Genomic DNA, 69505 nt, shown 5'->3' on the forward strand with positions numbered 1-69505 from the left:
GAGTTGGTACGCACTTGCATCGGTATCGATCATGTACGGCCGACCGTACCGCGGAAGCGCAAGTATCAGCGGAGCGATCATCCTTGCCTTGAGGTCCTCGAACGCTTGAAGCTGGGCCTCCGTCGGATTATCGAAGTCGGGGTCGGCGTCCTTGCGGGTCATGTCGGTTAGCAGTCGAGCTATCTTGGCAAACCCCCTGACGAAACGGCGGTAGACGTTGCACGCCCCGAGGAACGAGCGCACCTGCGTAAGCGTCCTCGGGAACGTGAACGTCTTGAAGGCGTCGGCCGCCGTTTCGGCCACGCTGAGCTTACCTGGGGATATCACGTGCCCCAGGTAATGCACCTTCGGACGGAAGAAGCTGCACTTCTTGAGCTTGAGGGATATACCGGCGGTCCTCAACAAGCTCAAGACAATGTCGAGGTGTTCGGCGTGCTCCTCGTGCGTTCGGGAAAAAACTATGACGTCGTCGAGGTATACGAGACATATCTGCCATCTTACGCCGGACAAGATGATGTCCAATGCACGTTGGAAGGTGGCCAGTGCCCCTTTCAGTCCGAACGGCATACGCAAATGGCGAAACGTACCCATATGCGTGGTGAATGTGGTCTTATCCCGGTCCTCCGGCGCGACCGGGATTTGCCAGTAGCCTGAATTGCAGTCGAGCGTAGTGAAGACGGCTGCATCCCCTAACGAATCGATGCAGTCGTCCATCTGGGGCAGCGGATACGAATCCGCTGCCGTCTTTGCGTTGAGACGTCGGTAGTCAGCGCAAAACCGAAGGGAGCCGTCTTTTTTCGGGACGAGCACCACCGGCGAAGCCCACTCGGTGCTCGCGGGTTCGATAACTCCGGCGTTCAACATCTTGTTGACTTCTTTAGCGACCATCTCACGCATGGCGGGCCCCTTTCGGTAGGGCATAGAACGAATCGGTTTCGTCCCCGCCTCGAGTGGTATGCGGTGCTCCGTTGCTCGTATCGTACCGAGCGCACCGCTCCACAGACTCGAATGCTTACGGAGCATGTCGAGTACCCTTGCGCGGAGCTTGTCATCGTCGATGTATGACAAGTCCATTTCTTTTTCCCAATTCATCGGCGAATTTTCGGGATCCTTATTTGTGACTCGCGCGGTGCCTTCCGTCGATGATGGGCACCCCGCCGGCTGATCGCCGGGGCCGGCGTGACATCCCTCGGCGGCCTTATTTTCCGGGGAGCTTGGTCGGCCAGCTCCCTCTCTCCCGGCTTGCACGTCCCAGTCGGTGAGATGCAGCGCGTGTGCGATCTCCGCCCCAACTCGGCGCTCGGGCGTCAGGATCGCCAGCGGATTGCGCTTCGCGTAACCGACGACGGCGCGCTTCGGGAGCCTCCTCGCTTGGCTCGAGAAATTCGCCACGATCACGTCGAAGGTCTGGTTCGGTAAGACCTCAGCTACACCGTTCGTGAGCCTCACTCCGTGCCGACGTTGGAGTGACGGCTTGGGTTCCAAGAAAACGAGGCCGCTCCCGGCGGTAGTGACGCGTATCCGTGCTTGCGACATCGCGGGGATCGTGACCCATCGGGCGACACGGATCGGCTGTGGCGCTTCTTCGCGTACGTCGGCCCGACTTGACTGGCGACCGTGGCGCCGGGTTGGGGGAGACGGCTCCCCCTTCCCATCGACAATGGCGACGGAGCCACCTTGTCGGAGCTCGAGCCTCTGCGCATCGATGTCGATACTTCGAACGTGCGCATCGATGAACGCCGTGCCCAGGAGGACGGGCACCGCGAGCTGGTCGGCGACCACGAACGGAATGCGGAACGTCGTGTTCCGCAGTCGGACGACCAGCTGCACAACCGCAGTCAGCTTGAGCGGGTTACTGATCGCGCCTGCCAACCGTGGCAGGCGTGCGTCGCGTACGACGTAGCGCGTCCAATCGGGAGGAAGGTCGGCCTTCCTCACCAAGTTATACCCCGAGCTGGTATCGACTGCAATGGTATGAGGCTTGAACGCGTTCCCCTCGGTTGCGATCGAGCCAAGGACGTTGTATATCTTCGATGTCATCAAGCAGATGACACCGTCGACTACCTTCGGTGACGACGGCTCGGCCAGGTCGTTCCGCTTGGGCCGCCGGCGTCGGTTCCGGCTTCTCTTCCGAGGTCTTCTGCCTCGGTCGCGGGGCGTCCGTCGGTCGGTGACGTCCTCGCGACAAGTCGCGTCCGTACGCGACTTGATTTCTTCTGGCGGCTCCGGACACACGTGGGTCGGGCCGCCTGCGCGTTCGATGCGCTCCTTATTTGGCATGTGGCTCACGGTGGCCACGGTGCCTTCTTCCTCTAGGCGTGCCGGGCTCTCGGTGGCCTCGGCGCCTTTGTCCTCCCGCACCTGACTTACGGAAGTCTCGGTGCGCTCGTGCGGAGTCGAGGGGAATATTATCGGCAAACATTCCCTTCCTCCGCCGGGGTTGAATCGTAACGGGTCTAGGTTGGTGTGACAAGACGGCTCACGCGACCGCGCGAACGTAACCGTCTTTACGGGTTTTTCGAACTACCCGAGCTGTCGGAGCTACCCGCCCTGCTATCGTTAGCTAGCGCGTCAACGGGTCCCTGACCGTGGTGGTGCGCGTCGTTCCTCCACCCTGGCTGGGCATCCTCTACGAAGTAATTGGATGCTTCGCCACCTTGAATTGCAACGTCCGGCCGTTGCAATATTTGAGGGGCGGCGAGAACCGGCTCTCCTCCGCCTCCTTCCGTGGGCTGGGGGTTCGGATCCCCAACCCAATCTTGGAGGTACATGATGGCGTTCTGTACCCCTTGGGGCAACTGGGTACGGCCCCGGTCGCCTCTTCCATCTCGAGGGGGATACCGCGTATCCATCCGACGAGGGTCACGGCGATCCCTTTGATCGGTTCCCGGGTGTCGATACCGGCCTTCGCGAGGGGCGAAACGGACGCCCCCACCCGATCGGTTCGGGTCTCCTCGCCGCGGGCCTCGGTCTTCCCGCGTAGACTGCTGAAGGAGATTGCGCATCCCGGGGCGCGTCTCCATCTGATAGCGGTAGTTCCTGTACGCCGTGAACTGACGTTGTTCAGGCGACCGGAACGGGCACGCGTACATGGCGTGGCCATACGTCCGGCACAGCCAACAAACGTACGCGCTGCCATCGGTCGACGCGAACGTCGCCGCGTGGCGTGCCTCTTCGTCGGTGAGTCGAGGCACGTAAGGCGGCACGCGATCCCCTTCTCGACGGGAGATATCCAGCTCTGCCCTGTTGTGGTTCGGACCACCCGTGGCTTCTGGCGTGCGCGCGAACGCATTCGCGTAGCTTCCGGTCGATCCCGTGGAAGCTGTTGTTGGAGGTCGGCCTCCTGCGCGGTCGAAGCCTTGCGTAATGAGGACAGGGTCGGCCTGCCACTCATCTTCTCCAATGTGGAGGGCGGTCGCCGGCAAACTTGTTCCGTGCGACCTCGGAGTTCGGACTCCCTTCGCTGCCGGCTTCGGATCCGGCAGCGGCAATCCGCGGCGGGCGCGGTAGGTTGTTCCCTCAGCCGTTGCGATACGGCGAATCGTTGAGAGTTCGGTCTTGTGTTGTCCGGGCAACCTTGGCATCGTCTCTGCAACTGCGGCCCGGGTCGCAGTGGACAACCCGCGCACGAAGTAGTGCGCGAGGGCTTGTTCTGAGAACACGGCCGTGCATCGGAACGCGGCGGATTCCAGCCGGTCCGGGAACGTGTTCTCGGTTTCGTGAGGAAGCTGTCGCGCCAACGCGACAGCATCAAACGCTTCCCCTAACACGTCGTCGGTTAGGTAGCGTTTGATAAATTGGTTGACGAGACCAGGCCAGCTCGTGTCGTCGTGGAGCTGGCCGGCGCGGAGGCCGCGCATGGTGTAACTCGTATACAACCGCTCCGCGTCTCGCTCGAGGAATTGAGCGAAGACACGGACTGCCACACCTTCGGTCAGGTGCTGGGCATTGAAGGTTATCGGGATATCCTTCAGGAACGGGAGCAGCTGAATCGCATCAGTACCGTCGAAGCTCTTCATCGTGGGGCGGAGCCCACGGCAGCGTTGGACGTACTTCGCGATCCGTCCCGCGTCACCCGAGGTAACGAGCCTCGAGGTGTTGTCCAACCGATACATCCGGTAGTTCGCGACGGCGCTGAACTCCTGTATCATGGTGTGGACGGGCTCGACCCCAGGTTCGGCGGGACCCAACGTTCCTAACGGCGTGACGGGCAGCGTTTGGATGTCGACGGGGCCGGGATGCGCGGTAAGATCCGCCGGCTGGTAGCCGCCCCAGCGAGGATCGAAGGGGAGAATCGGTTCCCCTGATCCGCGGGCGACTCCTCCACGGCGCTGGTCGAGTTCGGTCGGTACCCGTCGTGACTGCGGCATGCTTCCGGGGACATGCGGCAGGGCTTGAGTCTCGGACGCGAAGTTCGCGTCCGCCGTCGGCTTGATGTCCTCCGCCCTCCGGCTGGTGACGGCACCAGCCGGGGGCCACTCTTGCGATCCGGACGCGACCGGAGGAACAGTGGCACCGGGCCTACTCGAGGAGGCTCCGGGCGGCCTCTCGGCCGAGGTCTGTTCCATCTCACGGGCACGGCGGCGCGTTGAGTTAAGTTCCGCCGCCATGTGCGCGAACGCTCCCATCTGTTCGGCAGATGGGAAGGGTTGCGGGTCTCGTCGAACCCCGGAGTTTGCACTCGCGGGTCGACCCGCAACCTCTACGGCGGGGGAATCAATGCGCGCGTCCTCCACCAGCGCCACACGGGCGTGTAGCTGGTCGACGAGTGCACGCAGATTCTCCAAGGACTGAGTTACGCGCTCGAACCTTCCTTCGCGGAGGGAGCGCAACTCTTCCATACAGCGGGCGTAGACGCTGTCGGAGACGTCGATACGGAGAGATGTCCGGACATCCTCGATGTACTCGGCGATGCGATCGTACATCGCGCGAGCGCGTTCTTCGGAGAGGTCGGGCGACGGTTCGCGGTCCCGAGGACCTGCGTCGCCGTCGCCCACTTGGACGCGTAGCGCGGCCTCTCGCACATCCGCCGGCTCGGATCGGATCGAGGTCGGGTACTCGGCGCTCATCTCAACGCGTACGGACGCGGAGGTAAAGGACAACCTTCTCGGCGTGATCTTGAAGGTCTTCTAGGTCGGGAGACCAGTGTCGCATAAACACCCCACCTACGGCGGAAGGGTGTTCGCGATGTTCGGCGGAAGACCCCGGATCGGCGTACCGAGGGTCTTGAACCAACCAACGCCACCGGAAGCGGGCCGGTAGCGGGTGGTAGAGCGTGGTCGGCGGGGACGCGCGCGTAGGCAAGCGGATCGACGCCTCGACGCCCCGGAGCAGTACCGGTTGACGATCCGGTACTGACGGGCGGAGGCGGATCGCAGCTCGCCGCGGTGTCGCGCGCGTCCACTACCCGCTCGGTGGTCACTACTCGCGGAACGGCGGTGTGAGTAGAGTAAGCTGGGTGGTCGACCGTCGGTGGAGGGTTGCCTGTCCTCCCCCCCTCCGCCGGCAGTCGCTCCCTATATTTATTGTACAAGTTAATTAACCGTCTACAGTACAGTACGGACTGTACTGTAGTCGGCTTACTGTATACAGTGCGGGCCGGCCCGCACTGTAACGCTGTCAGCCGTCGGGGCTGACAGCCTACGTGTGCTACACGTGAGATACACGTGTTGGTGCGCGTGCGCTGTAAGGTATGCGCGCGCGCACGCTGTAAGGTCCGTACCTTACAGCGTTAGATCTAATTCTAAATCTAATGTATAGTACAGTAGCCGGCGGTTATGCTACAGGGCACCAAGAGCAAGGCCATCTCGTATCATGCTCGAGCCCCGATATGTCTGCGCACATACAGTGACGCAGACTATGCAAATGCCAAAAGCCGCAAGTCGCTCACAGGCATAATACACACTGTCGGCCACTCCCCGATAGCCTGGACATCGACGCCTCAAGATGTCGTAGCCCTGTCAACCTGCGAGGCTGAATACATAGCAGCCTCGCTCGCCGCCCAGCAGACACTATGGCTTCGTCGGTTGCTTCGGGACATGAAGTACCCTCAACTGCACCCCACGACAGTATTCATCGACAACCAATCGACCATACAAGTCGCGGAAAATTCCGCCCCCGCGCGCAGAAGAAAGCTCATCGATGTCAGGCACCACTACGTTCAACATCACATCCAAGGTGCCGCTATCACCGCGCAACACATCCCATCCGCGGACAACCCAGCAGACCTATTCACAAAAGCGCTCGGACCCATCCGCTTTCAAGAAATCTGCAAAATCATCCAACCACATGAACCCCGCAGCCCCGACCCGAAAGCGCACCCCGGCACATCCTTCACGCGCACCCCTCAGCGTCCCCGGGGACTGACGGACCGCAACTCTCTTCATCAGACGCTGACAGGTGCGCGAGTGACCGACCGCAAGGACAGACTGTCAGCATTACAGTCTGTCACCAGCGGTACTTAGACCCTCGAGACGGCGACGACGAGTAAAGACACCCCCATGAGGATTACGATTCATCAGCTACAGTAACACACACAAGTCCTGATTCACTTTCGACACAAGCGATGTTGAACAAAGGACTGACGATCGACACCTCCAGATGATCATCTGTGCGGAAGGCGATGGGTGCCAGGGGTGGGATGACAAGGGTCGGCGGAACCGCGCTGTTCCCTCAACCTCTGGCCACCGATGCCTTGGGTGCAAGGTTCCAATGCATGCCATCTGCGGTCATGAGTCCGGCCACGAAGAAGGTTCATCTTGCCCACGCATTTGCTCTGCGTGTTACGATTGTGGCGTGCGTCCGATATCTGTGGTTGTGAATGCTATCCCCTCGGACGAAGAAGTCATGAATCTTGTCGATGACGAGTGCGTCGACATCGACTATCTAGAAGAGAGAGCATCAGACGAGCCGGTTGCCGGATCATCCCTCTTGGCCCAGCTGTGCGTGCCGTCTAGTCAGACGAAGTTGAACTGGAACGGCACTGTCCCAAAGAAAATATCAAAACAAACTGCTGCTCGCAAACGGCAGAGTGGCAAAAAAACTCGGCTCAACATGAAGCAGCAGCTTACCATCGTGCGTGCGAAAGAGAGTGGTGCTCGCTCGCAAGATCTTGCATCACGGTTTAACACTACCATTAGTAGCGTGAACAGGATCTACGCCCGTCGAGAGAAGCTGCGCAAGGGGGTGCTGAACCTCAACCATAAAGGCGTTCGTCGGGCGATGTACCCAGAGGTCGATGAGGCTTTACTGGAGCTCACAAAACGATACCGGAAGGCCGGTATGCCGTTAACGTTGCATGTGTTGCAAGCGAACGCAGAGAAGATCTGCCGGACGCTTATTGACGATAAAGCAATGACTTCCGAGAGAAAGGAGCACCTAAAAAAGTTCAAGGTCTCTTTAAAGTACGTACGAAATTTCATTGGGAGATGTGGCCTTCAGAGTAAACGGCTGCATGGGGAAGCTGGATCCGTCAATAATGAACAAATCAAGAAACGTATGCACGAGATCAGATCCATCAGCTCCTTGTACAACCCAGACGACATCTACAACACAGACGAGAGCGGATGCCAGTTCCGCATGTTTCCGAAAGTGACATACGTACTCCCAGGGGAGAAAAAGTCGGCGAGAGGTATCAAGGGAATGCGAGCAAAGGACCGTTTGACATTTATGGTGGCCACGAATGCTTCAGGTTCGCGAAAAGTTGGTCTCTCTGCCATCAGCAAATCGAAAACCCCGAAGTGTTTTCGCCTTCGAGCTCCTCCGATGCACTACCAGGCGCAAAAAACTGCACGGATGGACGGACAATGCTTCCAAGTGTGGTTTCACAAAGTCTTTCTAGTGCATGTTCGCTGTGTAACCTCTAATAAAGTCCTCTTGCTCATGGATAATGCTGGCTCCCATATGGATATCACAGATCCCCGCGGGCAAGTGAGAGTGGAGTTCTATCCCCCAAATTGCACCAGCGTGCACCAGCCCATGAATATGGGCATCATCGCAGCTGTGAAAGTGCGATATCGTCATGTTCTTCTGCGCCAATCAACGGAGGTGTTTGCTGAGCGCGACGAGCTACGCGAGATGTATAAGAGACGAACGCCTGGTACTCGAGGCATTGCTGAGCGTTAATCTGCGCACGTTCTGGACGCAATGGAAATTCTAGTTGAGTGCTGGAAAGAGCTGGAGCCTATCTCTATTGCAAAATGTTGGTTGAAGGCGCGAACGCTATCTCCTGGCGTCAACAAGTAGATTCGGGACATGTACGGGATTGCAGAGGTAGATGACGATGCTGAATCATGCGCGCTCGCGCAAGACTACGAGAAAATGATCGAGTGCATCATGAAACTCGATATTTCGGCCTTTGAAGGGACAGGAGTTGATGTAGTGCAGAGGGGTGCAGACATCAGACAGTGGATACGCCTGGAAGAGCTCGAAGAAGTGGTCGAAGCGCTGGGTAACGACGCGGCTGAGGATATTGCGGACATAGAGGGTGTCGTTCAGGGCGTTATTTCTCGTGGGCAACCTGAGGGTCCCAAAGACGTGGATGAAGGGGATCCTGAAGAAGAGGATGAAAATGCTGCTGAGGGTGTGCCAAAGGAAGTTCCCAAGTTACTAGAACTCAGTCGCATGTTCGCAGATCTTGAGCAATTGGCGCTGGATTGTGACGCTCAGGGAGCATTGCGTGGCTTACGAATTGCGAAGCAATCGTTTATACGCATCCGGCGCGAGAGAGAACCATGTTTCAATCGACAGGCCGTTATTGCAGATTACTTCCCCAGAAAGAGCAATTAAATGAGGGTTCCATAAACTACTGAATACAAATATAGAAGCCGATGGTGCACTTGGCCGTCTGCTTTAGAAAATCGTCCCTGAGAGGCTCTCAGAGCAGACTCCCGCAATATGCGCATGCCCGCAATATGCGCAGCAATGACCTCTGTCCATACTAGCGCATATTAAGGGACATCGACAGTACAGTGCGACTAAGGTTGGTCATGTACCATGGTCACATTACAGTACCCTGTTAACGGCCAACCAGTCCGCTAAACCTTTACAAGGGGGACTCTCATTAGTGCCACATTTGCTAATGCCACCCTCCCATTAATGCCGGCCAGACGTACGAACACGAAAAGTGCCACGTGTCATACGGGTCCAGGTGTTATGCAGCCGTCCGTCTGTCGCGCGCGAAAGCATAGTGAAAGCGGCATTCCATTTGCCGAACAGCGTTCACAGACCTTAGCTTGTCCTCCTTATGGATCCGGTTCCGGAAATAAAAATCGCAACGCGCAAGCGCCTGACAATAGCGCAGACGCTAGACATTGCAGATCTGCTCGAAAAGGGACACTGTACCTAAGCAATTGAGCGGCAGTTCGGCATCGCAGGGCGCACCGTGCGAAACATCAGAGCAACTGCTCCTCCACGTAGCCAACAAGAAGCCCAAATCACTGCAATTGAAGACCCGTCAGGCCGTATGGGTCCCAAATCTGGAGGTTAAGCAGCTCGAATTTCTCATGTGGAACGGTGGGTAAATATTGAGTCCGACAAAAGTGTGGTAGAGGCGTTTGTTAATGATGCCATGAACGTTTTTGAGTCAGTTCAGGGTGTGACGAACACAACTACAACGCAATAAAGTGATGAAGATGGGAGCGCAGAGGACGCGAGAGAGCGAAGGACTGTCCCCTCTGTCGTTGAGATTGCGGAATTGTTTGGAGAGCTGGAAGATTTGGCTACTGAATGTCAAGTTTCAGACGCTCTATCGTATCTGAGGTCCGCAAAGCGCGCGTTTTTCACTGCAAAAAAGGACAGAGACCCAACGTGGAGCAGGCAGACGTTAATTACCGAATGCATGAAAATAGATGTGACGACGTCACCTAATAATGCCGTCTCCCAATAGCGCCAATTTTTGGGGTCTTGCACGGGGCGGCACTAATGAGTAGGGCCCTCTGTACCATAACTCACATGTTTGGCAATAGAGAGTTTACGCAAAGAGAAATGACATGGCTATCCGATCAAAAATGGGTCACAAAAAATTACAGAAATTCGTTCATCTTATCGCCGAACTCGGTTTACGAAATTCACAAATGAGTGAAGCATGAGCATAATCGTAACCCCTTTGCCGCTCCCCTCCTATCAACCACATCTTCTTCGGGGATGCGTCTGAAAGACTATGCCATCGGCCATTCCAGACGTCGCCTCCGAGCCCGGTGTACGCGTCTTCTCCTTGGGCTACAAAGCCGTGCTCCAACTGCTCTCGTCCTTAAGCTGCAACATTCTGTTCGACGGGCACAACACGATATCAATGTTATCGGCCTACGATCGAAACAGATCTCAACGACAAGCTTCAATTTAAACATCTACAGCGACGAGCATGCGCTTTCTGAGTTTCGTTTCCGTACGAGCGAGATAGGCAAGGTACGAGATATCATATCTTGGAGCGAGATTCCAACCCGCAATCGCTACCGATGCGATAGCATAACCGCCACTTGTATTTTGCTCAAGCGAATGTCATTTCCGACCGGATGGAGAGATCTAGAGACAACTTTTGGAATGCAGTCTTCTGCGCTGTGTGAAGTATTTTGGGAAGTAGTTGTGGAATTTATTGAAGAACGCGGCCATCTCGTAGAGACTTTCAGAACTGATCTTATGTCGCAAAGAGCACATATTTTCGCTGAAGCTGTTGAGAGAAGAGGAGCACCACTGGATAACTGCGTGGTGTTTATTGACTGCACGAAAATTCAAATGAGCAGACCGGGTGGAGAAAGTGCTTTCCAGCGCTCCTGCTATTCAGGACATAAAAGATTTCACTGCTTGGTGTATCAGACAGTGACGACGCCCGATGGACTCATGTTTCATATGTTTGGGCCTGAGGTTGGGCGTCGTCATGACATGACCCTTTTTCGTCAAAGCGGCTTAATTGAGCAGGTCGAAGAAAATCTCTTGCTGCAAGATAGGCAGTACTGTCTTTATGGAGATGCAGCATACGTGCTGAGGCCGTGGCTTCAGGTTGCTTTTCGCGCACAAGGCGCAACGGCGGACCAACTGCTCTATAACCAAGGGATGAGTTCTGTTCGTGAAGCTGTCGAATGGACATACAAGGATCTAAAGCAAATGTGGGCGTCACAGGATTTTAAACGTATGCTTAAAGTGCGACAGTCACCAGTGGCATTGCTTTACAAAACTGCAGCTTTACTTTGGAATGTGCGGGTTTGTATGCACAGTCTAGTGCGCAGGTGAGCTCGTACTTTTTGTGTAAACCTCCAACATTAGGCATCTATCTGTCAAGGCAAGAATAAACTACTTCTACTCCAGTTTTTTTGCCAATGCACTAAGCACGGCCATCATTTAAGTTCTTTCCTGTATTGCGCCCCTTCGTTCCTCTCGCTCTATTTCCAGGCGGCGCTGCTCCAGTGCCATCCGCCTCTCTTCCACGGCGATTCGGCGAGCCTCGTGGTCTTGCGCAACCTTCAAGCGCTCTCCCGCACGCTCGTGTTTTGATATTTCGTATTCCAGTTTGCGTTCTTCCACTTTTAAACGCTTATGATCAACATTGTAGTATAATGACCGGCGCGAGCGCGCGGAGGTCATCGGACGGCCGTATACGGTATACACGTGGGCGGCTGTGCCCACGTGTAGCGAGCGCGCGCGCATGCCGAGCGGTCGTAATCTGGCGTACGTGTACGTTAGCACACGTGTCGTCCGTGCGGTAGTCTGTAAGCAACACGCGTGTACAGTGGTGCACACGTGTAGTAGCAGCGGCCGTGCGGTAGTAGCAATTATGGCGCTAGTTTTTTAATTGTGTACAGTACCCGGCACGCACTAGGCGGCAGGTACTGTACTACTGTACTGGGACAGGTGTCCGAGGCGTCCCCCTGCGGGGTTAAGACCTGGCACCCGTCCCCACCAGTAAACGGGGGCAAGCTCGCCCCCGTCCCTTTTGCGCCTACGTACGTCCGTTTCGGTTGTCCGCCGCGCGCGCTGGCTTCTAACCCGTTACCGGTCGCTCCCGTTTACGCACCACGGGGCGACTGCGCGTAACCGGCCAGTGAGCCACTCCCTTTTCGCGAGCTCGTCCGCTCGGTTCTATTAGCGCGTCGCGTCCACGCCGCGTGCTCCCTCGCTCAAGCCTCCGCCTCTCACCCAACCCAGGGCGGAGAGGTTTTATCCCACATTTGGTACTCTTGTGGAGGGAATAACTCTCGAGGTTGAGCCGCACGCGTGGTCGCTCGATCGCGCGCAGAACCGTACGGACGGAAAAGCGCGCTGGCTTCTAACCCGTTACCGGTCGCTCCCGTTCACGTACCACGGGGCGATTGCGCGTAACCGGCCAGTGAGCCACTCCCTTTTCGCGAGCTCGTCCGATCGGTTCAATTGGCGCGTCGCGTCCGCGCCGCGTGCTCCCTCACTGAAGCCTCCGCCTCTCACCCAACCCAGGGCGGAGAGGAGTTATCCCACATTGGTACTCTTGTGGAGGGGATAACTCTCGAGGTTGAGCCGCACGCGTGGTCGCTCGATCGCGCGCAGAACCGTACGGACGGAAAAGGTTGAGAAATCACCGCGTCGATCGCGAAGCGTATTCGACGATGAACCGACCGGAAGAAGGGGGAGACTCCGCCTCCGGGCGTCTGAGCACCCGCAGTGGCAGTGGCGCACCGCGCCCCCGGGTAGAGAACCCGGAAGCCCTGCTGCGACCGCCACCGCGACCGGGCCGCACGCGAGCGTCCGCATCGGATGTTACGCCGGCCGTGTCGGCAGGCACCGAGAATCGCGTCCAATGGATGGTCGACGCGATTCAGCCGCGCATCCAGGCCTGGGTCGAGGAGTTCCTCGCTACGGAACTCCCCCAGGTAGCGCGCGTATGCCTCGACCGAACGGTGCCCGCGCTCGTGGACGCGCACGTACGCAGCGCGATACCACCGCTTTTGGACGAACTTCTACCCGCTCAAGTCCAATGCGAGGTGGTGACCGCGCTCACCACTGTGGATGAAGAATCCCCGTCCGGTACGGCTCTAAAGGGAGCGATCAGCTCCGCCGTGGCCAATCGTCTGGCCACGACCTTCGCCGGAGCAGGAGTCGACGCACGCGAGCAGCGCGACTCGACCGCTCCGGATCCTACGCTAACGCACGCTGAACCGATCGGCGCCGCACCCGGGATCGGTACAATGGCCCCTCACCCGGAGGGTAAGACCATTTACCTCCCACCAATTTATGGTGCTACAGGAGGGCCCACAGAAAATGGCCCTCCCGTAGTCGCCGATACGGCTGGCCCCCGCGGGACAGAAAACCGCCTGGGGCGCTTCGCGACAGAAAAGCGACAGCCGTATCGGTCGAGCAGAAGAAGCGCACCCGGCGCTCAAGGCTACACCTCGGAGGGTACAGAAAACCCCTCCGAGGAAGAAGACACAAGACGTCGCCACAGGGCGACGCGTAAGAACCGCGACGGACGCTATGCGCGATACCGCGATGCCGGAGGGGTCGGTTACCCCTCCGATGATAACCGCGACGGACGCTACACGCGATACCGCGATGCCGGAGGGGTCGGTTACCCCTCCGATGATAACCGCGACGGACGCTACACGCGATACCGCGATGCCGGAGGGGTCGGTTACCCCTCCGATGATAACCGCGAAGGACGCTATACGCGATACCGCGATGCCGGAGGAGGTGGATACCCCTCCGATGACGAGGACACCGAGTCGGACGGATCGCGCAGAGGCGACCGCAGAGGTCGCAATGCGCGTGACCGACGTCGGTTCCGGCGAGAAGACTCCGATCCGGAGGGCTACAGTAGCCCCGGCGGAGAAGGAGACCGCCACCGCAGGGGCAGAGACCGCCGGTCTGCCCCGAGGCGGGATCCGAAACGGCTGCCGGTGATCAGGCCGCTGAACGACCTGTTCACCAAGGCCGTCAACTACCGCACGTATAGGCTGGAAAATCGCAGCGCGCGCTACGACGCGAGTACCGCGCGGCGAGTTAACCGATATCGGAAGAAGTTGGACGTCCAGCTGAAAACCCACACATTCGGTGGTCAAGATCCAATCGCGGTGCTAGGATTTCTCGCGCGCTTCAAGATGGCCTGCGACCACAATGGGGTCAGCGAAGGCGCGGCCGTATGGTGTTTCCAGTTCTATTTGACTGGGCAGGCTCACGCCTTGCTCCAGTCCAGGCTACACGGGAACACCATGGCGGTCGATGCGGAGGAGCGCGATATGCTCGAAACCTACGCGGAAGTTGTTAACTTTTTATTGCGCACGTACGCGACTGACGAAGTTATTTCCGAAGCGGTCGGTGATGTCACCTCCTTCCGTCAGAGCTCTAATATGACGGAGGAGGTGTACAGTAACCAGTTGTGGGACAAGGCGTTGCGCTGCGGAACCGTATTTTCGGACAGGCGCCTGAAGTCCCTTTTTGTTGAGGGACTTCTGCCAGCGACGTGCGCGCAGGTGCGGAATTATCTCGCGACGCATCCGGGCGTGGACTACCAAGCGGTGGCACGCTACGCGCAAGCGATAGGCGAGACGCACCGCTCGGCTCGAAGACAGGCGACCTCGCTCGCGTCGCCTCAAGCACCGTCCGATTCGGTGAGAAGATTCACGCGCAACGCGCGGACAAGGCCCGTGCCGTCGGTCGAGTCCCTGTCTGAACTCCCGACAGCGCGCGGGACCGAAACGGAGGAGATACTGGCGGTGACGGACCAGTCGGCGACGCCGAGCTCGCTTAGCTCGCCGCCGACTAGCTACCATCCGTCACCTGCCTCGTCCCCGGCGGGCGCGCCGATGGCGCCCGCCCAACACGGTGACGCGCGCGCACATCCGTACGGAAGGCCAGTACAGAACCAGCGGGTCCGGTTCTTCAACCAAGGATTACCTGGACCCCCGCCGTGCCGGTTCTGTCTGGACCTGACCCACCGACAGGAGCAATGTCCTGTGGTGGCGGATAGCGCGCTGCGTTCGAAGCTTTTGCAGGCCCGCGAGGCCAATTATCAAAAGCTTCGGATCCGCCAAGGTCTCCGCCCGGGTTCGCCGTTCGAGCGCCAACCGCCGACGGCGTGGCGAAATTCGCGTGCGCAGGCTCCCACGGGCATCAACGTGGTCGAGCCGCGCGAGGCCGTCCAATCGGAAGAACCCGCGCTACCGCTGACGGACGAGGGGCCCGAGGACCTTGGGGTGACGGGGGAAGCCGGGGAGGACGCGTAGAGGCGTCGACGATCCTCCCCATGCCAAGCCTCAATAAACAAGGCACCCCGTCGACCGCTTCGGTACGCGCGCCATCGCAGAGCCGAACGGACGAAGCGGCAATTTGCTTCTTCAAGAAGCAAAATTATAAGGTCACCGCAACGATCGGACAACGACGCGCGATGATGCGCGCCATCACGCCGGTTCTAGATTCGGGCGCCGGCCCGAATCTAATCCACCTACGCTGTGTGGCAGAACCGTGGCGCGCTGCCATCCAGTCCGCGCGGAGCCCGCCGCTCATCGACGCTTCCAATAGGTCGATGAAGGCCCTCGGCGAGCTCAAACTGTACGTCCGGATTGGTGAGTTCGTCGCGCGCGTGCCATTCTTGGTCGTCACCAACCTCGCCGTGGACTGTATCCTCGGAACCACGTTCCTGGATCGCCACGTGAAGGCGATCCTGCCACCGCAGAGGAAGGTGCTGTTCCATCATGCGCCGTCCGTAGCGCTGACGGGAGTCACACCCTCGAGGCACGACCGCAAGATGGCCTCGAGGGGACCGTCGCAGCAGCTCCCGCAGGAGGAAAATTCGGCCGACCGGAAGCGCGCGCAGTTCCCGACGAACGTACCGTCACGGAAAATTCGCGTGGTCAAGGGGGTCACGATACCCCCGATGACCCAAGCGATGGTACGCGTCGCAACACCGGTTGGGGGGCTTTGCTTCCTTCAAAACCACCCCAAAACGGCGCATAAGAATTTATGCCTGATGGCGCAGGGGGTCATGGACCTCTTCCCGGGCGAGCCGTTTACGGTGCTTGTTAGCAACTTCGGAAGCCGCGCGGCCCACGTCCCCAAGCATACCGTTGTCGGTCTCGCGTTGCCATCCCCCACACACATCCTGACACTTGGCGTGCCGGTCCCCGGAGAGGCCGACGCTAAGGAAGGGAGAGGGAACAAAAATAATTCCTCGACCGCTACGGAGGAACAGGCGCGACGCGAACAACCAGTTACGGACGACAGCAGAAGACAATCCTCCACCGCTACGGAAGGATACGCGCGTCGCAAAGAATCCGCTACGGACGAAGGCAGGATTAATTCCTCACCCGCGGGGGAATGTGCGCGACGAGAAGGACCCGTTACGGACGATGGCAGAATTAAATCCACCACCGCTACGGGAGGAGGCGCGCGACGCGAAGAACCGGAAACGGACGAAGCCCGCAGTGGCAATCCCGCTAACGCGGATGAGCGGACCAATACGGACGCGGAGAAGACCCGCTCGTGGGAAGAAGACGTCCATATTGGTGCAGAAGACAGTACCGTCCGGTCGGAAATTATGGACATGCTGTCCGAGTTCAAGGACATGTGGTCCGGCCACTTGGGTAAGATCGATGCTACGAAGCATCGCATCGAGCTGAAGCCCGGTGCGAAGCCGATCTACCAAGCACCCTACCGAGCCGGACCCATCGCGCGCGAGAAGGAGAAGGAAATCGACCGCATGCTGCGCGCGGGAGTCATCGAACCGACAGCGGCCGATTGGGCGAGCCCCGTGGTCTTCGTCCCTAAAAAGGACGGGACCATGCGGGTCTGCGTGGACTATCGCAAGCTAAACGCCGTTACGGTTCGCGACTCCTACCCACTACCGCGCATGGACGAATGTATCGACTCGCTCGGCGATGCCACTGTCTTTACCACGCTAGACTGTAATAGCGGGTATTGGCAGGTGGAGATCGCTGAGGAGGACCGCGATAAAACGACGTTCGCGTCGCATTCGGGCCTCTACCGTTTTCTACGCATGCCGTTCGGTCTCAAAAACGCGCCCGCGACATTTCAACGAGCGGTCGACATCATCCTGTCCCGCGTGAAATGGGAGACCGCGTTGGTCTACCTCGATGACGTCATTGTCTACTCGCGAACCGTTACGGAACATATGGCACACGTGCGCGAGGTACTACGGCTTCTACATACCGCGGGCGTGTCGCTAAAATTGGCGAAGTGCGCGTTTTTCGACACCTCCGTAACCTATCTCGGGCACGTCATTCGTCCGGGACGGTTGGAGGTGGAGCGACGCAACGTCATCGCGATCGAGCGCGCGCGCGCCTACGAACCAAACGGAACTGCGATCCTTTCTCGGGATGTGCAACGTGTACCGGCGGTTTGTGCAAGGATTCGCGAAGATCGCCACGCCGCTGAATAAGAAGACCGGCAAGAATCAGCCCTACGAGTTCGAGATCTTAACCGATGCGGAATACGCGGCGTTTGAGGAATTGAAGCGGCGCCTCGTGTCGCCGCCAATCCTCGCGCTACCCCGCTACGGACGGAAATATACGCTGGACACCGACGCGTGCGGACACCAAGTGGGTTGCGCCCTTCTACAGGAGCAACCCGATGGAGGTACTCGACCGATCGGATATTGGAGTCGTGCGTTGACCGACGCGGAGCGCAATTATACGACTACCGAAAAGGAATGCTTGGCCGTAGTGTGGAGCATCCTCACCCTACGGCCGTACCTATACGGAAGCGCGTTCAACCTTCGCACGGATCACGAGGCCCTACGCTGGGTCCTCAATTTAGCGGACAGTTCCGGTCGGCTCGCTCGCTGGCGCCTGCGCTTGGCGGAGTACGACTACGAGGTACAGTCCCGCCCGGGCGTCAAGCACCAACTCGCGGACGGCGTATCGCGCTTACGTACCGATGGAGGAGACACCGAACCGGTCGATGATGAGGTCCCGTGCTTCGCGGTCCAGTACGAAGAGGGCAGCGAGGCCCTCCTGGACAATGTGCACTGGGACCCGCCGCAAGACCGTCCGGACGGTTGTCACACGCTCGCGATAACTCCCGAGGAACGCGACGCTGCGTCCATCTCGGTTGAGGAATTTTTACGCGAACAAGCTGAGGACGTCTTCTGTCGCTTCGCCGCGGAAACCGTCGGGACGCCGAACTCGAAGTTCGACATCGACCGTTACGGATTTCTCGTGAGGACGTCCCCGCTGGACGGGACCCTGCAGCGCGTGGTACCGACTCGGTTGCGCCCCCGGGTACTGTACCTGGCACACCATCCGAGGTTGGCAGGTCACCCGGGAGCGACGCGTATGTACGACACCCTTCGCAGGGAGTACTACTGGCCACACATGGCCAGCGACGCGTTTTCGACCGTACGGAATTGCACCTCGTGTGCTGCGACCCGCGGGACGCTTGTCAAGAACCAAAAGGTTCTCAAGCTGTTCCCCGCGGCGCGCCCCTCGGAGTTTGTCGCGATGGACCTCCTGGGGCCCCTACCCAAGACCGCGCACGGAAACCAACACGTGTTGGTAATTACCGACCGGTTCTCCAAGCTAACGCGCAGTATCCCGCTCCGGACCACAACCGCTTCGGTCGTCGCAAACGCGTTTTTAGACAACTGGGTATACGTTTACGGAGCTCCGCGCTACGTACTAACCGACAATGGCCCCCAGTTCGCTGCAAAATTCTTCGACGCGGTATGCGCCCTCCTGGGGGTGCGGCATTATCTCACGACAGCCTACCACCCCCAGTCGAATGGGCAGACCGAACGGTTCAATCGCACGCTGGTGCAACGCCTCCGGCACTACGTGGAGGAGCACCAGCGCGATTGGGACGACTACGTGCAGCCGCTGATCTTCGCGTACAATACGCAGGTCCACCGGTCGACGGAGACGACTCCGTTCGACCTGGTGTTAACGCGGCCACCGTCCGGTTTGATTCTCCCCGGTACTGTGCTGCAGGACGCGGGGACCCATCGAGAGGACCCGCGGACCCCGGTGCAGTACAAGCGCGCCACGCTGCGCAAGCTTCGCGACGCTCTCGACCGCGCTCGGACGAAATTATCCGCATCGCAAAAGCGGTACAAGGACGATTTTGACAAGAAGGTCCGCTTCCGTCCGGTCGTTGTGGCGGGCGATTTTGTCTACGTTGATCGCCCGCCCCGCCCGTTGACAAGCGTCGAGCGACGCACGCGTGCGCAAGGTACGACCGGAACGGACGAGCTCTCTGTCAAACTCCTACCAAAGACAGAGGGGCCGTTTCGCGTGCGCTCCGCTACGGACACCACGGTCCTCATCGAGCAGGACGGTGTGGAGAACCGCGTGAGCATCGACCGCGTCACAAAAATGCCACGCGGGCCGGGGGACACTGTCGCCTCGGCCATTCCATCCGCATCGGACGCGCAAACTACAACGCCCCGCGCGGAATACGTCGTTGACCGCATCTTCGGACACCGTATGACCTGCGGCGGCATCGAGTACAAGGTTCGCTGGTACGGGTACGCCGCTTCTGACGATACCTACGAGCCCTCTGAGGGGCTCCCGCAACCTTTCATCGACCGATATTGGCGTACGCGCCAAGGACGGACAAGCGCGCTCGCGTAGCGCTTCTTCCGGCCTCGCATGGCCGAACCGCCAGGACGACCTCGCTCGCGCGCGTCGTGCACTACCGCCCGCACGCGCCAAAAGGAGAAGGCAAGGAACACCGCTAGTCGGCTCTGTTTACTGTGGGCGAAGCCCCTAATGGGCTACGCGAAAGGGGGCGACCAACGGGTCGGGGCTCAAGAACGACGCGTGCGCTTAGCCGGCGGAGCCGCCGCGGCATCTTCGGGCGCGGGGCGCGAGGCCCCGACCGTAGCGGCAGGCATCGGCGGCGCCGCGAGACGTTGGCTGACGACCGCGAGGATGTCCTGCACGCCGCGGAGCTTCTCGTGATGCTCGATGCGCTCACGCTCCGCCGCGGTGGAGGCCTCTCGGAGCGCCGCGACGGTCGTCTCCAGCTGCTTGGCTTGGTGAATCCACTCGCGCGCCTGCAGCAGCGCCTGCTCAACCGACGAAGGAACTGTTGCCCCCTCGAAGGAGCAAGCGTACTGCAGGGCAGTGAACGCGGCCTCCTCACGGAGGCGCTCCGGGGAAGACCGGCCGGGCGGTTGTGGAACGGGAGGAGGCGGCATCGGAACGGGACGATGATCGCCTTCGGTACCGGTCACCACGCTGATGTGTGGGGGGCTTGAGGTGGGGGCCGAAATTCCCACGACACCGGGGGGTTCTCTTAACCCCTTCGGCGAGTCGCTCTGGATCGAGGCCACGCGAGCGGACCCGCCGCGGGCCGGTACTGCGGTCTCGACGACGCTCCTCACCGCACCGGTTCCCGCATCGCGCGGCGGCGCGATATCGGCATCGGCAAGCAAGCCGCCCGTGTCACCCGCGTCGACCGTGTCGACTGCGCCGTCCACGTCGACCGCGACGGTCGCGTCCGCTGGACCGGGGGCCGCGCTGCCACCATCGGCACCGGTCTCTGCCTCGGCTCCGGCGGGCATCGGTAGGGTACACCGCTGGTTCCAGCTGAACCACGCGAAGTCCGGCCGGCCGCTCCAATCCATACCCTAGGTGAAGGCCAACAGCTGCGTCGCGTACGCCGCGTCAAACGCCGTACCCTCGAGGATCTCCGCGATACCGACCGAGCGGATTAAATCGATGAGCCCCGCCGAGAGGCGGAAGAGCAGGCCGCGCTCACCGAACGGTTCCTCGCGCCGCGCGATCAGCCGCGGGTCGGGACACTTCGTGAAGAACGGCAGTCCCTCGCGAGCGGCGTGCAAGAAGCACAGGAAGGCCAAGACCGCCCATTCGGAAAGCATGATCGCGTGCACCAAGACGCGCGTTCGCTCCGTTTCCGCGGATTCCGATCGGCCGAGCGGCAACCAATGCGCCGCCACGTACGCCATGACGCTCGGCGTCGGTACGCACAGGTACTCCGGCGCCTCGAACGTCGACCAGTTCGGCGGGAGCGCGGGGTACAGGCCACGCCGCGCGGCGCTGGGCACCGAGAAAAACTCGGTGCTGTGCCACATGTGGAAGAAATGGTCCACCCGGCGCCAGCGCAGCCGACTCTCGCGCGCTGCGTCCTCACCCCACGGCGCTCGGTTCGCAACGCTGTACCAGCTGTCGAAAGGCCGCGGAAAGGCCACCAAGCGGACGTCGGGCGCGAGGCCCTCGTAGCGGCGATACCGACCGAAGAGGTTCAGCAGCGAGATGTGGTACTTTTCCTCGCCCTCGCAGCGGACGTAGAGCAAGTCACTGCCCGCCGCGGCCGGCGTCCGACACGGAGCGTGACGCCACCGCGCCTTCCACGCGCCGGCGCGGTTCTTTTGCGCCACGGCACCGCGTCCGGACGGAGTCTTGATCGCGCGCACCATCGGAATGGCCGCGAACCTCGCCACGTCCAGCAAGTTCCGCTGAACGTACTCCTCGACCGTAAGCGGAGGCTTGCGGCCCACAGCGCGTCGGCGTGCGCGCCGGCGGCGGTGGTCCATCGAGGACCCGGGCCACAGCGACCGTATGGAACCAACGCCGCTGCGCAGCCAGCCTGGGGTACTCGGGGCGGTGAATACCCGCCCCAGCGACGTTGTCGCTCCCCGTCCGGCCGGCGCAAGCGCTACGCTACTCGACGGCGCCGGCGCCGCGTACGGCGCCTCGGAAGCGGCCCTCGTGAGCGCCGTACCCGCAGCGGGCAGCGGCGACATGGGAGGCGGCGGCAGCTCCACGGGGAGCTCCGGGTCCGCCTCGACCATTCTTGGAGCCACGCCCACGAGGAGCAGCGGCGGGGACTGTGTTGCTTGGGCGCCCGGCGGTGGCGGAGCGACCGGTACGGGCGAATCAGTTGGCGCTTGCGCGGGCACCGCCACTCCAGGGGGCGGTTGCAGGCCGTCGCGAAGGCGTCGCCGCGGTTGGAAGGTGGGACCGACCGGCGTCGCTGCCGGAGCCCGAGGCGGGCTCAACGGCTGCCTGTACGCGCGCACAGCCGGCGTGTCGCGATGACCGTCCATCGGTTGGTTGAAGAGCTGCTGTAGGGGAATGTCGTCGTCGCTGTCGGAGGAGGTTTCGGAGTTCGCAGGGGAGTGCTGGGGAAGAGTTGGGGGGTCAGTGTGGATCGCGTGGGGAGAATCGGAAGACGCGCTCTCCGAATCGGTCGAACTCGCGGCGTTATATACCGCCAGCTCGCTGACGAGCCAGGGGGCATGATCGTCCACGCGGAGGGGCTTCTGTTCCCGCATCGTGCGCGATAGAAGGAAACGTCCGGAACGGACCCGCGCGCTCGAGTAGAGGGTCGCTACGGGGACGTAGCGAAAGCTAAGGGGGGAGGTCTGTAGTATAATGACCGGCGCGAGCGCGCGGAGGTCATCGGACGGCCGTATACGGTATACACGTGGGCGGCTGTGCCCACGTGTAGCGAGCGCGCGCGCATGCCGAGCGGTCGTAATCTGGCGTACGTGTACAGTAGTGCACGTGTCGTCCGAGCGGTACTCTACGCGTGTTACGCGTGCGCGTTAGCACACGTGTCGTCCGTGCGGTAGTCTGTAAGCAACACGCGTGTACAGTAGTGCACACGTGTAGTAGCAGCGTCCGTGCCATAGTAGCAATTATGGCGCTAGTTTTTTAATTGTGTACAGTACCCGGCACGCACTAGGCGGCAGGTACTGTACTACTGTACTGGGACAGGTGTCCGAGGCGTCCCCCTGCGGGGTTAAGACCTGGCACCCGTCCCCACCAGTAAACGGGGGCAAGCTCGCCCCCGTCCCTTTTGCGCCTACGTACGTCCGTTTTCGGTTGTCTGTCGCGCGCGCTGGCTTCTAACCCGTTACCGGTCGCTCCCGTTCACGCACCACGGGGCGACTGCGCGTAACCGGCCAGTGAGCCACTCCCTTTTCGCGAGCTCGTCCGATCGGTTCAATTGGCGCGTCGCGTCCGCGCCGCGTGCTCCCTCACTGAAGCCTCCGCCTCTCACCCAACCCAGGGCGGAGAGGAGTTATCCCACACCACACACACCACTGCCACCCGATCCGCGGCATAAGACCATCCATCCCCACTGCGATAAACCCGAGCACACTAACAAACGACTATTTTCCCAAACCCCGCGCACGCGAAACAAACAAAATGAACGATCAACCCAACTCGTCACAAGGACCCCTGCCCGCCTCAACAGCGGCAACTACACCTATTGGTATGACGCCCTCGAAATTTTTGCTTGCACAATCAACGCGGCACAACAACTGACAGCCGCAGCCAGCACAAGCAACAAACAGGCAGCCGACGAGGACAACCAAAGGAAAACAGATAAAATCAGGAAAGCGATCATGCAAAGCATATCCAAAGAAGTCGTTAAAATGCTCCCACTCCACATCCTCCGATATGACACAAGTACAATATGTCACATCATACGGAACACGGTCAACACGTCCACAACAGAGAGTCACAAACTCCTCGATGCTGAGGCCAGAAACCTCACGTACGAACCAGGACAAGACCCCAGAGACTACGTCGACAAGCATCGCGAACTAAGATATCGCATGCAAGTAGCACAGTACCCGAACATGAACGCAGAACCTGCAACTGTTCGGTACATGATCCAAGGGCTTGTTAAGCACCCAGACATGGGCCAGCTATCCATGATCATGGCCGGGAACCCCGCACTAACGATCAACGCATTCACAAACCATGTCCAACAAGTGCAGATCATGCAATCTCAGATCCAGGCACAGGCCATAAGCCCAACGCAAAGCGACACAGACGAAGCACCTGACCCTCTGAACGAGTTGCAAGCCAGGCTAACAGCCCTCCAGACCCACATGCCTCACACCGGCGACACGTCTGAAGGTAAGAACAGTTACATACTAGACTCCGGTGCAAACCCTACCCATACGGCCACACCCCACGCGCGTATGAGACCCAGCACTGGGACACTAACCACTACTGCCACCGGCCACCGCGCCCCTATCACGCACAAGGGAAACATCACCATCCAACAGAAGAATAATCGAATCACGATACCGGCGGTACTCACCCCGGAGATTCAATAAAACCTTCTCTCAGTCCATGATCTGACCGCACATGGACAAGTCACGTTCTCAAGAAACAAAGCCACGCTCCACGACTCGATCAAGCTGCCAACTCCAAAAATCACAGCACGCTTCCACAACGGGCAATACCGCCTCACACCGGATGCGACAGCCAAAGGAGCGCGCACTTACCACCGTAAAAACCAATCCACAAAACCACGTCTTGCAGGACAGCAGCCCAAACCCACACCAACACCGCAGACCGCAACACGCGCCAACGACGAACTCACGCTCAACACAACGCGACACAACACGTCCAACCTGCGGAACGCCAAAGCGCCACCAACCGGAACAAGCAGACAAACTCCAGCGCAGCAACAAATGCATGAATGGCATCTCAAATTAAATCATGCCAACCCCCATACCATAGCGCTGATGTCAAAACATCAACTGCTCCCAGGCATTCCCCACGGGCTCCCCAACAAAAGCACCACAATGACATGTAGTGGATGCATCGATGGAAAAACGGCCACCAGACCCCACCGCAGGACAGAGCACAAGGCCGGCAAAGGCCAAAGCCTATCCTCAGACGTATGCGGTCCAATAAAACCCACGTCGAACCGCAACGCAAACTACTTCATCACTGTAATAGACATGCGCCACGGTGCATATGGGTATACTGCATCAACAATAGATCGCAGGTGCCCACGACAATAATCAACGCCATCGACCACGTAGCAGCATCCAACGGCCAACAACTCCACCTACTAGTCACCGACAACGCCAAGAAATACCGGGCCAAACAAGTCCAAGAGCAACTGCGTGGCAGGGGCATCACCTACTGCGCCACAACCCCTTACACCGCGCAAGAAAACGCTCTGGCAGAGCGCATAAATCGCACACTCATAGAAAACGTCAGAGCCACACTGTCACACAGCCAACTCCACGCTGTGCACTGGCAGGATGCGTTGCATTATGCAGTATTCAAATATAACATCACGTACCACCACACAATCCAAAGCATACCACATACAGAGTGGTACAACGCCAAACCCAAACTCGCAAAAGTGCTAACATTCGGACAGCTCGGATTTACACCCATCCTAAAGCCTCACCTCCCCAAACTCCACAAAAAGCGAAACAAATCAGGTATATGTATGGACTCAGTGAGACACACAAATGTGTGAAAAACATCCAGACAAGGCAATACACAAAAATCCGAGCGAGCAACTTCAAGCCATACCAACGCCATCGGGACCCATGCATGACCAGAAATGTCGTATACAGTGCACACAAGAAACTCAATCGCAAAAAGTTTGCACGACCGATCCCCACCACGATCGACCACACCACGACCGCCCTCAACACGACCCGGCAAGAAAGAAAATTCCCGGACGCTCACAAATGGAAAAGGGCACACAATGACGAGCTCGATCAACTCGACAAAATGTCCGCCATCGACTGGACCTCCACACCACCCCCCGGCGACCGAAAAAAAATTCTCCCAACAACGATGACGTACCGATACAAACACAACGTCACTCCGGACCACGTTACACGCAAAGCGAGATGTTCCATCCGCGGAGACCACATGCGTCCGCACATATACTACGACCCAGATCGGACAGCCACGTATATGGCAGATCGTACCACGATCCGATCCCTTTTTGCGATTGCAGCATCCATGAACATGGTCGTTGAGCATTTTGACATAGCAGGCGCCTACCTCCACGAAAACTATAGACACAACAAAAAGGTCTTCTTGTGGAAACCCGCACGCTTCGACGGTACATACAAACACAAACCCCGTCACGGCGAACTCAAGGGCAATGTATATGGTACACCAGCAGCATCCAAAATATACAGCACAGAACTGCATACCCACTTCAAAAACATGGGTACACGCAGCTGCGGTCGGACACATCGCTGTTCATGAAAAAGGACAGAGGATACACCATCCTCGTAGGCATCAGAATGGAAGATTTCCTACCCGTCGCAACCCACAGCACCCTGATCGACGACCTATACAACGTGCTCACAGCCAAATACAAGGTCAAACGGCTTGGACGACCCGACAAATATTTGAACTGGACCATACAGTACTCAAAAGCCGGCATACACCTCGCCGAACCGCAACATGTCGACAGTGTCGTGAAGATGCTCACAAAGACCCAATGCAACCCCAAAAGCACACCGTACCGGGATGGTGTCAAAGGCGACACACCAAACCCCACAGAAACCACACGCGAAGATATAGCGGTAATATACGGCAAAGCAGTCAGAGAAATTCGGTACATCGCCGACAGTACAAAACCAGATATCGCGTACGCAGCCACCACCCTCGCACGAGCCCTAAAGGAGCCGATGCAACGACACTGGAAACTCCTCTTGAGACTCGCACAATACCTCCACACCATGAGGACTCAAGACATACTCATGACCAGAGGCAACCGCCGCAACGTCACCATTCAAGCCTATTCAGACGCAGATTTTGCGAACGACGAAACCTCGCGCAAGTCAGTATCAGGAATGGTCACACTCCTCGATGGCTCCCCCGTTCAATGAATTGCACGTCAACAACCCATTGTTGCAAAGAGCACGTGTGAAGCCGAGTATATAGCACCGGCAGAAACAACGACGCTGACACTGTGGCTCACTAACATGCTAAAAGAAACCAACCTCAACACAAGCCAACCCACACTGTACATAGACAACACAGCGGCAGCACAGATGGCCAAAAAAGACAGGAGCCACAAGACGCCGCAAATGTATCGACATACGATATCATTTCCTCCATGAAACAGCGCAAACAGGCAAAATCAAGGTAACGCGCATACCCACAGAAGAACAAAAAGCGGACATATTCACTAAACCGCTCAAGACGATGCTCTATACAAAACAAAAACAAAGCATCCAAATACAACCCCCCCACACAGAGCAGACCTCGCGTCGGGGGGAGTGTGGATCCACCCAGAACCCAGAAGGACGCTCGGCCTGCCTGAGCCTCTGCGGTTTCACCCAGATAAGACAGCACCCCAATAGGGCACTGCCAATAGGGCGGCTCGTAGTCAGAACCAAATAAAGCTGCCGTCACCTCCGCCCCAACAGTGGTCGGAGGCATCGGACTCTTTCTGGCACCACACACAGACCACCTGATCAGACACTGACTGAAGTTCTTTGTACCTTCGAAGGTACTGTACTTCCACACTGCTCGGTGAATTCAGAGTAGGTACAGTACACTGAAGCGTACATCCAGCAAGGTCCAGCAATCCCAGACATCACAGGTTTGCATCACATTACAGGCCTTGGTTCATTTTCTGCACAAAAAAACATATTTCTTGATTATTGAGGGTTCGAATCAGCTGAACAAAATTCTGAAATGACGAAATCCTCAAACTTTGCCGAAGGTTCTGTTTTTCACAAAACCCACAGTGAAAAGTTTCTCCCCTTTATTAAGCCAGAGGCGACATAGTTTCATTCTCGGTCTCCCGTCGTGACTCACTCAGGCTAAGGATCGGATAAGAACCCTCTTTATTGTGTCTAGGTTTTTTCGTTCACAGACGAACACATCATGGCTTCCGTCGTATGGATGGCAGTGTTCATTCTGCTCATGATCGAGCTTTTCATCACCGGGCTTTTGGTTTTGCCCCTTCCCCGCCTCATCCGCAGATTCATTGCGAAAAAGATTTTCACATACGATCTTGCGAAGCGTGTGCGCTTCTTATCGAATTTTATCATCTTAGGTCTGGTGTTGGCCGTGTCTGATGCAATCACCACTTTGCGTCGCCTCGAACAAAAGTTGGACATGAGTAGTGAAGGTGTGAAGCAGCACACGGGCGAAGCCAGAACTGGATACATTGAAGTTAGCATGGACAAGCAACGCAAGTTCAGGGCAGAGAGAAATGTACGTTTGCGAGCTCCGTTTGAACTGATGAGGTCTACCTGTGGAAACAAATCTTCATTATCTAACAATGTTCTTTCTTCATTTACTCGGAATTCTGCTGTCCGGGAATCGGCGGGGATCATGTCACTGACATGACACACAGAGCAAGTAGTGAGACACCGTTCATGAAAGACACGCCTGTTCCACAGCGACAGTATAACTGACTAACGATCTTCTCTTGTTTGTGAATTTATTATCACAGTGTACCTTGCTGGTTTCGCACTCACGTTGATGTTTGTCATCGCCCGGATTGTCGAACTGATGCAGCAGAATACGGAGCATGAAGACGAAAAAGAGACATTGTCACAGAGACTCAAGGACATCGGCGATTCCGCCGAGAAGAAACTGGGTGGGCCGATCACCGACATCTCAACCGCGACGGAAAGTGAATCGACGCTCCGAAAGCGCAGCGGCACAGCTACGGAAAATGCGGACAAAAGGGATTAGAGGTGTTGTCCGTCACTAGACTAATAGGGCGATGGTTGCTGTAACTGTATTGAATGGAAACAGGAATAATTCCGTACACTACTTGCGTCGTTGATGTAAACCAGCACCACTAACGTGCCACGACGGCGGATCCTGCCTGCGTTCTTCTGGCCGTACGACTGGCTGTGTAGTGTAAATGTGGGAAGGATCCTGGGGATCAACAAATGCGTCATTCTGATCAGGGAAGAATTGGGCTGGTGGCGGCGCAGACTCGTTCACGGCGACGGGCGGTGCTTGCTGCTGCGTCTGTTGCGTTTGGGCAAGTTGTTGGCGTGTGGCTCCTAGGACGTTGTTGAATATGGGGAGGAAGGTGTTGACGCCACCTTCTGCAAAGTTGATGCGGATGGACAAGTCGCCGGAAAAGGGCTGCTCGTCGTAGTACATGATGCCCGCAGTGAGGTTGATGCAGCCGAAGATGGGCTGGTTGAGCCTCTCGTCGTAGATGCCGCGGAAGGGCATCTCGAAAGTGGCGGCGCCGGCCTTCTGCTGGTCTTGTTGGCGGATCATAAAAACCATGCTGTGGTGCGGGCAGGGAATTTGTAAGCCGAAGTTCACACGCGGGAAACTGTGCAAGGCAGGGAGCGGTTTAGTGGTGATAAGTGCGAAACGAACCGCAAGTTGGTCATGAAGAGGCGACCTTTGAGACGCTTTGCTGTGCGCGCGGAGTCGCGGAAAGAGACCTCGGTCTTGTCGCGGGTGAGGAGGAAGACCTCGCCCATGAACGGCAGCGGGAAGGGGCCTTCGGGACCGGTGGTAAGGGGAATATTGACGGCCATTTCGTGTAGTTTGGTACGTTGCCTCAGCAGAACGGGTCAAGGAAGGAGATGCTGGAAGTGACACACCGGGGGGTTTCCGATGGCACTAATGTTTTGAACAACAAGACAAGGGGGGACAAACCGGAGCATTGAGAGAGCATATTGGTAGGGGCCAGCAATGTATTTTGCACTGTCGGGGTCGTGTACTGTAATTGGTCTCCAAGTTTGGTTCAGGTTGAAGTTCTCTCCGAATCTGATTCGCTGGAAATTAAATTTCGTTCATCCCGGATGGCGTGTGTGAGAGGCGTCATCAAACTGTAAACATACAGATGTAAGGACACTTCCTTAATAGGCACAGCACACGTGTGTTCTATTGTACTGAGCTGTACTCACTGGTCACTCTCAAGGCAGCTGAGATCAAGCGAGGTGCTCCTGGACATGACACGGATCTGTAAGATCGGGTTTCCCATCGTCACTCGAGACCCGTCTAGAGTGTTGTAACCAACTTGCTGCGCTCTTCACGAGGGAGCAGTCCATCAGGCGTCCCGCGATTTCGTTCAACACCCTCGTCCCGCCCGCCATGTCTGCCCGCTATGCCTTTGCCAGCTCCTTCATCCTCCCCATCTTAAATCGCTCCCGCTCTGCCACCGCCCCAATTTTCTCACCGCGCCACCTGTCCTGTCGCCCGACTCCCTGCACATGGACTGCGACTGCCACAGGGCAGCCATCCGCCGCCCCGCCCTTCGCGAAGGACGCTCAGCCCGCCGCGCCGCGCCTCTTGCGGAAAGGCGACACGTTGGACTTGGTCATCGATAAGCTGGCATACGGCGGCGCCTCGGTCGCATACATCCCGCAATCCCCCGAGCGCGTCGAGGAGGACGTTGGTATGCCCGTATACGCCCCAAGAGGAGCGCATCCTGGCGAAATTGTGCGGTGCGCTGTCACCAAAGTCCGACGCCGCGGAAAGCTAAAGCTCGACCCTTCCATCACACATGCCACGCCTGTTTCCACTAGGTCTTACGCAGAGGCCATTTTTGTAAAGCGTCTGGCAACATCACCACACGCTGTGGAATCGCCTTGCAAGCACTTTGGTAATTTCAAGCTCGGCGGAGGAGGGTGTGGAGGGTGCTCGTCTCTGCACGTTGCGTATCAGGAGCAGATCAGGCAGAAGCAAGCACAGATGAATAACGTTTATGCAAAAATTTGCCGGAAGTATGGCGTCAAAGTGTTACCCGTGCTTGAGTCTGAGCATGCGCTTCATTATCGGAACAAGATGGAGTTTTCCTTTGGGCGCCGCTGGTATGAGATAGGTGGGCAGCCGAATGAAATTTACATGAAAGGTCCTACCAACTATGAGTACACGGTGGGTTTGCATGCCCCACAGCGCTACGACAAGGTCGTGCAGATAGAAAGTTGCCCCATTCAACAGCCCATTGGCGATGAAATTTTGAACTATGTTCGGGAAAGAAGCCCCGCCTTACTTTTAGAGCCCTACGACACCAAGAAAAAACTGGGCTACTTGCGGAATGTCGGGATCCGAACCTCGACAAACGCCAGAGGTGAAGTGGAGGTCATGGTCAATCTCGTCACCAGCCCTTGTGATGTGCCAGGAAGACTGGTGCCATTTGCCACTGAAATAACAGAAAAGTTTCCGTCTGTCGTGTGTGTGGTACAAAACATGAGCGGCGAGAAAGGGGGTCACGATATGGATGAGGGCCGCGAACGTTTACTGGCCGGCTCGAAAAAGTACATCGAGCAGGTGCTCGGTCGACTTGTTTTCCGTATATCTGCAAATTCCTTTTTCCAAACCAATCCAATGCAAGCCCAACTTCTATACAACGAAGTCCAGAAGGCGGCTAAACTGACTTCGGATGATACGGTGTTGGATCTATTTTGCGGGACAGGCACCATCGGTCTTTCTCTTGCAGCAAGTTCGAAACACGTTGTGGGGATTGATATTGTTGCTTCAGCTATTGAAGATGCTAATGAGAATGCCATGGCGAACAACATTGCAAACGTTACTTTCGAGCAGGGCAACTTGGACAAGGTGGATGCCGTACTGAAGGGTGCAGGTATACCGGACGCAAATGTTGTCGTTGTGGATCCCCCGCGGGCTGGGCTTCATCCGGGTCTCTTGAAATTCCTGGCACAATGCCAGGCGAAACGAATTGTTTATGTGAGTTGTAACCCTGTCAGCCAAGTGCGCGACCTTGAACTGCTAGAAGAAAAGGCAGAAGGCAGATTCCGAGTTTCAAGCATACAACCTGTGGATATGTTTCCAAACACACCACATGTCGAAAGCGTGGCAACACTTGAACGTGTCTGACAGAGAATTACTGGAATGAGAATTTTGGCCTCAAGAATGTGGTTCGACTCAACTGGCAGGTTTCAGACCCTTTCACTTCATCGTTATTGCAACGGCATTAAGGACAAGCTAGATACAAGGAACCGACGATACGGCGAGAGAGCACACTCTCTCTATGTACAGAGGTTGTCCTGTTGTAATGGCCGCATATTGTGTTGCCTCCGCACAGGCGAAGGATCTCAAACGCGAAAAAGAACTGAACATCACTATCCGCAGGACGTCGTCTACCAGAGCCACTTCGACAAGCTTGTGGTAGATCTCGATGGATGTTGTTCTCGTTGTCTTCTTTTCCGCTTTTCTGGTCGAAGGCAGAAAAGGTTCATGGATCGAAACGGAATCCCCGAATGATTGCCACCCAGATTGGGGCGTAGTAGGCCTGTGTCTGAGTCTTGAGTAAGGGTTCTATAGAGGTAGAAGCCAAATTTGCGCAAGGCCACATTCTGGAGGGCACCATCGACGGGCGCTATGAAACATTTTCGAGAAGTGCTCAAAAAGTGGCTTGCTGTCCTGACGTCCGAGTCGTCGACGATATTGGAGCCCTTCGGGCGTGTTGTGGATTTGACGAGAACCCAGACGCAGGTGAGATTCAAGTAGTCGAGCATCTCCATATCGGTCCTGACGATAGATTCGAATGATGAAATGTTGAAGTAATCTGCACACAAGACGACAAGCTTTGGAGACTGTCTTTGGACTCTCATAATAAGCTCCGGTCCGATAGAAAACATGGGACACTCGATTAGTACGATTCGAAAGAGTTTCCCATTTATATACAGGGTAGATTTGGATCTGGAAGCGATATCAGCCCCATCGACAGGAGGGAATGTAGCGAGGAGGCGTTGTGCTAAAGGCATCAAGATTTTTCTGGAATGTCCGATGAGCGCGATATTATGTGGCACTCGACCTGTGAGAATTGGAGATGAAGTTTGTGCAGCTGGTCGTCGAGAGTTGGAAGCGTCTTGCGTAGAAGTGTTGGTCGCCGAATGGGGGCGGGTGTGAGGGGGCGGGGAGAAGAGGCTGGGATGTGCTGATCCTGTTTGTCGAATGTGTCGAAACGCGATGTGGTGCTCTCTGGGGAGCGACCTGACGGATGATTGGGCCTGGGTAGCGACGCTAATCGATGACATGGAGGTGGTCCGCGAGTGAATAGACGCTGTGTCGTCATCTCGCGGCCCGACAAGGGAAGGCATGCTTCGGCGCGTGCGGAGGCTTCTCGGAAGTTCGGCAAGGACAGGTTCATGGACACCTGTGTGGTGCGTCGATGTGGATGAGCGTGAGGGATTGGGTCTGTCTGGGAGGAGACTTGGGGTGACGAGGGCAAGCGGGAGGGGGAGTCCGGTTGATAAGAATGTGATGGACGTGACTGTCGTTCGACAGACGGGGCAGACTTTCAGCTGGGAACGACGGAAGCATGTGAGGCAACAATGAGTGTGTTGACATGGTGCGAGAGTGATGTCCTTGTCGGTGTCCATGCAGACGACGCATACTGAGGACGAGGGGGGAGAAGAAGGGGCTGGTCTGAGAGGGTGGAGCGAAGGATCGAGTGGGTTAAGAGGGCTTGGTTTCACGCAAGGAGATGAAGGGGTGCTGTTTTCGTTACTCGTGTTCATCGGGTGAGAAGTTTGGGCTTCGGACATGTTGAGGATTTTTAAGGGAATCGTAATGAACGCATGTCAAACACGGCATTCAAGAACCGAAAGGCACGGTGAGGACGTAGACGATAGGAAGGAGGAAAGATTTTGAGTAGAAGAAGGATGACTTGGAAGAAAATGCGGGGTGGTCGTTGTTAGGTTGGCGCACGAGATGGGGGCGCCTAGCTTGTAGATGGCGCCATGTGCACTGCGAAAGGTGCCCTTCAAAGAGTACCGTCAGGGGAATCGGGCGATTGGTGGTTAGTCAGAAGGGGAGATGGGGAGAGGAAGCTGAATTGGAACTTTCTCTCCCTCTGTGCGATGCCCTTATTTTTTTCGAAGAAAAAGATACAAGGGCACTGTCCATGCAGTCATGCCCCATTTTCCCATTTTCTTTGCAGGTGCGCTCGACCTGGAGGCAGCCCCTCGACCGCGGGAGAGCGGAAGGCCGGATTTTGCTTAAATTTCGTACCGCCACGTTGCCTCGCCTTCCTCGCAGCAAGCGAACGTACAGTAGCACGCGCCTCCGCATTTAAATTTGAATTTTCTGTTTTTTTTTGTTTTTTTGCATTGCTGTTTTTAGAAGGCCAGCCACTCACATTCTCATTCTGTCCCATGCGCCGTGCAGAGGAGTCCTGCACAAGTGCCTTGGAGGTCTGCACCAACGGGATCTCGGGAAAAGGAATGGCACAGGTGTAAGTGTGCTATGATGTATTTTTGAGAATTCGCCCTGCGAATTCGCCCTGCGGTGGTGTACTGTAAATTACTGTGGTTTTAGGTCCGAGCCCTCGCCACCCACTACTGTACACGGTTCCACGACGCACACGTTTTACAACGTATCCACGACTTCCACGACGGACCCGTGGCCCATGGCGTCATTTTTGGGATCAACATCTGGTGAAGTGGGCCTTGGAAACTCTTTCTCGTGGAGGCGCCATGCAGCGATTGTGATGTGAATTTACTGTACTGTACCATGCCGGCGGGGGGCATTGGATGGCAGAGGAGCCGTCCCGCCAGCAAGGCGACCAGGCTAGTGCGGGAAGCAAGTTTGTGCGTTTGCATCGCCGCCGTGACGTAAGATCAAACCTGAATTTGCGCAAGGGTTCACCGTAACATTACTTCTTTGACTTGATCGCCGGCTGCTCCGCGCCCGCGGACCAATCACAGAACAACTGCTGCTCTAGAGACATCAGCGTCGCGGAACAGATTGTCGCCGCGAGAAACCCCGGCAGCCAACTCATGTCACGCTTCCGTTTCCGACCTTAGACCACCATCGTCATGTCCAATGTGAAAGCGGGGATGAAATCGAACATCAATGTTCGAACATCAATGTTCAATTTCATCCCCGCTTTATGTCTACGTGCTCTTCCGCTGCGCTGTAGCGCAATGCCCATATAAACGCGCCTTCCTCATCGCACCCCGCTATCGCTTCATCTCTCTTGCGCGCATTCCACCTATCCCACCTACCACACAACTCGCCTTCACAATGGCTTCGTCCACCCTCCTCACCGAGTACGCCGTGACGCTATACGAAATGACTATCACGCGTTCGCTCCGCGTCAAATGGCTCGCCGCCGAGCTCGGCATCCTCGACGACATAACGTTGCGCCCAGTTGCCCTCCTGAACCGCGAGCAGTACCAGGCCCCCTTCAAGGCGCTCAACCCCATGTCCGCCGTCCCCTTGCTCTGTCTGACGCACAAAGAGACGAAGGAGGATACGCTTGTCACCGAAAGCGCTGCCATCTGCCACTTGCTGACCGATCAGATCCCCACCGGCTCTGATTTCAAACCGCCCGCGACAGACATCCCAGCCTACGCGGCGTACCACCGCTGGATCGCCTTCGCGGCAGCCTCCATGGACTCAATTTTGTGGCAGATCCGCCTGAACGAGCAGCTGCTGCCCGAGAAAATGCGTAGTGCGACGGCCGCTAAGGTGGCTAGAAACACCTTCTTGAAGAAAGTTGTGCCGACGCTGGAACAGGTGTTCGAGGGAGGCGCAGAGTTCGTGTGCGAGCCGCACTGGGCCGGGTTTTCGACTGCCGATATTATGGTCGGGTATGCATGCCGTTGGTCAATGTGGTATGGGTTGTTGGACGACTCGCCAGTCCTGCTGGCTTATGTAGAGAGGGTTATGGCGAGGAAGCAGTTTAAGAGGGTGTTTGGCGACGGAAAGTTGTGAAGTGGGAGTGGTTGTAATTGCAGAATGTGCACCATGTGGAGAGTTGGGCTGTTGTGAATACCGCAGCAGTTTCAATGGGAGCGACAACTAGAGCTCAGACTTTTCTAAGGGCAGCGGAGCGACTTCACGTGTATGAAGTATTCTGTTGAGATGGGGAATGGGGAACGGGAAAGCGCTGCTTTGGTACAGAGTAAAGTCTCGATATGAACCGAAATGTGGCGCGAGTGTTCGCCTTACCGAGCCAGTTCATATGAACTGTGAATGACTTTATTTTTCCAGAGAAAATTTCTTACGTGCCCCTTTTATTTGGGAATTTTTGTTACGTGCCCCCTTCTTCACCTCACCCCCGAACGATTTTCCGGTAGAGGTACACAGTGTCTGGGGCTTCGCAAGTCGTAGTGTAGTGCCCAACTTGACCACAAGCAGAGCAACGCGACTTTCGTTGAGGCGCTGCGACCCCCTGTTTCCGCCGTTTCTTCGGCCGACCTGCCTGACTCGGAACTCTCCACGCGCTCATCTGTCTGGCAATAGGCAGAATCTGCAAATCCACGTTAATGTTTACTTGAGAGGCAAGGGCAGCAGCAGCAACATACTGGCGTTCAAGTGTTGCATGATGAAAAACAGTCGATGCTCAATTTGTGTCCAGCTGATTCCAGTGTGCAGCCTCTGGGACGTTGGCATGCTGCTCGCGTAGATTATCAAACACTAGCACACGGCTAGGGGCTTGCGCTTTCGTTTCCCCTTTATTGCGTCGCAGGAGTGAGCGAGATTGAGTTTTCCCACTCTCCACAAGCCGTTGTTTGCCCTGCGGTCTGGTTGAGCGTTGACAATGTATGAGCACTCCTGGGAGGGGCACTTTACACGCAGGCGCCCGGGGTCTGACTTTTTTACCTTGTGAGATCGGCCCACGGTGGCGCACAGGGCTAAGGATGCCATCAAGATGCTGTGCTTGTCAGGGAACGTGCTCCCTTTGATCAAACTCATTCCGACGACGCCCTCTTCACCTTTTCATCACTCTAGCGCCCCCAAGGGAAGGGGCTTATATAAAGGGGCTTATAAAAGGGGCACGTAACAAAAATCCCCAAATAAAAGGGAGCACGTAAGAAATTTTCTCATTTTTCTAACTTTCAGGGGGAGCCGATGCTATCCCACAGGACGGGCGTTTAAGAGTCACATTTGGGTGGGACATGATAAGGCCGAGCCGTGATAAGGCATACGGGCGATGGTAGCCGAGGCTACACTGGACCATATCGTGTCGCTAAGGCGCTGGGAGAGACGGGACTTGGCAGTTCCAAATAAAGTCCCAGTGCGAGTCGCGATCTGACGAGCAAGAGAGTCAAGTACGGATGTGGTGCGGGCACTTGGGGCGCCAAGAGTGTCAAATGCAAGAGGACGAATTTCTAATCAAGGGGAGGTAGATCAGCGTTGTCCTCCAGATGCAGTGCAGCGCGCATAGTTCGAACTGTGAACAGTGGCGGAACTGCTCATGTACACGTGTAGCCGTGGTACAGGTACAGGGTACAGCATACCTTGGTCAAATGACCCTGTGTGTCGACGGGCGACGTCGACGGGCCCATTCGGACATTCAGAACTCTTCCCGTTGTGAATCGGCCTTCCCTCTATTTTCATTCTGCCTAATTAAGCATGGAGAACATCCATGTAGCTGTGTCTCGTGCGACATCAGCTGCGCTTGATGCAGCCGAGCAAGCGCACGCTGCTGCGCAAGCAGCAGCACTGCACCCAACAAGCAACCCCAAGAAACCGATGCAGGTCGCCCTATCTGATAGGCAGAAGGCTCTGAAATTGCTGGGATTTCAAGGCGATGGTACCTGGAATCTGAAGCAAAGACGTATTGATAGCTTCTGTCGTCGCTGATGGTTAGTTTCTAGTGTGCTTTTAGGCCCCGACAAAGTGAATTCTAGTTTTTTTCATGCTTCTTATGTTCATTATATCGCGTAATTCATTCTATCGAGTCTGGTTCACCTCACAAATACCAAACTGTCGTTTCTGGGCCAAAAAGCGGGGTGGCGCCTCCCTCACAGCCTTTCGGTCCACTGCACCGAGACAGTTCATCCTATCAGGTACACAGCTTATCGAGACTTTACTCTGGACACAGTTTTCAAGCATTGCTTCAGTGGTGATATTTTGAGAGATTGTTCATAACGGATCGAGACGTATACAGTAAACAATAATTATGCGGACAAGTTGCGTACACCTTAATGTGTATCTTTGCATGACGATTCATCTGCGCACCGTCGCTGGGTGTATAGCACAGGGTTAGAGCGGGATACTCTCGTGTTTTAATTTTTTTAATTTTTGGACACAGCACGGCGGGGATGGGGCGGAAGGTTTGTAGAGAGGTACATGGGGTAATTTCAGCGAATGTTTCGAAGCAATGGATGTGGATTGAGCAGAGTTGGGTGGCGGGAGGTGTAGATATTGAGATGAAAAGGCGAGTGGGGTGAGCACCAGTGCAATTCTCAAATGTCGGCCACAAACGGGATATGGACCTTTCGGATTGGATCTGTAGGGTTTCGATCCGGGTGTTCGATCCAGAGTCGGATCTCCCCCGTAGTCTGACAGTTAGCCATGCGTTGGCGTTCTTCTCGGGCATTGCCGATGTCCGATATTGATGCCAGCTGCCGGCAGCAATGGACATGTGGAAGATGATGTTTGCCTGTTGAAAAAACGAATACTTGTAATCGAGCTAAAGGGGGGAATATGCGCTGGAATTCTAGCAATTGCGAAACCGCCACCATTTGGAAAAACAGCTTGTCTGGTGCAGGGAAAGGGGCCATGTGTGGTGGACCGGCATTGGGAAAGGCGGATGGGAGATGGTGGACCGGCATTTGGGAAAGGCGGATGGGAGATTTCGAGATTGTCTTTGAGGCAGAGAGACAATCTCTGGAGGCTGGAAATTTGATGGAGGCGGTTTACATCGGCCTAAGCGGCATGGAGACAGCGTTCATGCACATCCAAAAGTGGGGCAACAGGGATTAAATTTTTGCATGTCATGCTCGAAGCGGCAGGCCCGCGGACCAACAAGTTGCGTGCTCACACAGTTTCCCCGGACAAGCGGTGCAAGCGGTGCCCGAAATTTTGCGGTTTATTGCATGTGCGAGGGCATCTTGTCGCCGGTGGCGGAGATTTCCGCCTCGCACGCACATTTCTCCCTCGCTGTCGAGTGCCCCGGTTGGCATTCACACTCGTCCTGGCCGAACCGACGCTCTCAGCGCCGCCGCCCTATCCCATCCGACACGAAATATTTATCCACTAAACAGCACATCTCCTGCCGCTTCCCCCCTCCCCGCCTCTATTCATGCAAAGCCTCCTCCCACACCCTGTTCGTTTCACGCCTGCTGCCAGGAACAACCACCCCGCTTCCCACTCGAACCGTCACCCTCGTCCGCCCCCCATCCCAAACCAACTCGTTCCACACGTCGTACTACCCAACTACCGAAATCCTTCCTGCCGCTTCTTCGCACTACGAACTGGCCCTAGTCTGTCCTCCTCTCGGCGATCCCCCCGCCTCTCCTACCCTTGCGCCCACGTCGCTCTCATTTCCATTCACGCCCGCCTTGTTTACTACGCACAGGCGCTCTCAAGAAAACTACTGCCGACCGCTAAGAGTTCAGCGCCACGGTTCCGCCCTAAACGCCGCCCTCCGAGCCCCCGAACGACAAGCCCTACTCCTCCCTTGTTTCTGCCAACCGCAACCACCACTACGTCATGACCGCCGAGGCCCACCACGGCCCGCGCCTCCCCGACAAGCGCAAAGCGTCTTCCGCCTTCGCGACCTTACCTCCGGTCACTCCCCCCATGCTGGATCCCGGTTTTCGCTACCCGCGTCTCACCCCGAACCTCCGCGAGATGATTCATGGCTTCAGTCAAGGAATTCAAGAAGCCTCCACCCCAACGCACGACTCAACGCACGACTTTCTCACCTCTCCTGACCCTCAAGCAATGTACAACTCCCTGCAGGTTGGCTCCCCAATTCTCCGCGATTTTTATCCCACTAGTCAAAGCCTCATGCCACAAGCGGCTTACGAACACAACGACGGCTCGGGCGAAAGAATGGAGAAGATGAGCGCCGCCTGCGCTGAAATGAACGCCCTATTCTGCAACTCGATGAACCCTAATGATTCGGGCTACCGGTCAGATGGAAACCAACAACCAGGCATCATCAGTATGATGTCCTCTCCAGAGCTCCGTAACGAAACTGGTGACGCTAGCGGTAGTGGAGGGAGTGGGTTTTCGTCTAGTGGAAGTAGTCAACGACGGGATGGACAGAAGTCTTCATCTGGTTCCCAGTCTTCCTCACAGACTCCTCCACCTGCTGAGACATCCTCGTGCACTCCAACAAACTCGCTACCGGATGAGTCTGCAAAGAACGAAGGGGAAGTTGCCAAGAGCGAGGCTCTTTTCGAGGGCAGCGAGAAGTTCAAAAAGACTCCTTCAGCTGGAGAAAAGCAAAAGAGGCCATCCACTAGGACAGCGGGTAAGCCTTCATATGTTTCTGAATCAGTTTCGGGTTCGGTTTCGGGTTCGGTCTCAGCTCCAATCTCCGCTGCGAGTGTGCCACCCCCAGCATCGCACGTGCAAATGCAAATGAAGGCATCGGCGATGATGGCGGCAAATGCCGCTGCTATGAACCCTGGGATGGCGGGGCTATTGCCGTTCGCATGTGCCATGCCGTCACCAATGGGTCACATGCTTCCGCCCCCAGGCGCAATGCATTACCAAGGCAGACCAGTGGCGTTTGTAACAGGTGCCAACGGGACGGAAATTATCCCTATGGATATGTTTGCGCAAGCTACGGCGCTGCAGTATGGGGCTGCAGCGCAAGCCGCGATGTCAAGAATGATGCACCCTGTTGCTGGACAAGGGCCTGTGCCTCCCAGACCAGCACCACATTTCGAAGCAATCGGTGGAAGCCGAAAACGGCGGAGAAGGCAACTGCTGGAGAGAAGTGGGTGTACCGAGGAGCAAGCAAGACAGAACCGAGCACACGCATTGACGAGACTACGACAGAAAAAGACGTTGAGAAGTCAACAAAGCAAGGTGCGATACGCATGCCGGAAACGGATTGCAATGGTTCGACCTCGGGTAAACGGGCGGTTTGCGACGAAAGAAGAAGTGGAAGAATGCAAACGAAGCAATAGCTGAAACTGATGTCTATGTTTATCTGATGTTTATGCTATTATGTGTTGGGGTTGGGGTTGCCGAGTCAGAAGTTGACGTCCTTCAGATAGCCTAGGAGAAGACAAGGCTACTAAAATGCTCAATGTTATTTGCGATTTGATACAGGACACTAGGGAAGCATCAAATTACTCGTGGCTACGTACAAGTTGCTGCCTTTGTACTATTATCCGTTGTATATACATTTATCTGCAAACCAATATACCTAAATGACTTTTGACGGAGTACTTTTGTGTGCATGTGTGTGTGGGTATGTGTGAGTATTTGTGAGTATGTGTGAGTACGTGTGAGTACGTGTGAGTATGTGTGCAAGTGTGTGATTTGCTGCCGGATGACGCTGAATCGTCGACGTTCTCGTTGACTTTCTCCGTCCGTCAACAGTGCTTCGTGCTGCTAATGGTTGCATGACCAAACATAGGGTATGACTGAATTTGTGTGTTAACGTGTACTTGATTTCAGTGTGGCTCGTGCCGAAAATGGGAGATCGAGAGTGAGGGTTGGCGTAGAGTCTCAAGGAGAGTTGGCAGATATCTGCGAAGCGACACATACAATAACAGACGGTCAGCGGGACGAGGCGGTGAAGCGGTTGACCGATGTGAGCGACAAGTTGCAATAGGGGAATGCCTGCAGATTTCTTCCACATCGGCACATGCCCCGATCCTCAATATGCAAAGCAACAAGCACACAGTCCTCTCACAAGCTCATGCTGGCATGCTGGCATACTGGCATGCTGGCATGAGCTTGTGAGAAGACTGTGTGCTTGGCACCAATACGTTTTTGCACAACGGTGTCCACACATTACGACCCCACGCGTCAATGCACAAGCTACAGTAATGCCATTGGTGTATCATAGTGTACTAGGCCCGCTGTAATTCATCATCCCTACACTCTATCGCAGTCAATATTTTGTGGACTGTACCATCTGTGACTGTACAGTATCATCTTTTGGAGACGCGCCCGTTGATTGGGCATTACGATGGCTCGCGAATGGATTCTGCCCAATAGTGTCGCGTACGACAACCGTCGACTGCCCACAACAATTCTCGCCCACAATGGATGACTGATGTCCACCCTTTGTGGCAACCATTGCCGAAGTATGGATCCTGATCTCATCACACCGCTGTTGTCGGCGACGTGTTCCCTCGCCTCCCTCTTCGCCAACTCATTACACATACATCATTACCGTTGAGGGCAACCTCCGTCCTGCAGGGGCTTCCGCACCGTGGACGCACTTCACGCTTCCAGCATGGCGCTTCCGAATCTCTTCTACCAAGTCGGCTTCGGCCTCGCATTCCTCAACACCCTCCTCGTCCTCTGGACCGTCTGCAAGCTAATTCACATTCTTCCAGGGCTTGGCCCGCTTTCACAGCGACACGCCTACAGCATTGCTCTCTCATCGACATGCTTCAACTACCTTCTTATCAAGGCTTGCCCCTGGGTCAAGCTCCGCGGATTGCCCGAGCTCGAACAGGCATGGGCGCAGATGGCTGCTGAAGGAGCAGCCCCATTCGTCATCGCCAATCACAACTCTAAGTTGGATTCCTTGCTCATCACCGCGCTTCTTCCCACATGGCTGGGACCCCGTATGCGATCGCTTATTAAACTAGCCTTGTTTAGCGAGCCGCTGTTTGGCGGCATTTGTACCGCGGTCGGACATTTTCCTGTTTATTTCAAAGGCTCTAAAGCAGGTATGTTTCCACGAGGCCTGGGCAGTTCCCTGCTTCTTCCCCATTGTTTTGAATGCCTCTTGTGACTAACGTCGGTGATTCGGTTTGCTCTTGCGACACTCGCTTTTGTTTGTCAGGTGATTTTGGTGTAGACAAGGAGGCACAAGGCAAAGTGGCCGTTGCCATGGATAAGTTTTTGCGAGAAGATGGGGGACTTCTGATGTACGTAGATACAGCCATCACCGACTCTTTAACATTCCTTTGCCATGCATCTCCCTCCTGCATAGGTCTAACTACAGCTAGTCACTGTTTTCTAACACACTTTTCTTTTCATCTCTACAGCTTCCCAGAGGGGCAATTGAACAAGACTCCGCGAAAGATACAGACGCTGCGCCGCGGTGCATTCAATCTAGCGATCGCGCACAAGAAGCCAATATGGGGCTTTATTAACGTTGGCTGCGAAAAAGCCTGGCCATATACAAGCGCGATGGGCGGTTTCCCGTGCGACATTTACGTACGCGCCTTCAAAGTAACGGATGACGCCTCCAAGTTTGACAATATCCAGCTAGCAGACCATGCTGGCAAGATCATGCAAGAACAGCTGGACGAAATATATAACATCATCGACAATAAAAAGTTGGAGTAGCCCGCGTTGTAGCGGGACAACTCGGCACCTTTTTGACGTGGGCAGCTTGAGGCTTGGGGTGCCGCTATACTGTACACGTAGACTATTTGTCGTGATCACGACTGCAGTTGAGGCAATTGCATATACCTGTGGTATGGCGAGCCCAACATATTTTGAGTTCTCTCGCCTCGTACAGAGTTGTTAATTGCCGAAGATTAGAAGAGAAAAGGCCATGAGGACACATGCCAAGGCTACCCATGGGCTCAATCGCTCCCCTGCGATAGCACACATACGCAAGAGAAGTCAAGAAAAGAACAATTTGATTTGGTCAGCAATTGCAACCTCCAGGGCCATCCTGTCATCGCCAGCGGGTTCGCGCGACAGGGTGTCGTTTGTCGTAGACTGCGTAAAATCAAATCGCGAGCCTATGCATACCGATTCGCGCAGCCTTCCAAAAGACGCCGAGAAATCCTTGTCGATTGCCGTCTAGCAGTGCGGGATACATAGTGTGTATGTAAGCGCAGGTGCAAATGACCAGGAGTAAGACGACGAGAAGACTCTGGAAATTGAAGAAGGCGGACATGGTGGAACTGCTGCGAAACGGAACGGAATTTGGATGCAATGAACGCCCCGAGGGACGGGTGTCCTCTCTCGCACCGGATCAGCGCGATTGTCCTTCGATCGATCAGCACAGGAGCGTAGCGTTGGAAGACGCATCCATCACGCAGGTGCTCTACGAAAGTCGGCGCAGACTGCTGACTGGGATGGAGAAGTTGATTGCTGGTACAGTACGCTACGAGCAGAGCTGGGCAACCGCGATTATGACACGTGTACTAGTTCAAATTAGAGGGAGGTTTACACGTTTCAGACGTGCCAGCAAGGTGTAATTCTTTGCGATGCACGCATCGCGAGTCCTGGACGTTTCCGCGGAAAGAAAAAGGAAACAAAAAGAAGGGTTTCTATTGCAATTCCTGAAAAATATAAACCTTTCGGGCGGGTTGGCGCCAAGACTTGAGTTCAACTTATCAGTCGGTGACAGCCCTCAAAAATACTGCAATTCCCTGTAGTATGATAAAATCTAGAGCATTCTTGGCGCCGCCGGTTAGATCAAAAGTCGACGCCCACGAGGTCAGAGGGCCCATTTTCCTCCAACTTCCACCATCCTGACTTCTTACCGTCATGTTCATCCCCTTCCTGTTTTACCACAATGCCTCCACCGACATATTATGTTCAGCGTTGAGTGCCTAACACATTTCCGAAGTCACGGTGGCGGGGATGCATAATGAGCTCTGAGCGCACGGATGTTGCTGATCCACTCTATGCACAGGGTACCAGTGCAGTTCCTTGCTTCGCTTGTAAAAGCAAAGATGTGTGAAAACCTAGTCTCCAAGTCAAACTAACCACACACACAGTCATGGTTTTTGCTTCCATCCATACAGGAAAGGTTCCGAATCCTTTTTCGTCGCTTAACAACACTGAAACTGCAGTAATCCACTTGTGCTCATACTGTAGGAGCAAGAGTAGCGGTTGGGATGTTATTTCAAACAAATGAAAGCACGGAAAGCATGTTGCCGAAAGAGCTTTGCGCGCCTGGAAGTCGCGCAGCAACCCAATTTCCAACCAGAGGTCTGACGTGAGCTGTCACATCTGTTCGTCATTGACGAAGAATGGCGAAAGCCGTACGCAACCCACCTCATGCCGACGACATCTTACCGCAAGCCGTGTCGGGATTTTGCTATATTTAATGTCACTCACAGTTCTCAAGGCGTGAAGGAAGCCTTCATTACAGAGTTTGCACGACTTTCTCGGTGTGATGAAGCCCCAGTATGTGAAGTGCTTCAGGATCCAAGTATGCACTTGCTCTGTCGTATTCATTTAAATCATACCCGATACGCTCGAAAGCTGTCCAGGCGGCATGATAGCTGCGGTACAACCGTAGGGACGCTAAACCGTAAACAGAAAAGGACAGGCTGTACCTAAAATGAGGGAGCTTGGGGGACCGCTTCACTGGAGCGTCAGGTAGAATAATCCGGAACGGTAGGAAGCACAGGACAAGGGAGGTACACCGCACTGGACACGTGCAGTCGTACTGGAGTGTAGAGCAGGACGACCGGTGGCGAGCTGGAAACCTGAGGGACTTACTTAACCGTACGGTAAAGGACTAGGGTAGGAAGTAAGGGGAGGCGTGCTTGCCTCGGTTTACCTCCAGCCCGGTGCCCCCCTATCTTATACGCCCTAGTAGGGCGGTGGCACCGGACGGACTACAGTAGCTGTACATACTGTAGCCAGCTTACTGCAGCTTACGGTAACTAAAAATGACTACTGTACTAACCCACCGATCGGTCACGCACCACGTGTACACCTGCACTAGCTGGTGCCACTAACTACACGTGGACTCTCACGTGGCCACATATACACGTGCTGGCCACGTATGCACCGTATCGGTTAACATCTTACTACAGCGGGTTGCCCTAAAGTTCCGACAGTTTCACAAAAATTTAAATTTAAAGTACAAAATATTGTGCTCTCGCATCGTAACTTCAGCAGTTACTCCTAAGCGATGTGACGAACACAGCCACGTTTGATTGGTCGCGATTGATCAACTTTCGCCGTATTTGTGAGGGCGCCTGGGGAAGCGTCTGAGAGGCCTTTCTTCAGCCAGAGGTGTCTTAAAATCCGGACAGCTTATCATATAGAATCATTCAAATTTCCTAATTTTGGAAGCCGGGGGGGTAAGGGGGTCGAGCTCACAGTTGTGGCATCGTCGGGAAAGATGCCCCAACATTCTTCGCCATGTCCAAGGTCCTCTTCTTTGCGGCGTCGCCACGCTCCTTCAGTGTGCGACGGGGCATGGCCATCCACTGAGCAAGCGGGATTTTGTTGATCAGCGCCCTTCGCATGTTATCCTTCATTTCCCTCCCTTTGCGCGCCTGCTCTTTTGCGATGGTCTTTGCTCTGGCCTTTTCCGCCCTGGCCTTCCTCTTCCCTTCCTCTTCGGCCTTTTTCGTGCATAAGCAACGTCCTGCGCCTGCACCTTTTCCAAAACTGCAGAACTGGTTACTGCCAGACCGACTTGTGTGTCAATAAAGCCTCTGCGGAGTGTCGTCTGTTGAATCTCCAAGCCACCCCTGATCATAGTTCGTTTCTCCTCAAGCTTCTGGGTCAGTTCTGTCACGGACAAGGGCCTCGCGTTTCCGTCACTGGTCGCTGGAACTGGGCGTTGCAAGAGAACTAGCGGATTTATTGGCCAGATTCCAGCTCGTCTGAACGCTGCCTCTATATTCTCTTTTGTGAACGAACTTTGCATGGCCTGCGTGAGAAGGCGAGCAAAGTCAAATTGGTCGTAAACCATGGACTTGTTGCTGCTTGCTACTGAGTAGATTAGATCATTCAAGATGCTTTTGAATGGGGAAAACACGCCAACGTCCAGGGGCTGTGTTGTGCCGCTTGTGTGTGCTGGCAAGCAGTAAGCAATCACACCGCCCTCCTTGAGAGTGAGGAGGAACTTGAAGCCAAGATGACTGCGGTACCCATCGTAGATGAGCAAGACCTTTCGATCGCCGGTCGTGAGATCCTTAACGCTTTTGACAAAATGTGTGGCCCATTCGAGAAAATTTGTCTTGTCACATCCTTCAAAATCTGGGCGTACTGTGAGCAGAGCATGGCGTGGGAGGCAATCCGCGATTGTCTCAGTGAAATCTTTGCCGTTCTTCTTTATCGTTCTCGTCCGTAGACCGGTGCCTTTAAACACAAACATATTTGTGCCAATGCTTCCATCCGCGCAAATGCACGCCATCAACGTTAATCGACCGACATGGAGAAAAAGCGGACCGGGATGCTGTCCACGGATGCCAGCGCGCGTTTACGTCTTCTTTGTTGTGGTGCCAGCCACATCTTTTCCCGGCGTTAAGCCGGCCTCGTCCATGTTGTAGACACGGCGCGCATCAAATCCCCATCTCTCAAAAAGGTCTTCCAGTGCCGCTCCATGCGTTGTGAGGGTCTCGCCATTGCGCGCCTTATACCTCATAGCCTCCTGCTTTGATGCTCTGCCAAATCTAATCTCTCCCTTATGTCGAGCATTGAATCCTCGAACCCACTTCTTTCCTGGGACTCCGTCTTTGAACCGCAACTTCGCGCGTCGTTCTCCAGGCATTTGTTTCACAAGCTCGTTCACAGCCTCGACGAGGTCCGTTTGATTCAGAGGACAGCCCATGTCTGCAAAATACTGGAGCCAGTCGACCAGGGTCTGCTCCTCTTCTGCCGCTAAATCTGGCTGACGCCCTGGGCATTTGCTTGTTACTCGATCCGATTTTTTATGCTTCGCAACGCGATCATGCAGAGTTGATTTAGGAATGTGTGCTTCTGCGGCTGCCTTACGCAAACTGATACCGCCTTGGATGCATAGTTGGACCGTTTTGGCTTCGCGTCGGTCCTTTCTCACGTCTCGTCGAACACGTTTCTCCATCGCGTGCTGATGCCCTTATTGAAATGCACGCAGAAACCGCGCATTCGGTTTTCGTTGCGGTCAAGGGTGTGAGCTCAGACCGGCCATTGAGCCCTGGCGAAAGTCATTTAAACAGCTCCTGCGAGCCTCACCTCAACATTGGCATGGAAAAAGGCGCCGTTCTACAATTTCGAAAGGCAAGGAATCCAGTGGCGAGGTCGGTATGACGTGGCGACGAATGGTTTACTGCTGAAAGCGCCCTGAAGGTACCCGGAGAGACCCTTTATGGTGGTCAGGAGGGCCCGAATCATGATTCCGAATAAAATTTGCAGAATTAGCTTGTGTCCGGGGGTTAGGGCATTTGTCTGAACTTTAGGGCAACCCGCTGTACTGTACTTGGCGAGGCCTCTGGCGCCGGCCTAGTACAGTAGCGCCACTTGGCAATTGTACCACGGAACCCCCTTCTTAAGTGACGGCACGTCCTCGTGCCGACCGGTCGGGTTCCGTATCTCCCCTGCAAGCCGTCCCGACGATCATCCTTGGCACGTCTATTCCGTTATCGGTATCTGCCGCCGCCTTCCCGGCCGACGACCGCTCTGCGTGGACCCTCTCCGTCATGGGCAAGCGCCGGCGCCCCGGGCGAGCAGCTTGGCGGTCTTTCGCTCGGCCATGTGAGCTGGGCGCTAATTTCCATGCGGTTGCGATTCCTGCTTCCTGACACGACTAACCTTATCCCATCCCCACTGACTTCTTGATCGACAAGTCCTAATCACCCTCTCTCACCCCTCTCTCACACGTACAGTACCGATAACGTATCAAAGGACAGGGGAAAACCGGACGGTGCCAGCCACGACAGCGCCGGCAACACGGTCGAGGGCTGAGTCGAGACTGCCTCGCCTTCCCGTGTTGAGATTGCGCCGGATTATTCCCGTGCAGAGACTCCCGTAGCTCGTCCGAACGGTGGGTAGGTTAAGAGCAGCGACGGAAACGCCAGCTGCCCCCAACCCACTGGACAGAACCGAAGGCTCGACGGTAATACAAAGACCTCACTGGAGCCACGTCTCGAGGGCCGACAGGGCTTGGAATCTCTGGGAGATCTCCCGTCCAGTATTCCCGAGTCACGCGCTTGTCCACCGTCTGCAGAGGTCGGGGCGTGCAGTAGCTGCCCCGGAGATGCTCCGCGGACAGATTTCCCAACGGTGACACCGGGGAATAATTATCTTCGACGGTCAAGGGCCTGAGTGGGGCTCGGTTGGTCTCACGCTCCCGGAAGATACCGTAAGGACTTTTGCACAGACGGCCGCCCCGGTAGTCGTAGAATAATTCCCCCTCGGGGAGCCCCTCGTAGTCATGGAAATCGAGAATAACACTGCCATGGACTAGTCTTTTGCGACGGCAGCCCTGGCGGTGACAGGGTTCACCGAGGCAATTCCGATTCCGGTAGTGAGGGGTGAGGTGCCGGCTCCTGTGAAGGCGCCCGCGCCGCGCTCTCCACCGTGAAATACGCTAACTCCACTGGCCACACCGCTCAGTCACTCACCGCCTTGGTCTCCGCCCACTTATGGCGTTGAGGCCACAAATGTAGCTTTCCCGGCGGTTCCGTGGGCACATCTGTCATCCGGCGGGCCCTCGCGGCTCGGGTTTGGGGTGGCCGCCCCTCCGCGTAATCGCCGGGCAGGGGGGGACCCGATACCCGGTACCAGCTCTCGGCCAGCCAGGGCGGGCCGTCGGTACAGTTCGCTCGCGTCTCGTGCGGGTCGCACCGAAATCCGATGCCGCCACCCAAGGATGCCCAGCGGTCGTTCGGGGCCAGCATCGAGGAGTCCCCTGGCGGTTTATCCGAGGGCATATGCTCGCCCAAGCGCGCGAGGCTCGACTAGGCATTATTCCGTGATGGTCATTCTCCCCTGACAGAATACTTGCATTCCTCGTCTTGCCTTTTCTTACCTGCGCGGACCCCCTTCACGGGAGGCCTCGTCAACTTTCCAAGCGGTCCGAGCGTGCGCTCCGGAGTAGGCGCAGCTTTTGTGGTCGATAGGCCCAGTGCGGGCCTTCCCCGGTCCGGTGCCGCTCCGTTTTCCTTCGCAGAAAATCGCCCTTTTCCTTCGTAAATTATGCCCGATTTTCCGTTCGGGGGGTAGTCCTGGCCTCAAAACTGGCGTTTTTCTTTGTAAAACGTGCCTGGTTTTTCCGTTTGGCGGGTGGCTTTTTGCCTTTTTGACGAGCTCTCATTGGCTATTCCCTCAAATAGGCCGCGCTTTGAACCGCCACCAATGCGCTGCGGCGGACCCCCATTGGGTGTGGCTACCGGGTACAGTACCGCATGCACCACATGTACTGTACCCCGGCCATTCCGTAGCGGTGATTGGGTTTGTGGACGGAATGGCTTCACAGCAATTCGTCCCCATCCCCCATCCTCCATGGCCGACCCCGGGGGCGCTCAGTGACCTGGGCGCTCTCTCGGGGGTCCCTGGAGGGTACCGTTCGGTTGCGCCCCGCCTTGGCGGGGCGCCAGGTACAGACCCAGGCCCCACCCGGAGGGCTACAGCGCCTCCCCATAAGCAGGGGCTCCTCCGGAGTAGTGGTGCCAATTTACCGATGTACGGCACCCCCCCGGAGGGCTGGCCATTTTGTCACCTCGGACGCCCCTCTTTTCCACCGGCGCGTACAGTACGCGGGGGTCTCGACCCTTGCGGTTGCGGGGAGACCCCTCTGGCCTCGCTGGGTCCCTTTCCGGGGCGGTTGGGGGCGTACGGGTGCGCCGCCGGCAACTTCGCCAACAACCCCGATTTGGAAACTGTAAAAACCCAATAGAAACCAATAAAAACTGATCTCGTTTCCAAATCGGTTGACACCTCGCCATGACCGCTATTTCGGAGTGGATACCCCCGGGTCCGGCTTGACGCGGTGAGCACGATGCCGTTCTCGGACGTGGGATACGATTTTTATTGAGCCCGCTAGGGGTCAAAACGTAGCCCAAAGTCGACCGAAATTGGGGGCTGGTCCCCCGGGGTCGACATTGACCGTTTTTCGGACCTTATACTGTCCGAAGCGGCTTGACCGGGAGTACGATGCCGTTGTCGGCGGTTGGTTACGATTTTTATTGATCCCGCTAGGGGCTCAAACGTAGCCCGAACTTCGACGTAATTGCCGATCCGATCGGTGTCACCCCTCACAATTTGGTCCCCGGATTTTTGCCGCAGGCTACCGCACCGGTACGGGAATGAGACTTGGCATTTTTGCCACGTGTCGGGGCTCGCGCCGCCACTGCAAGTATCCGAGACGGTATTTATCTTGGGCACCGCGGGCGTGCCGTACCTCCCCATCGTCGACCATGGTCGACCTCGGGGGATACCTAGTGACCTAGTCGATCCCCCTGAGGTCCCTGGATTTCACCGTTTCGGATTACACGCCTGACAGGCGGCGTGTACAGTACAGAGAAAAATCTCGATACAGTGACCGCTCGTGACAGTGAACCCCCTCGGTACAGTGACCGATGGCCAAAAAATTCTTGCCACCATTGCCCTGTGTGCCCACAAAGCCCACTTTCGTTTTCTACAGTGACCCCCTCACTACAGTGACCTTTCCTGTTGAGTGACCGGTATTTGCAGTGGGTCACTGTAGAAAAAGTATATTTTTAATTAACATTTGTAAGGTCACTCACGTGACGAGCTCGGAAAAAATGAGTCGACCGTTGACTGACGACGACAGCGCTTGCGATAGCCAACAATGTTCTCTATCTCAATGTCCAAAAAGGCCAGAAAATCATCCCTCATGGATTTTGAGAATGGATGCTCACTCTGGGCAAATAAATTTGCCTCCTTTCTCAAAGCCACAGCTGCTGCCTGCAAACGATTTAGAGAGGGCTTCTTTGCCTCACAGCGCTCTTCTTCTCTTTGTGCATCTGCCCCGGAGTCTGAGTCAGACTGATCCGTAGGCCCTCGGACCTCTTCCATGGCAGTAGAAACAGCTTGATCAAGCGCATTGTCGCTTGAAACTGGCACGCAAATATCCAGGCCATCTTCCATCCTGCTAAACTCCTGCAAATCTCCATTACTAAAACTTTCTACCACGTTCAATCGTGCCAACTCTTGCCAGTCGCTCATAATAAATGCATGTTGTTTCCCGTCCATTCGCAGTCCCCCAATGCCTCATTGTGGTTCTCAATACCATTGTCTGTATCGTTTTCTTCCTCTTTGAGCCACTCCTCTCCTTTTGCCTTTGCGCGTAACGCCTCCGATGCATTGACTGCAGACTCCGTAGAAGTAGCAGAGCTGCCAATCGCTTTCATTGCGGGCTCAGAGCGGTTGCCAACAGCAGTTTTTCGCTGCAAAATGTCGTCGCGTTGATAGGGTGCAACAATGCCAGTCGTTAGCCAACTGTTCAAAACCACGCTCATAGGTACCATATCCCACGTGTACTCTACAGTATGTTTTGAGACTGGAAGAGTATGACACAGTGTCGTACTCGATGCTGATGTCAAGGCTTACATCAGTGGCCTTCGCGGTAGCGAGAAGGCAGTTTTTGGATGGCCCTCAGCTCGTTGTTGGTGACACAAAGGTTGTTTTTTGGTTACTTTCAAGACTATTTGAGTTTCGCGCCAGCTTTGAGCTGCATCAGATGGGTGCAGGCCCCAGTTTTAGTAGCTTTTTAAGTTGTCAGCTCTGTCAGCTGGACTTCACCCCTTTGTTTGGGGCCGTTGCGGGGCACCTGGATCCAGCTCCAGTACAGTGACCCCCACCGGTTCAGTGACCCTAATGGCCTTTCCTGGTCGCAACCTTTAGGGGTCACTGTATCGAGACTTTTCTCTGTATTTGACACACGGCACCTCCCCGGAGGGCTGGCCAATTTTGTAACTAAGGCACTTAGTTCGGGGGGGTTACGGAGTCGACTGCCAGCCGTAGTTTAGAGAGTGCAAATCCCATCGTAGTGCGTATAGTTCCGAGCAGTAGTGACGGTTCCGTAGGCGGCTTCCGCCCCCCGCATACTCTACATGCGGGTGGTGTCAACCGGTACAGTATCCGGGAGACCCCCCTTCTTAGCTTGCGCCACCGAGCGGAACTAAGCTCGGTGGGCTCGCCAATACCGATCGATAAGGGCTTGTGGTAGGCCCTCCGCGGGTTTGAATGTATCATCCGCGGGGGTGTAGCCATACCACCGCACTTTGTATTCCAAACCGGTAGGTGTGTCGCGATGCGCTACGAGACGCTCGACGACGAACTCCTCGAGGGTATTAGCACCGTTCCCATGGGGAGGGTTCATCCGTTCGGAAGGGGCACTTATGCCTCCTGTACGTATGGTCCGGTCCCCCGGGCCCCTCGGCATCCGCGTGACGCGGTCAATACTGACTCGTACGGGAAGCCTGTCTTGCTCCACAGTAACGGTCGTGTCCGTGGCTTGGCGGACCTGAAAGGGTCCTTCCGTCCTCGGTAAAAGCTTGACGGACATGTCGTCCGTCCCAAGCCCCTGTCCGTCACGGCCACGTCGTTCAGCCGCTCGGAGGGCTCGGGGAGGGCGATCCACGTAGACTTGGTCGCCCTCCTGTATTACTGGTCGGAATCGGACTTTCTTATCGAAGTTCTCCTTATACTGCTTTTGGGCCGCGGTTATCTTTACCCGCGCACGGTCGAGGACATCCTGTAGCTTGCGAAGAGTCGCCCGCTTGTACTGTACGGGAGTACGTGGGTCGTCATGGGCGACTCCCGCAGCCTGGGGCGCTGTACCCGCGACGGTTAATCCGGACGGTTGTCTTGTCAACACCAGGTCAAACGGAATAGTCTCCGTTGACCGGTGGACTTGTTTGTTATAAGCATACGTCAGAGGCTGGAGGAAGTCATCCCAGTCTCGCTGGTGCTCCTCTACATAATGTCGGAGCCTCTGTACGATGGTCTTATTAAACCGTTCGGTCTGCCCGTTAGTTTGGGGGTGGTAGGCTGTCGTGAAATAGTGACGTATGCCTAGCAATGCGGACACGGCGTCGAAGAACTTCGCCGCAAATTGCGGACCGTTATCGGTAAGGACGTACTGTGGTGCTCCGTAGAAGTACACCCAGTTGTCCAGGAATGCGTTAGCCACCACGGCTGCGGTTGTCGTACGAAGCGCAATACTGCGCGTGAGCTTCGAGAACCGGTCGGTAATCACAGGGACGAACAGATTCCCATGTGCGGTCTTCGGCAACGGACCCAGGAGGTCCATTGCGACAAACTCCAAGGGTCCGGCCGCCGGGAATAGTTTCATGTCCTTTTGATGACGTACAATCGTGCCGCGTGTCGCAGAGCACGATTGAAAGTTCCGTACGGTGGCGTACACGTCGTTGGCCATGTGGGGCCAGTAGTACTCCCTTCTCAGGGTATAGTACATCCTGGTCCCACCGGGGTGTCCGGCCAACCTCGGGTGGTGTGCCAAAGACAGAACCTTGGCCCTTAACCGTTTCGGGACGACGCGTTGCAGTTTCCCATCAAGAGGGGACCTCCGCACCAAGAAACCGTAACGGTCCACGTCATACTTAGAGTCTGGCAATCCGACGGTTCGGGCGGCATGGGTGCAGAACTCGTCCGCCGACTGTGCTTGGATAAATTCCACAACCGACAGGGATTATACGTCCGTTTGTTCGGGAGTTACGTCAAGGGCCTGGGGCCTCTCTCGCGCATTCCCGGGACTCCGTTCGGTAGCTGGGGCCCAGTCAATATCGACGGGCCCCACGTTAGGCTCCTGTCTTGACACTTGAACGACGAAGCACGGGACTTCGGCGCCTACCGCGGCGGTTTCCCCTTCGTCCGTCCGGAAGCGAGATACCCCATCCGCCAATTTGTGTTTGACACCCGGCCCGTACTGTACGTCGTAGTCATACTCCGCCAGGCGTAACCGCCAGCGGGCGAGCCGTCCGGAGCTGTCCGCCAAATTGAAGACCCACCGGAGGGCCTCATGGTCCGTTCGGAGATTGAAGGTGGCACCGTACAGGTAAGGGCGTAATGCCAGGATGCTCCAGACGACTGCAAGGCACTCGTTCTCGGTCGTCGTGTAATTCTTCTCAGCATCCGTGAGACTACGGCTGCAGTAGCCAATCGGTAATTTATCTCTGTTCGGTTGGTCTTGCAGCAGGGCACACCCCACTTGGTACGCACATGCGTCCGTGTCGAGTGTGTACTTGTAACCGTGACGGGGTAGAGCCAGGATGGGCGGTGAGACCAGCCTCTTCTTTAGCTCGGCAAAGGCCTCATATTCCGAATCGGATAGGACTCCCAGTTCAAAGGGGTGATCTTTGCTCGTCTTCCTATAGAGGGGAGCGGCAATTTTGGTGAAGTTCGGGACAAACCGCCTGTAGACATTGCACATCCCCAGGAAGGAGCGTAATTCCGTTTGGTTAGAGGGAGGTAGCCCCCGCTCGATAGCGATGACGTTGCGCCTCTCGACCTCTAACCGTCCCGGTCGGATTATGTGCTCCAGGTACGTCACTGAAGTGTCGAAGAATGTACATTTCGATATCTTCAGCGATACCCCGGCGGTTTACAGCAGTTGTAGTACCTCCCGAACGTGGTCGAGGTGTTCCGTAACGGATTAGAGTACACGATGACGTCATCCAAGTACACCAATGCGGTTTCCCATTTAACTCGGGAGAGGATGATGTCCACAGCCCTTTGGAAAGTGGCTGGGGCATTCTTTAAACCGAACGGCATCCGCACAAACCGGTATAGACCGCAGTGCGACGCGAACGTCGTCTTATCGCGGTCCTCCTCGGCGACTTCAACTTGCCAGTATTCACTATTGCAATCAAGCGTAGTGAATACTGTAGCGTCGCCGAGTGAGTCGATGCACTCATCCATTCGCGGTAGGGGATAGGAATCCCGGATGGTAAGTGCGTTTAGCTTGCGGTAGTCCACACAGAACCGCATGCTACCGTCCTTTTTGGGTACGAAGACCACAGGACTGGCCCATTCTGCCGTGGCCGGCTCGATGACGCCGGCCCGCAGCATGCGGTTCACCTCGGTTTTTTCCTTTTCCCCTGCAGATGGACCAGCCCTGTACGGAGCTTGGTAGATGGGATTGGCCCCCGCCTGGAGGTCGATGCGGTGCTCGGTGGCACCAATCTTCCCGAGGCGGCCATTCCAAATCTCCTTGAATTCGGAGAGCATAGCTACTATTTTTTTCGCGGAGCTCTCCGTCTTCCTCACCGATGTGGACATCCTCGGTCCACAATCGGGGAGCTTCATCGGTGTCGTTTCTCTCCTGTTCTTCTTCCGTATCGGACTTGTCTTGTCCGGCATCCTATACGGTACCCAAAGGGGGTACTGTAGGGGGAAGATTATTTTTGTTTCCTCCCCCCTCCTTAGCTTCAGCCACTCCTGTGGCTGGCTGAAGGGTTAGGATGTGTGTCGGCGATGGTAGCGCGAGTCCGATAAGAGCAAGGCAACCAGTGCGCTAATTTATAGCGCACATTTTTAGCCATGCAGCGCTCTAAAGAGTGCGCAACACAACAAGTGCGTCGCCATATGTGACGGCCCGCAAGGGGCTGAGTATTAATTTTTCCCAAGTTTTTCGCCAAGACAAGGGGTCTGGAGCACGGCGCATATAGCACTCGTAAGATGATTGGTTATAGTGATTATGAAATATCGATGAATTCTGAGTGATCGGGTGCTATATCCATTTCTATCCTGCGCCAGGAAAGAAACGAATATAGAGATAGTTGCTTCCCGATAGCAACCGAAAAAAGCGATTAGCGCACCAGTTGACATGCCAACAGGGGAAAATCTCTAAAATTTTGAAATTTAGCGCACTGGTTGCCTTACTCTAACAGTGTGTTTGGGGAGATGGACCGCATTATGGCTAAAATTGCTCATTATTACCGAAAACGGAATGTCTGGCTTTATATCCATGACTCCCTGCGCCATAAGCGACAGGTTCTTCTCTGCCGTGCGGGGATGATTCTGTAAGAAGCAGAGCCCGGCGACCGGCGTCGCCACCCGTACGGTTGCTTGCGTCAAGGGGGGAATTGTAATTCCCCGCACCATGCGTATTTTCCGAGACGGTGTGTTGCTCGGAAACGGCTTGGTTCTTGGCGATTTTTCTGTTTCCGTTCGGTGTTCCTTATGAGTAAATTTGGATGCCGTCGTGCCTGTAAGTGCGACTGAGGGGGCATGATGGAAGAGAACCCTCCGTCGCGGTGGTAGAATTACCTTGATATGTTGGTCTATAAAGGTGGTCCCTAATATACAATCCACAGGCAGGAGGGTGACCACGAGAAACTTGACCCTGGCTGTGAAATCTCCGATGCGGACGTACAGTGTAAGCTGTCCAAGGGCGCTCATTGAGGGATTGGAGGGGTCCACCAGCGGTGCGCTCTTTTCCAGAGGGATGGCCGCACGCCATGGCTCGGCGACACAGAGTATATGGATGAGGTTGGGCGCTGCCCCCGAGTCTAGGACTGGGGACAGTGCCCGCATATTCGCTTGTCGCAGCCCTACTGTGGCGGAAACCTTATAGTTCTGCCTCTTGAAGAAGCAGATAGGTTCCGCTGCGGTCTGCGCGTCTTCCGTTCGGTTCGGTTCTGCTGCCTGAGTTGAGGGGGAAGGATCCTCTGGGGTGAGGCAGACAGGGAGTTGTGACGACGTCGCCTCTACGCGTCCTCCCTGTCTTCCCCCGTGAGTTGGAGATCCTCCTCCTCCTCAGCGACCAGGTTCTCCGCCTTGTAGACCCCCTCGTCCACCAGGATGACCGGCGTGGTTTGAGATGAGAGATTTCCTCGCCACACCGGTCCCTGTGGACGACTGAATGGAGACCCAGGGCGGAGCCCCTGTCGGATGCGTAACTCTTGATAGTTCGATTCCCTCGCTGCTAGGAGCTGGGCTCGCAGCGAGGCGTCCGCGACAATAGGGCAGCTTTCCTGTCGGTGAGTGGGATCCAGACAGAACCGGCACGGAGGCGGTCTCCACCTTGCGCGTTGGTCCTCGCTTCCGTAGCGGCGGCCATAACCGGCTACAGTGGACGTTGGGGCTACATGCTCTCCCACTGACGGTACCGGAGAAGGATGGAAACTTGTTGCCGGCGAGCTCACGGTACTTGCGTGTACTGTGGGGCTCGTCATCGCCAATATTCCTTCTGCGTTGGGTGAGGCGCCTGTATAGGCGGCCTCCGACGAGGACTCGACGGATAACACCGGAATCTTTCTTACCGAGCGGTTAAAGGCAATCTTGCCTGTCGCGTCACGGGACGCGACGTTCGATGGCAATAAGTGCCGCCTTGCCGAACGGTGTGTCTCCCCGATAGCTTGTGCGTACCTAGCGACCACCTGATAGTCTACCGTGGCGTGTGTCGCTAGATAATTCCGCACTTGCGCGCGCGTCGCTGGGAGCAATCCCTCGACGTACAGCGACTTTGAGCCGACGATCTGAGAAGACAGTACCGCATCGGAGGGCCTTGTCCCACAGCTGATTGTTGTAGGCTTCTTCCGTCATGTTAGAACTCTGACGGAAGAAACTTCCTTCCGTCAGAGTTCAGAGTGGTTTGAAACCACTTCGGTGTAGGCCTCGGCGATAGGTTCGTCGGTAGCGTAGGTCCGCAAAAGGAAATTGACTACCTCCTCGTAACTCACGAGCATGTCGCGTTGCTCGGCGTCCCCCGCCATGTTATTACCCATAAGACGGGACTGCAGTAGAGCATGCGCCTGTCCGGTTAAGTAGATTTGGAAGAACCATACGGCAGCTCCCTGGCTTACCCTACCCCATTATGGTCGCAAGCCATCTTAAACCGGGCAAGGAAGCCCAATACCGCTATCGGATCTTGTCCACTGAACGCGTGAGATTTCATCTGCACGTCCAGCTTCTTGCGGATACGGCTGATATGCCGCGCGACCTCGGAATTATACCGGGCGCTGCAACGTTCCAACCGGTAGGTCTTGTAATTAACCGCTTTGGTGAATAAATCATTAAGCGGTTTAATCACATGGATCCTCTTGGTGGGGGCTGACCGTTCGGTAGCCCGACGACTTCTACCCGGTCGGCGCCCCTGGTCGTGCGGCTCGGGGTCTGTACTGTAGCCCTCTGAGCCGGACCACTTGCGTCGGTGGCTACGGTCTCGCCGGCTGTCCGGGTGGCGCCGACTTTCGTCGCTGGTCGAATCAGGCGAGCTTCCGTCGGAGGGAAATTCACCTCGTCCACGGCGGGCTCCAGCCCGAGACCTATAGGGACGGTAATCTTGCCGGACGACTTTTCTGTCACCGTACGGTTCTTCATCGGAGTACTCCTCCTCTTCCTCCGGTAATGGCCCGCGCCTTGTGCGTCTGGACTTGGGACCGTAACGGAAAGACAAGCGATTTTCTGTCTCGCCATACCTCGTCAGATTTTCTGCCTCATGACGAGGGTGTCTTCCGTATCGGTCATAGGTCGCGGGGTCCTTGTCTGTCGGACCCCGTGTAACACCCTGAAGTTCGGGCAGGTATATAGGTGGGTCCTCCGGGTGAGGGCCCGCCTCCGGGTGGGGGGCCATATATACCTGTGTCTTTCTTGTATCTCCCGTTTCGGCTCTTATTAATTTGAGAGGTGCCGTAGCGGTCGTAGGAGGTTGAGGTGCCTCAGCTACAGTACCGTTCGGATTGAAGTTGGCGAGGCGAGCCTCGACAGCTATGTTGATAGCTGTCTGGAGGCTCAGCCCCAACGGTGTAAGATGATTTCCAGGGTCGAGTGCCTCTCGGAGCTCACGCTGTACGAGGGCACCGACGATGTGGTCGATGACGGGCGTGACGACGGCCCGGACTTGTTCGTCCACAAGCGGCGGAACCGTTCGGTTAATCACACCCTCGACGTGGCGAGGAACCTCTTTAACGAGAGCTTCCTCCAGCCCCTTCTGCATGCGCGGCCAGAGGGTATTTAATGCCCACTGGGAGCGGTTCTCGGTACCCGCTCGACCAGCGAGGACCGGGACCGCCCCAGGGGCCGTCCCCTCCGTATTGGTTGGGTTCTGACCTGTACCGGGTGTCACCCGTAGCAGTGACTCCGGGTTTTCGACACGGGGGCGCACGGACCCGGGTGGTCCGCTGCGCGTACTCGCCCTGGCTGAGCCGGAGCGAGTACTGCCCCGTCCCGAACCGGAGTCTTCCGCAGGGGTTCCGGTCGGATTCATCTTGACTTCTTGCTTGAACCGGGGGTTGATACGTGTTTTTCAACTTGTCCACGTACCGAATCGGATGTCTTCTTTCCTGAGCTCGACAGTGAGGGTCTAGAAACCCCAGGCGTCCCTCCACAAGAGTACCAAAATGTGGTACAACCGTAGGGACGCTAAACCGTAAACAGAAAAGGACAGGCTGTACCTAAAATGAGGGAGCTTGGGGGACGGCTTCACTGGAGCGTCAGGTAGAATAATCCGGAACGGTAGGAAGCACAGGACAAGGGAGATACACTGCACTGGACACGTGCAGTCGTACTGGGGTGTAGAGCAGGACGACCGGTGGCGAGCTGGAAACCTGAGGGACTTACTTAACCGTACGGTAAAGAACTACGGTAGGAAGTAAGGGGAGGCGTGCTTGCCTCGGTTTACCTCCAGCCCGGTGCCCCCCTATCTTATACGCCCTAGTAGGGCGGTGGCACCGGACGGACTACAGTAGCTGTACATACTGTAGCCAGCTTACTGCAGCTTACGGTAACTAAAAATGACTACTGTACTAACCCACCGATCGGTCACGCACCACGTGTACACCTGCACTAACTGGTGCCACTAACTACACGTGGACTCTCACGTGGCCACATATACACGTGCTGGCCACGTATGCACCGTATCGGTTAACATCTTACTACTGTACTTGGCGAGGCCTCTGGCGCCGGCCTAGTACAGTAGCGCCACTTGGCAATTGTACCACAATAGCTTTATTTCGCTTTCACCTCATGGGCTGTGTGTCTTTCATTCGAGTGGTTGCGCAGGTGGATTTCGGGACAGCGTTCCACAAAGCTGCGTCAGCTCCATCTCCATATTGAAGACCCGACCTACGTTATAAAGCATAAGACAGCAGAGCAAAGGCGGAGGGATAAAGCACGGCTTGAAACAAGAGAATACCTTTCATGAGAAGGTACAGCGGATGGCCTTGGTCGAAGTTCAGCAGGATTCTAGGACGAGCTAGCAATCCAATGGTCATCGCTTTTAGGGCACAGAGGACAAAAGGACGAGCTCGCTTCGTTGCACTTATTCTGCGCAGCAACAGCTGCTTTCGAATTGTTTAAGGAGACAAATCATCCACATGCCTGCACATTCCATTTACATGGAGGGAAGTTCGCTCTCCCGACATCGTTTGGCGAAAGCGAACCGGCGGACTATAGACCATCACGGTGTGACAGGGCCAATGCCGACGAACTGTTTGAAGGATGCGTGATTCTTCGGAACGAAAACAAAAAAGGAAACGCTTTGTATAGCACAGCAGAAAACAGCACGGCTGACTTCTTTCTCGTTCCAAGAAGCCGTGCTCTGGTATTCGAATATCAAGGTGGACTCAAGATATCTTCGACCGATTTGAAGCATGGCGAGGCCGAGACGAGGTTTGTGGTTGTGTTTCAGCTGTATGTTGAACCCCAATTGGTGCAACTGCGTGCGGGAAGGCCCGATCTGGGTTCTGCAGTATGCTCTTCTGCATCTGGAGAAATGGGATTGGGGGAACTAGTCGGAAGCCTTGTGCTATCTGACGACACAGATGTGACAAAGATTTTTCTGTGCAATAGTGCTGTGCACGGTCACAACCTTTTGCACGTCATTACTGATTCTGTGCATGTAATAGACGAGGCGGTGTACAGACTGAGGCGAATGAGTTTATCAGGAAAGGATGTAGCGATGGCATATGCGCTAGCAGGGTAAGATTTCAGCCCCTCTGTGTACGGTATTGCACATGAGGAATTCCTTTTAGCCCTGCTCTTCAATAAAGAATCCATTGGCACTTTGGATATACCTGTTTTTGGGAACGAGAATACGTTCGAACTGTTCATCTGCTTCGTATTCGTCCATAACCAAGGGAAAAAATGATGTGCAATTCTGAGCAAGGGAGACAACGTGTGCGTCATATTATGCATAACTCTACCGGGCATGACATGGAACAGAAAGAAGTTAAGAAGCTACAAGACACCTTTTTTTATCAGAGCACGAAGTAGGTTCCGAACAGGGGAGAGAGGACGTCCGGAACTTTGTATCGGACGTAGCGTCTTCGACCAACGAGCTTATGCCCCCACTACCCCATTTGCTCCTTCACTCAAAAAGAGCTCACTTTATTGTGAGCAAGTATTGGGGGCTATCTGCAGAGCAAGACCTTTTCGCTGACGTTGTCGGGGTCTCGAGGCCTGCTTCGGATTCTGCGCAGACGGTGGCGTGCTTACGGAGCAGGCCAACAGTGTACGGGATTTAGAAAAGGCCATAGCTTCAGTTGTTTCGTCCTGTGCTTTTAAGGACGACTGTTTATCTAAGCGGTGCTCCTGTAAGAAGGGGGGGCAGACTTGCATTGGTTGCAAATGCAACTACGTTGTATGTAGGAACAGAATAAGCCAACATGCCACTGTGCCGACAGACGTCAGCAACAAAGAAGGACGAGAAGTCATGAGTACCATTACGGTACGTGACGCCCCGTTTGAAAGCGTTCCTGAAAACAACGAAATCAGAGAGAAAGAAGTAGACCGCAGCTGTGGATCTCCTTCTGTTCGGTCGAATGACAGTGACCAAATACGTATATCTTCTCTTCCCCGCCTGGACGATGAATTAGAAGATGCCATAGCCCTACTCTAACGATGCAACCTTAACCATGTGTAAACGTTTGTGTAATACTTCGAGGAGACTACATTTCCATACTTCGGAGAAGAGGCACTATCATTTTCTTGTTATTTCTAAGTTCAAGCGGAAAGGCTTTTTCAAAGCCCTCTTCATGGACTGACACCTTTTCAGGATAACACAATGCATGTTCCACCCATGCCTCGTACATCTCTTGGATATCCAGAGGAGGAGGGTTCTTTAACATGTAAGCCCTGTTACACCATACCACCAGTGGATTGAAATATATGTGGCTTGCTTTTCACACTATTATGTGAAAGTAGCATGGCTTCTTTCTGAAATGGAAAGCACCCTTGGGAGGCAGTCACCAACACATGCCCTGCGCAGGTCAGCCTAGAAAGGTGGTTTAAAACATTGCATGATCTCCCCAAGGGCAGCACGACACATCTGCAATATGGCCTATCGCTCCTTACCCCTTCATCAAAGCTCTTCATAAGAACATTTATAAAGTGGGAACTGAAAGGGGGATTCCCTGCACCGCTCTCAATCGTTCCTTCATTCTCTTCCCAAGTTCCTAGCGCGTCGAATAATTTATCATCACTGTCGATGCTGCAGTAGGAGTCTAGCACACCGCTTTCGTTCAAGCAGTTTGCAAACATTTCGGTCGAAATAGAGCAAAACAGCTTCCGTAGCTGGTATAATGTCGATGGAGCAATCCATGATGTATAGATAGCACTTGAAGTAAAGTTACGCGCAACTGCAAAACCTACCGCCTCCAGAAACACCGAACAAGTCTGCCCAAAAAGAGGTAAAAGGCTTTCAGGACCTGCAAATGTCGCTATCATGGCATCAAATTGTTCGACGTGCTCTTGCCGTTGACGTCTCTCATAACGAGTCCAAAGTCTCCTCGCAACACCCTCTGACACCAAAAAACTCTGTGTTGCGTCCCTGCACAGACTTGTAACTGTACCCTATAGAATTGGGGAAAACCTGCAACACCCCTTCGGGTCATTGTATCGACTGAAACAGCGGAAACACTCGGCATGTGTTGCGTTGCAAATGTGAATGTTGAACGGCTCCGTTTCAGGGATTTTACCTCCCTTTGTAGTTTTGCTGCATGTCCACCACTCTCACAGGACGTCATAGGAATGCTAGGAATGTGCTTAAGCCGCACAAAGAGCTCCTGAGGGCGAAAAGGGACCTTACGAACTTAGCTAAACGCTGGGACCGCAACCGTTGATATAGAACGTTTTGGAGGCTATTGTGGCGACTAATAGTGCAAAGGGAACTATGAAAAAGACGTATCGCGAGAGGCAGGCCTGTTTTTGACCGGCATGCCCTGTTTGGCGGCCCCAAATGGATAAATGAGGCAACACAGTTGGACAGAATTACTGAGGCTCCTCGCAAACATCGCAACCCGTTCGTCAATCTCCCAAACAGGAACATGCCATGCACAAGCAACCGTTACAAAACCTTTATTCCTTTAAAATTGTGTACAAAAGAAATGTGGATTTCTGAGCCCCATTCTGTGCTTTGCATCATTATTTCACAGAAGTAGGAGTCTTGTCACCGACTGTTATGACCTGAAAAGTACCCTTCCAAGGCCCCGCGTTCCTCATTCCATGCCTTCCGGCCCTCCACCCCCCGCGGCCGCGGCCGTCCCCGGCCCAGATCTCGATCCGGCCCAAAAATTCTCGATCTTCTCACGGTGTTCACATCTGCGACTGCGATTCTCGAGCCTGACGTGGATCTGCAGACCCCTGCCTCCGTGGATAAGTTCCTTGCCACCATGGACAAGTCTCCGGCCGCCAAATACCTTCTTGCATCCTTCCGTGGTGATACCGCCTTCGGGTCCCTCATTCGCGTCCTCAATACACTGTCCTGCCAAAGCCTTCCCCAGGCCCCTGCAGCTCCATCCCTCACTGCCAACCACCATCCGTCTGCTACTCCCTACCTCCACGCTGCCAAGAAATCCCCTCGCAAACCGCTCTCTCGCGTACCCGCCGTCAGTTTCTGTCCTCAGGCCCCGCCTGCCACCATCCCCCCCTCCTCCCTTTTCTCCAAAGCTCGAAGCTGACCTCCGCTATGTCAGCCGCGACCTGTTCGGCTACAACAAAAAAACGCTTCTTCAAAGTGTCTACCGTCGACCGCCGCCCGTTTGTCAATCCCCACGCATTCCGCTCCGCGCTAAACAAGACTCATTTCAACGCTCCCTGTTCTATCATTCCGACCCTCGAACAACACACCATTGTGATCTGCGCTCAGCAGAACGATCTTCTCCGGGTCGCTCGCCTTTGGGCGCTCTACCGTGAAAGCGTCACAGACACCGCCTTGCCGCCCAACATTACTGTGTCGTTCCCATTTGACCTGGACGCGCACCTTCCCGTGCCTGAGATTCGAAATATTCTCGACCCTCTGCGCACTGAGATCCGCCGACTTGAACATCCGGAGTGTCCCTGGCGCCCTGCACGCTACTATGCGGAAACTTTGCGCACTGCTGAGCACGTCCTGTGGGAGACCCTTAAAGACTCCAGTATTCTCTCTCTCCCCCCTTCGCCCCCCAAACGTCCGCGCGATCCGTCACCTGACGCTCCCGCTTCTCACCTGCCCGAACACCGCTCTGCCCACCCCCGTCCCGATCCGACCGCGTCGCCCTCCGCTCTACCTCTCCCTATGGACATGGATACGCCTCTCCCTGCCCAACCCACACTCCAATAATGGCGAATCGTCAACCCGTCATGATACCGCGCACCTGCTGCCCTCCCCCGACATTGTTTTCAACGCCCCTATACCATGTCTCCACCGCCTGCCCCACTCCATCCACTTGAGCTTCCACGACATTATGTGCAAGCTTTGTCACTTTGCCAACACCGCCAAGACCGCTACGGTGCAAGCTGAATCTTTCGGTCGCATTCTTGCAATATCTAAACTCGTGTTTCGTAAGAACGGAAAAGGGGAGCCTCGAAACTGCAACCGACCCGCCTCACTCGCCTCCCTCAAACGCCGCTTAGATGCCTGGAACCAGAGAAACCTCCCTCAGTTACACGACCAAGCTCTGGACGCGTTCGGCGCGTTGCCCTCCGCCACCGCTCGCCCAGATCCCGACCCCCTCCGCCGCTACCGCCAACTTATGCAACAACAAGCCATTCAAAAGGCAGCCGCGTCACTTTGCTCCACGAAACATCCGGTTTTTCCAGATCCCGATGCCGCCTCGACGCTCCTCCGTCTTCATCCACCTCCCCGTCTCCCGGTTCATCCCTCTGCTCCCGCTAGTCTTCCGCCCGGACTCAAGTTTACCGAGGCCGAAGTGCGACGCGCCATCAAAGAGCTCCCATACCACAGTGCTCCTGGACCTGATGGGTTGCGCCCGTCTCCCCTTAAGGTTCTCCTTAAATCACCGGGCGGCGTGGCTCCCCATCGGTCGGCTCTTGCGGAACTTACCATATTTATCAACAAATGTGTGGATGGTCAAGTTCCCTCCTTCTATCGCGACTGGTTCGCGGGTGCTCTCCTCATCGGTCTACGTCAGACCGGACACTCCAAAATCCGACCTATCGCCATGGGTCTGGTTCTTCGCCGCCTTATTGGACGTCTTCTAGCCAAGAAAGTTTCCACTGACCCTCAGATTCAGAAGCACTTCCTTCCACATCAGCTCGCGATTGGAACACGAGGTGGCACCGAAGCTATCGTCCATGCCACTCGCGCCACAGTCACGCGACTCGCCTCCGAGGACATGGTACTTCTGAAAATCGACGCCTCAAACGCGTTCACCGCGATAGAACGCGAACTCTTCCTGAAGTTGGTCATCGAAACTGTGCCGGGAATATCCCGGTTTGTCCATATGTTATACCGGTCCACCCCGCGCCTTCTCTTTGGCCGTTACGAGATCCTGAGCCTGAACCGAACTCAGAAAGGTGATCCGCTAGGCATGCTACTCTTTTCATTGGTCTTGCAACCACTGCTTCAGCAGCTAGCTAACATATTCCGTGACTTGCGTCTTCTCGCAGCGTACGCCGATGATGTTAATATCATTCTGCATCGCTTCCGAGCAGCTACAGTCCTCGAATTCCTCCGCATCGAAGGTCCCTCGCGTGGTTTTACTATCAACATGGTCAAGACAGAGGCGTGGTGGTGGGGCCGCGACCTTGGCCCGCTACCTTGTAGTGTCAACAGACAACCAGCTATCGACATTCTTGGCGCTCCGATTGGCGATCTGCACGGCAGCACGTCCCTTCTCCACAACAAACTGCACCTCGTGGAACATATGTGGGATCGCATCCGTGATCTGCAGGATCCACAACTCAGCTATCACCTACTACGCCTCACGGCTAGTGCCAGCCGATTGACCTATGCCCTCCGATGCACCCCGCCGCATATCACCTCCCCGGTCTGCCTTGAGTACGACAAGGGATTGCGAAAGGTCTTTGAGGACACTCACCTCGCACTTACCGATGACGCCTGGAATCAAGCGCAGCTCCCGACCAAGGTCGGCGGCCTGGGACTTACACTGACAGCTGATGTCATGAACGCAGCGTACGTGAGCTCCCTACTATCTGCCCTGCCACTCGTCGACACCCTCACATCCACCAGCCGCGACCGGCTTGTGCCTTTACTACGCCGCCCGATGGACTCTCTGAATTCTCTTGTTACCCTTGGCGAAGACTACCGCACGGATGTCCTCATTGCGAATGCCCCTACAGAACACATTGACACAGAAAGTCATGGATCACCGTTTGGCCCAACTACAGCCGTCGCGTCGTGATCGTACGGACTTGGGAATTCGCACTCGCGTCCGTTTTCAGTCGCTGGACTCTACTACCGCGACCCGACCCTTCCTGGCCCTGCCACATTCTGACAACGGCACACGTGTTGCGCCTGAGATATGGATAACGATGGTAGAGATCCGATTGGGCAATCCAATTTTCAATGGCACTGATCCTTGCCCATCTTGCACTGCCAACCAACACCGCAAAACGGAACACCGCCTACCTCTCCGCACACGCCCGATTCCTACCCTGGATGTTCATGGCCACCACGCGACTATCTGTTCCTGTGACGATGGCTCTACGCGCCGCCATAACATATTGCGGAACCGTCTACTGAGCTTTTTGTCCCCTTACCCGAACACTGTTAACGCAATTTCTGAATGGCGTGTGTCCCCAGACCGCGACAAACCCGAAGCGGAACAACGTCGGATTGATGTCTATGTGGACGACCCTAGTTTCGCTCCCAGTCCGCATGCCTTCGATGTTACCATTGTCAGCCCTCATTCTCGCAACAGTGGCTGGCGGTCACGGACCTCTGCGCAAAAGATCGCGCAGGCAGAGCGCGATAAGCACAACACTTACGCTGATGTCTGCTCCCCCACTACCACCGTACAGCTGCACCCCCTGGAATGGGATATGTACGGGGCCGCAGGTCCCGGCACGCAACGAGGCCTACACATCGTTGCCGACTACATTGCTACTCGCACTGGGAACTCCCCATTATCTACATGAACGGTTGCGCCTTAGCACCATCCTTACTTCCCTCGTCCTCTAATATACGGCTTTATCCGTTAACAGACGTCGGATACGGCTTACACCAATTGCTTTACATACAGTGCCGAAAAAAAGTATAGGGACAGCATCAATACTCACATTGCTGGCATGCAATATTGTAAAGACCAAATTTGAGGTACGTCTAGGAGTGTAAAAGCGACGAGGAGACCGAATCTGGGGTCAGATTTAAAGATCGAGAGCTCATTCACATGATATTTATAGAAACCTTATTTATGGGTGTTCGAAAGTATAAGGTACAGCGCATGTCTTTCACAACTTCATCGCTCCTAGTACTTCGTCGGACCTCCCTTTGCCATTAAACACTCAAAGCACCGCTTTTGCATGGAACGGACAAGGTTTTTCAGGCATTCTTCTGAAACTTTGTCCCATTCCATTATAACTTCTAAAAGCTCATCCACGTCCTTAAATTGACGTTGGTGGGCATAAACAGTTCGCGCTGGGATGCCGCATAAATTCTCGATAGGATTCAGGTCAGGTGACTTGGCAGGCCACTCTAAGAGAGGAATTTCCTCCTCGTCAAACCACTGAAAAGTACGTCTAGCGCGGTGTATGGATGCACCATCTTGCATAAGCACCCAAGTTGGACCCATTTCTTGATCCACAAACGGCAAAAGATAAGACTCTAATATATCCATATACTTAATAGCATCCAGTTTTCCATTTAAAACGGCGAGCTCGCACTTCTTAGTACCAGAAAAAGCGCCCCAAACCATTACAGAATCCCCACCCTGCTGCCGTTTTGAGAACATCCGCTTGTCGGTCCGTAAATCGTGCCAATAGTACCCGAACCCATCCGGCCCATCCAAGTTGAATTTCGTCTCGTCCGACCACACCACATTCATCCAATCCGACACCGTCCAAGTGACCTTTTGGCGACACCACTGCTCCCGTGCAATTTTGTGTCTCGGGAGCATCATCGGAGCGGGGACCATTTTGCTGTACTGAATAGTTGGCGTGGCACGTAGGATACTTCGCACAGTAGATGGAGTTACAAGAAGACTAAGGGTCTTAACCAACTCTGAAGAACAGAAATGCCCTTTGTGGGCTTCGCGCAAGAGAGCACGTCGAGCCATGGCGGTGAGTTTGGGGGGCCTACCGGGCATTTTCTTCTTCCCGTACAGGCCCGGGTTCCTTAAAAACGTGGCTAATACGTTACGGGAGCGCGAGAGATGCGCTGCAATTCGCCTAATTGTCCAATTGTTGAGACGAAGAGCCTGGATCTGCCCTTGTTCATGCTGGCTCAGATGCGTACCGCGAGGCATTTTTTGCTGTGCCGAAGCGAAAGCACATGTTTTGTGCTTTCGCCTTCCTTTTGTATGCGTTTAGTCTCTTTTGCCAGTCTCTTCGCGGGAGATACTGCATTGTGTAGAGCGGGGTTTTAAAGAAACTGCTGTGTACCTTATACTTTCGAACACCCATAAATAAGGTTTCTATAAATATCATGTGAATGAGCTCTCGGTCTTTAAATCCGACCCCAGATTCGGTCTCCTCGTACTTTTACAGTTCTGGACGCACCTCAAATGTGGCCTTTACAATACTGTATGCCAGCAATGTGAGTATTAGGGCTTTGCGTCAAAAGCTCGCTTTTTGCGTAGATCACAGCTGCTAAAGGAAAGGCAGCCGCACTTCAAAAAAAATTGACGACATCCTGACCACACAGAAATGCAACAACCGCCGAATTATAATGGAAAACGACGTCTGACATCCAAAATGGCACTTTGTTTACAGAAAAGTGCTATGTTCTTGCAACACACCAGTGTTTCTCACGGAGCCTGTGTTTCCGTTCCCAAACTGGCACCACGCATCTGGACATTCAAACGTTGTCGACGACGTATCCTATACAGCGCCTGTCCTTGCCTGCGCTTCGTCACTCGCTCATACCCTAGCTTGTAGAGACGATTCTTCCATCCCACGTAGAAGTTCCGATCCCC

The 69505-nt window shown here is 55.5% G+C and overlaps 8 protein-coding genes; 7 read left to right on the forward strand and 1 right to left on the reverse strand.

Annotated features, from left to right (window-relative positions):
- The first annotated feature begins 27515 nt into the window (after positions 1-27515).
- Positions 27516-29209, forward strand: CHC_T00008088001 (hypothetical protein). XM_005711964.1 is given in 4 exon segments: positions 27516-27899; positions 28141-28866; positions 28867-28948; positions 29043-29209. 2 exon segments carry the CDS (start codon positions 28867-28869, stop codon positions 29207-29209), a joined length of 249 nt encoding a protein of 82 aa, XP_005712021.1. The 5' UTR covers positions 27516-27899; positions 28141-28866.
- A 1519-nt stretch (positions 29210-30728) lies between these two features.
- CHC_T00008089001 (hypothetical protein) lies at positions 30729-32771 on the forward strand. XM_005711965.1 is given in 3 exon segments: positions 30729-30857; positions 30858-31505; positions 31506-32771. The coding sequence occupies 1 exon segment, from the start codon at positions 30858-30860 to the stop codon at positions 31503-31505; it is 648 nt and encodes a 215-aa protein (XP_005712022.1). The 5' UTR covers positions 30729-30857; the 3' UTR covers positions 31506-32771.
- A 1716-nt stretch (positions 32772-34487) lies between these two features.
- Positions 34488-35565, forward strand: CHC_T00008724001 (Glutathione S-transferase). XM_005711966.1 is given in 3 exon segments: positions 34488-34658; positions 34659-35351; positions 35352-35565. The coding sequence occupies 1 exon segment, from the start codon at positions 34659-34661 to the stop codon at positions 35349-35351; it is 693 nt and encodes a 230-aa protein (XP_005712023.1). The 5' UTR covers positions 34488-34658; the 3' UTR covers positions 35352-35565.
- A 1725-nt stretch (positions 35566-37290) lies between these two features.
- Positions 37291-37555, forward strand: CHC_T00008090001 (hypothetical protein). XM_005711967.1 is given in 2 exon segments: positions 37291-37500; positions 37501-37555. 1 exon segment carries the CDS (start codon positions 37291-37293, stop codon positions 37498-37500), a length of 210 nt encoding a protein of 69 aa, XP_005712024.1. The 3' UTR covers positions 37501-37555.
- Positions 37556-38464: 909 nt separating this feature from the next.
- On the forward strand, positions 38465-39304 carry CHC_T00008091001 (hypothetical protein). Its single transcript, XM_005711968.1, has one exon. It carries the CDS (start codon positions 38465-38467, stop codon positions 39302-39304), a length of 840 nt encoding a protein of 279 aa, XP_005712025.1.
- Positions 39305-39425: 121 nt separating this feature from the next.
- CHC_T00008092001 (hypothetical protein) lies at positions 39426-40777 on the forward strand. XM_005711969.1 is given in 2 exon segments: positions 39426-40517; positions 40518-40777. The coding sequence occupies 1 exon segment, from the start codon at positions 39426-39428 to the stop codon at positions 40515-40517; it is 1092 nt and encodes a 363-aa protein (XP_005712026.1). The 3' UTR covers positions 40518-40777.
- Positions 40778-41713: 936 nt separating this feature from the next.
- Positions 41714-43556, forward strand: CHC_T00008093001 (hypothetical protein). XM_005711970.1 is given in 5 exon segments: positions 41714-41796; positions 41797-42238; positions 42355-42439; positions 42560-42863; positions 42864-43556. 3 exon segments carry the CDS (start codon positions 41797-41799, stop codon positions 42861-42863), a joined length of 831 nt encoding a protein of 276 aa, XP_005712027.1. The 5' UTR covers positions 41714-41796; the 3' UTR covers positions 42864-43556.
- Positions 43557-67840: 24284 nt separating this feature from the next.
- Positions 67841-68836, reverse strand: CHC_T00008094001 (hypothetical protein). The gene has a single exon (XM_005711971.1). It carries the CDS (start codon positions 68834-68836, stop codon positions 67841-67843), a length of 996 nt encoding a protein of 331 aa, XP_005712028.1.
- Positions 68837-69505: the final 669 nt, after the last annotated feature.

The sequence above is a fragment of the Chondrus crispus genome, genomic scaffold (genome assembly GCF_000350225.1).
Source record: "Chondrus crispus Stackhouse genomic scaffold, scaffold_93, whole genome shotgun sequence".
Lineage (NCBI taxonomy): Eukaryota > Rhodophyta > Florideophyceae > Gigartinales > Gigartinaceae > Chondrus > Chondrus crispus.

Coding starts and splice junctions, on each gene's coding strand:
- CHC_T00008088001 (XM_005711964.1), top strand. CDS start 28,867: ATGCCGCGGAAGGGCATCTCGAAAGTGGCGGCGCCGGCCTTCTGCTGG. Junction 28,949..29,042: donor CATAAAAACCATGCTGTGGT/GCGGGCAGGGAA, acceptor ACGAACCGCAAG/TTGGTCATGAAGAGGCGACC.
- CHC_T00008089001 (XM_005711965.1), top strand. CDS start 30,858: ATGAGCGGCGAGAAAGGGGGTCACGATATGGATGAGGGCCGCGAACGT.
- CHC_T00008724001 (XM_005711966.1), top strand. CDS start 34,659: ATGGCTTCGTCCACCCTCCTCACCGAGTACGCCGTGACGCTATACGAA.
- CHC_T00008090001 (XM_005711967.1), top strand. CDS start 37,291: ATGTTCATTATATCGCGTAATTCATTCTATCGAGTCTGGTTCACCTCA.
- CHC_T00008091001 (XM_005711968.1), top strand. CDS start 38,465: ATGTGCGAGGGCATCTTGTCGCCGGTGGCGGAGATTTCCGCCTCGCAC.
- CHC_T00008092001 (XM_005711969.1), top strand. CDS start 39,426: ATGGAGAAGATGAGCGCCGCCTGCGCTGAAATGAACGCCCTATTCTGC.
- CHC_T00008093001 (XM_005711970.1), top strand. CDS start 41,797: ATGGCGCTTCCGAATCTCTTCTACCAAGTCGGCTTCGGCCTCGCATTC. Junction 42,239..42,354: donor TTTCAAAGGCTCTAAAGCAG/GTATGTTTCCAC, acceptor TTTGTTTGTCAG/GTGATTTTGGTGTAGACAAG. Junction 42,440..42,559: donor GAAGATGGGGGACTTCTGAT/GTACGTAGATAC, acceptor TCATCTCTACAG/CTTCCCAGAGGGGCAATTGA.
- CHC_T00008094001 (XM_005711971.1), bottom strand. CDS start 68,836: ATGCCTCGCGGTACGCATCTGAGCCAGCATGAACAAGGGCAGATCCAG.